A 60,948-nucleotide genomic window follows, 5' to 3' on the forward strand; every position below is an offset into this window, starting at 1 on the left:
GGTTCAGGATGGGGAACACATGTACACCTATGGTTAATTCATGTCAATGTATGGCAAAACCAATACAGTATTGTAAAGCAAATAAATAAATAAAACTGGAAAAGAAACAGGATTCTGATGTATTGTCAGAAGTTTTCTGTCATGAATATGCCTGCTTCACACTTCTTTTTCCTCATATTTTGGTGCATGAGTGTATACTTTTGGTTATGAGTATATACTTTCTCTGCTGCTGCAATGTTAGCCTGTTGACAGCCTCCTATTTTCCCCCCCCCTGATGATAGTGATATAAGTTGAAATCTGTGCGCTCTCGGACATTCAGTTAGATTCTGGATGGATTTGTGCATATTCTCACCAACCTTCTACAGAGTCTCACTCTCCATACCCCCAGGGCATGCACTGCGTGTGTGTGTGTGTGTGTGTGTGTGTGTGTGTGTGTGTGTGTGTGTGTGTGTGTGTGTGTGTAGGGGGTGGTTTTAGGTGAAGTGCACTGATTATTAGGGATAACTGTAGGCAACTTGGATTGATCCAGAGGTGAAGAGTTCTAGTTACTTATAACTTGGCTGCCTGATGGAGACTGTGATGCAGTTGTTAGAATCTGCAACATGAGATGCTTTCTAAGAGTCCTTCTTGTTGCTGTTCTTCCAGTCTCTCCCCACCCCCTTGTCATGAAGTTCATGTCAGGTTTCTGGATGGCCATGAAAGAACTGGGTTTTCTGCATGGCCTGGGAAGCTGGGTTCTAACTCACATGTTCTCATTTCTTTTGTGGGAGAAATCACAGGCCAAAAAGTCTCTCTTGGCACTGAGCTCTTCCTCCTCAGCAGAGGCATGTGGCCAGAGAAGTCAACTAGCCTGAAACCTAAAGAAAGACAAATTCCTCCAATGAGAGTTGGTAGTGGTGATTTAACTGCTAAGTTATGTCTGACTTTTGCAACCCTGTGGACGGTAGCCTGCCAGGGTCCTCTGTCCATGGGATTCTCCAGGTAAGAATACTGGAGGGGGTTGCCATTTCCTTCTCCACAAATGAGAGATATAGATGTGAAAAAAAGGTTTCTGGAAAAGAGCACCATGAAAGCAGGCAATGTTTAGGGGAAATATTAATGCATTTTTAGAGATCAAGTATAGGTTTGCTATATGAGAAGAAATGTATTGCAGGGAGTATCATTTCACTGCAACTATTATATAATCCTGCAAATTGGCAGAGGTTGACCAGACAAGGCTCTTCCTCAGATAAGGTTCTAGGGAAAAGAACTCCAGGAGCTGGCAGTTTGTATTTGGACTGAGAAAACTCAAATATGAAAAGAACCAAGGTGATACGTGTGGGACAATAACAGTATGTAGCATAGAAATATAGATAGTGTGGTTCATTTGCTAGAGATTTCTTGAAAGTTTACTATTCTTGAATTTATTGATGTGAGGTGAACACACCAATGCAGAGTAAGCACATCAAGGTTATAGGATCATATGGAATGTGCACAATGTAGAGACTCACAGCTAAGACTCAATGCAGAGACTCATGAATATCTGAACAGTGATCAGAACACCTCCAGCTATATAAACAATTTGATAAGAAAAGCATTATAATAAACCATATAGCTTAGGACTGCTTGGTATACAGCAATAGCTAACTGATAAAATAATCAAAGCAAACTGCAATGAGGACAGATGCAAAAATCTACTGGTTTTTATTTTGGGTATATATGTTGATTTGAAGACATTATTCATGATCATTATTTAAAATTTTTCAGGGGCTTCCCTGGTGGCTCAGGGAAAGAATCCTTCTGCCAAAGCAGGATACATGGGCTCTATCCCTAGACAGGGAAGATACCACATGTCATGGAGCAAATAAGCCCATGTGCCACAACTATTGGGACTTTCCTGGTGGATCAGTGGTAAAGAATCCATCTGCAATACAGGAGATGCAGGAGACACAGGTTCAGTCCTTGCATTGGGAAGATCTCCTAGAAGAGAAAAGGGCAAGCACTCCAGTATTTTGATGGTACAGTCCTATGGACAGAGAACCCTGGCAGGCTAGAGTGCATGGGGTCAAAGAGAGCTGGACACAAATTAGCACCTATGGCTGCAACTACTGAGTGTGTGCTCTAGAGCACAGGAGCCATAGTTACTGAGACCCGAGTGTCCCACAGCCTGTGCTCCACAGCAAGAGAAGCCACTTCTATGAGAAGCATGGGCACCACAACTAGAGAGTTGCCCTCACTTGCTGCAACTAGAGAAAAGCCTGTGCAGCAAAGAAGACACAGCATAGCCAAAAATAAGAAATAAATAAGAAATCAGGATTTTTTTTTTAAAAAAGCACTTCTTAAAAAAATTAAAAATAAATAAAATTTTCAGATAGCTACATTATCAATTGACCACTTTAAGGCTCTATTCCAGGGAACCTGGAGAGATTGCAAGGACATGCATATTGTGTAGAAATAAATGATGATCTTGAATCACATGACTGCATGGAAATTCAGGAATTCTTGTGACTCATCTTTTGATCAAGAAGACTGAAGACCCCTGAGCAGGAAGGAGGTATGCAATGGTCTACTTTGATATTGTTTATTCACCACTTCTGACTCTTTAGTGGTTATGACAAAATTAAAAAAAAAAAAGCAGGAGATCCTTTGTTCAGAGCAGTAGAGGGGTCATAATTGTGGGGAACACAGGAATTTTTGAAACCAAAAAGGAATAATCCGGGGGGGGGAAGCATAAAACATTCTTACCAGTCATTCATTCCAATGCACCACCCCCTTATACTTGGACACCAATCTTCCATACCTCAAGGAGTCAATTACAGATGGAATTTTTTACACAGTAATAAAATGTGAACTTTAAATTTTTGCAGCCCCATATTTAAGGGCACATCTGACAGTGAGACCATATAAGGTCAATCTATTTATTCACATTTTCCTTTCAGTATAGATTCTATTTGGAGATACATATTTGATTATTAATTTTTATAAGTGACTATGATAGATGTAGGACTTTCCTCTAGCTCAGACAATAAAGAGTCTCTGGGTCAGGAAGATCTTCTGGAGGAGGGAATGGCAACCCACTCCAGTATTACTGCTTGGAGAATCCCATGGACAGAGGACCCACACAAGCTGTAGTCCATGGGGTACAAAGAGTCGGACAGGACTGAGCAACTAACACTACTATTACTACTATGATAGATATGGCGGACACGAGTTGAATAATTAGGTAACACCAGTTATACAACTCAGTTATACAATAGGGTGAATAAAGTCGATCTTATCAAGAACAGTTAAGGTAATGATGTAGAAAAATATGAGAGACCCAAACATCAGTTTCATGTTTTGCTCTGCAATTGAACTATATAGGTTGTTTTAGCTGCCAAGTGTTGTTTTTCTGTGTGATTAATGCAACTAATTGTAATTCTTCATGGAAAAATTTTTAAAAACTTACTTGCGAAGATATGCATGGATGCTCAGTTGCTTCAGTTGTGTCCAACTCTTCGTGACCCTGTGGACAACAATCCACTAGGCTCCTCTGTCCATGAGATTCTCCAGGCAAGAATACTAGAGTGAGTTGCCATGCACACCTCCAAGGGATCTGCTTGAAAAGATACATGTCATTTAAAAAAACTATTAAGGAATAAGACATCCCCCATTAAATGAGTGGAAACTTCCAAATATTGCTCATTCAAGTTCAGGAAAAAAAATTAGGAAAATGACAAAAATAGAAAAAAAAAAAAACGAGGAAATGTCCATCTTTCATACAACAGACAGAAGAGAAAACTTATTCAATGAGTTACTTAAACTGTATGGACAATTCTATAAGCAATGGAAAGACCAGCAATAAATATAAGGAATAAATGTCCTTTAACAATCTGATCAAGAATCAAAATTTTCTGCCTGTAATGATTAGAGCTGTACAACAAACAATACTTCTTCAGCACCAGGACAATAGGTCCTTTTACAGCTCCCATCACAAAGAATCTTCTTAGGAGACATCTTTGTGTTTCTAGTCCACAAAGAACTGACTCATTGGGAAAGACCCTGATGCTGGGAAAGATTGAAGGCAGGAAGAGAAGGGGACAACAGAGGAGGAGATGGTTGGATAGCATCACCAACTTAATGGACATGAGTTCGAGCAACCTCTGAGAGTTGGTAATGAAGAGGGAAGCCTGGCTTGCTGCAGTCTATGGGGTTGCAAAGAGTTGAGTTTCAGTGAGTGACTGAACTGAATTAATCCTAAAGAATCTTCTTCAGTTCAGTTCAGTTCAGTCGCTCAATCATGTCTGACTGCTTGTGACCCCACGAACCACAGCATGCCAGCCCTCCCTGTCCATCACCAACTCCCGGAGTCCACCCGAACCCATGTCCCTTGAGTCGGTGATGCCATCCAACCATCTCATCCTCTGTTGTCCCCTTCTCCTCCTGCCCTCGATCTTTCCTAGGATCAGGGGCTTTTCCTCATCACAGTAGAAGAGGGTGTTCGAAGATCTTCCAGAATCCTGAGAACCTTATTCACACCCAATCCACATGCCAGGGCAGGAGAATCTCTGAATAGAAAGCATGATCTAATATCCTTCCCTTCTCTTGGCTTGGCTGAGGAGTTGTCTATAAATGGCATGACTGGACCATTCTCCCTAATGCTGTCCCATTTGTTTAGGTGGCTTTAGAAGAATTAACAATATATCCTGGCATTTCTCTTCACCATTGAGAAAATCAACAAGGACTCTCAACTGTGCCCCAATCTGTCTTTGGGTTTCAACTTCTACAGTGCCTTTTCCAGAAACCAAAGGACGTTGGAGAGTGCCCTGTTATGATGGCTCTCTGAAGGAAATCAGACTGTCCCTAACTACAACTGCCAGAGACAGAGAAAATCTGTGGACATAGTTACAGGAACTGTGTCAGCATTTTCAGCGAAGATTGGAACAGTCTTGGAGCTCTACAAAAGCCCATGGGTGAGTTTGTATTGAATTTGGAGGAGAAAGTTTGGGTATTCCTCAGTATCATTTTCTTTTTTCTGATCAGAAGGAAATGTAGAAACTGGGTTTACATAACCCGCAAGTGTTACAATGTACTCCAGGGAATTCCTTGGATCGTGAGGTGATGAACTGTGACAAGGAGGGGGATAAAAGGAAAGTCTAGTGCAGGGGATGTTGTGAGCCTCAACCCAGATTCCTGCTAAGGGTCATTTTTTCCATTCCCCACCTGCTGGGAATATTGACAGCTGATGTCTAACAGCAGTGGGCTTCTTAGGCAATATCCACAGCAAGTGGATACTGCCACATCCCAGATTACACCTATCTTGGGGACATTTAGAGGTCAATGACTGACAGATATGTGGATCAGTCAATTCAATCTCTCAGTCATGTCCAACTCTTTGTGACCCCATGGACTGCAGCATGCCAGGCCTCCCTGTCCATCTCCCAAAGCTTGCTCAAACTCATGTCCATCGAGTTGGTAATGCAATCCATCTCATCCTCTGTCATCCCTTTCTCCTGCCTTCAGTCTTTCCCATTGTCAGGGTCTTTTCCAAGGAGTCAGTTCTTCGCATCAGGTGGCCAAAGTATTATAGTTTCAGCTTCAGCATCAGTCTTTCCAATGAATATTCAGGACTGATTTCCTTTAGGACTGTCTGGTTTGATCTCCTTGCAGTCCAGGGGACTCACAAGAGTATTTTTCAACACCACAGTTCAAAAGCATCAATTCTTTGTTGCTTAGCTTTCTTTGTATGTGAATATAAAGGCCCAAATATTAGGTCTCAATTTTGGACAACACTGAAGTGTCAACCCCAGCCTAGAGATCCTCAAGAATTGGTTGAGACTCAGTTATAACTATAAACAATTTATCCTATCATTCTGCCCAGTCCAGCCTACTCACATCCACACAGATGCCTCTTTAGATCAGTCCTAATAAATTTTCTATACCCAGCTGTCCAACCCAGTGATTCCTCCCAGTGACCAATCTGAGATAATTGGTGTTCAGGAGGCATCAATGCCAAAAAGGACAACATTAGCTTAGGGGAATTCTATCCTGGAAGTTTTTTTTTTTTTTTTTTAATAACAGAGGGTAGGTGATTGAAGGGCTACCCTGATAACTCAGTTGGTAAAGAATCTGCCTGTAATGCAGAAGACCCCAGTTCAATTCATGGGTTGGGAAGATCCACTGCAAAATTATATGCTACCCACTCCAGTATTCTTGGGTTTCCCTTGTGGCTCAGCTGGTAAAGAATCCACCTGCAATGTGGGAGACCTGGGTTCAGTCCTTAAGTTGGGAAGATTCCCCTGGAGAATGGAACGGTTACCCATGCCAGTATTCTGGCTTGGAGAATTCCATGGACTGTATAGTCCATGGGGTCACAAGTATCAAAGCATCAAAAGATTAACACAATAAGAATTTACATCTATCCCAGTTTCTATGCAACATTGGTCTCTGGGGGAAAGGGGGCACTTCTCCACCAGTTTCATGGGGCAAGGCTGATGGAGATTCTACCATCTTGAAGATGCGTCATCTGAAGTTCATGCCTTCCTTAATTCTCAGTGCAGAGGAGGCATAGCACTGTGGTCCTCGCACATTTGTGTCATGCTTTGCTCTGGGAGTGATGTATTGGTCAGAACTTGTCTGGTGCCCCTCCTTAAGAGCAATGGAGCTTGGAAATATGGTCTTCCTGAGCCCATAATGAGAAAACAAATCATCTCTACAGCAGTCTGTCTAGTCATCTTATATTCTTGTTACTTGTCCTCTCCAGTTGAGAATTCTCTCACCTTTCCACTAATGAAGACAACCCCAAGTCACACTAAACTCAGAATCAAGACATTCCTTTTCTTATTCAAGTCATGCATGGTCCCTTTGATACCACTCTGAGTGATAAAGATCAATTCCCATCTTTTTTATCAGTTGACCACAAGGACAATCCCCTGGCTCAAGGAATGATCTGTTTATTGCTGCATTTTGGCTGAACCTGAGTGGCAGTATTTGTATCTGATGATATGAAAGGTGAGAAGTTCCTTTTGGATCTGAAAGCAGAGATGGTAAAGAAAGGTATCTGTATGGCCTTTACAGAAAAGATCCCTGCCACTACAAGAACATATGGGCCGAGTGATGTGAGCTTCGTGTCCAGAATCAGAGTCTCATCTCTGAATGTGCATATGATATGTGTGACATAGGGAACCTTATCATCCTAGGAATGGTGGGAGAACTTTATTTAACCTCAAGGAAGGTGTGGATCATGGCAGTAAAGTGGGATGTTGTTCTGTATGAGATGGACCACATGCATCACTCTTTTCAGGGCAGCCCCTCATTTTCACACCAGAAGAGGGAAATCCCTGGTTTTGAAAACTTTCTCAAGATAGTTAACCTCTCCAAATACCCAGGAGACTTATACTTTAGTAGATTCTTGTATGACATATTTGATGGTTCACTTGCTGGATCACATTGTGGAAAACTTAGAGACTGCCCACCAAATTCTTCCTTAGAGTTTATCCCATAAATGTTGACATGATGACCATGTCTGTCATCTGACCATAGCTATTTTGGCTATAATGCTGTGTACACAGTGGCCCAAGTACTCCATGAAATGCTTTTGGTGAAAACAGAAATGAGATCTCCAGCTGACAGAGACAAACCTATATTTCTTCCTTGGCAGATAAATGGCCTCCAGAAGCAAGACACACATTGACCACCTGATGGCACCTGTAGGCACTATCCTGAGGTACAACATCATGGCCATGTTTTGGCTCAAAACCAACAGGATTGGAAAAAATAGATAGAGGGTTCTTTCACACTGGTTATGAGCATGGCTTCAACTGTTACATCTGTTTGGAGAATTCCACCTTTAGGGACTTAAATATAACTTTTTAAATTAAAAAATTGTATGAGAATTATGCTTTCTAAAGTAGAATGAAAGGATTTAAAAGATCAAAAGACAATTTATGACAAAACAGAAAGAGATCAAAATTGGTCAAATCTATACTTTTCTTTGGAAAGTGTGCAGTGTCAGAAGACACTGACATAATAACCGTATCTGGGGGCTTCCCAGGTGGTTCAGTGGCAAAGAACCTGCCTTCAATGCAGGAGCCACAAGAGATGCAGTTTCGATTCCTGGGTCGGGAAGATCTCCTGGAGGAGGAAATGGCAACCCACTGCAGTATTCTTGCCTGGAGAATCCCATGGACAGAGGAGCCCGGTGGGCTACAGTTCATGGGGTCGCAAAGAGTGGGACATGACTGAGCGATTGAGCACCCGTGCAACCATATCTGACTGTTTCACAAGTTGTTTTGTATATGATGTGGCCAAACATACCATAAAACGGTTTTACTTAAAACAAAACCTGCAACTGTTGTTCTCATTTTTAAATATGAGAGTAATGATAATGCTTATAAACTCAGGATACCTTCCTAAGTTCTGAATAGATTTGTTGGGATCTTCACTCTGTGTGTCTAATCCACAACCCATTTGTAAAATATACTTATTAACAACAGTCCTCATGACCAAGGGGAAAATATACTAATCAAATGTGTGGATTAAATTACACAAATATCTAATCAAGCAAATTTAATATCTAGAAAAAGGAAAATATGTACAAGTAAAAATTCATGTCTGAATATTTCATTTGCCATTTAATTCCTGTTTTTACTTACAAGAATAATATTGGATATATAACTTTGAGCTTATTTAGTGCTGACTCAGAAAATTAGGTGTCTTGGCTAAAATGACTTCCCAAGATGTGATTCTGGATCATTTAGAATGCTTCTACTACAAGTAATTCCAGACTTAAACAATGGATGCCTGAACAATGAGGGATTTATTATTTCCCATGACAATATTCTATGAGACCCAAAGGTACAAAGATAAATTAACTAAATTTAAAAATTCATTAAAATCCAAAAAATTTGATTTTATTTTATGCCATAGATTTTCCCATGCATTGTAACAAGATAGTCACATTCTCATCCAAAACAAGCTCAACGGCAAAAACATCCATGTTGTGACTTTTTTAAATATAGGCATTAGCTTACAAGAAGCTCTGAGCAGGGTTATTGGTCAAAGTGTCTAAACCATGTTCTGAGTACCATCTTTGTTCTGAGCATCATCCTTGAATTTTCTGATTGTATTCAAACATTCAACCATCTTTCTCAAGAGTGTAAAACTTCATTTCCCTTGAGCCTATGAGGTGGTGAACACATAAACAAAACCAACCCTTTACCAAAAAGAAACCTGAGGGTGGGAGGTGGAGGAAAAGATTGCTTGGTGGGAGTGTGTCTTCCACCTCTAATCTGAATGCAAGCCTCACTTTCAAATTATGCTTCTCCTCCAGCTTCAGCCAATCCTGAGGAAAACCCAGTTTATCAACAGTGCAGGGGAACATGTATGCAGAGATGAAAAACAGAACCATGTGGCATGGTATAATGTCCACAACACGGTGAATTTTCTTGCTGGTCTTGGGCTGCTGGTTAAAGTAGGAGAGTTTGTCTCCCATGCTCCATATGATCAAGGCATGGTCGTCAGTGAAAAGATGATAGAATGGCCTATTGGCTTCAAAGAGGTATGGCTTTATTTCAGTCTTGGAGATAGACATTTCAGAGGTATCTGAAGAGAGATTGAGTAGGCACCTCTTCAATTCAGCCTTAAATTCACATTTCATATCTTGACTTTGTTCTCTGACATCTTACCCACATGTTTTCTGAGATATTGTGGATGGGAAGAACATGTTTGAATAAGCTCTTCCTTTTAAATTTGGGTTATATCTGTTCATGCAACAGTCAAGTGAATAAAATGAATGGAATTACGAAGCTAATGTGGTGTGTGTATGTGTGTGTGTACACATCAAATATATGCCTTCATTTATCCTGAAAGCCTTAAGTTTCAGTCCTATATAAGCAGAGACTTAATTATGTTTAGATGCACTATAAACACAGCTACATTACAGATTTCAAGCACTACTTTGTAGACACTGTTCTCATTTTCCTTTGTCATCTGGCATCAACCTTCATTCTACTTAGCTTCTCAAACCACTGACTGAGATTTTATTTAATATTTTCACAGTTGAACCATCCCAGGAAATTATGCAGGTGATATAGCTTAAAGGAATGCTTGTTTTATTAATTTTCTAAAATAAGATCCCACTCCTGGACTCAAGAACCCAGAATCAGGTTAACTACAATCAGTGGTTCATAAAACATTCTTGCACTTTCTCCATAAGGCAGCATCTATTTTTCAAATGGATGCTTTTAATACTTTGCCTAATTATAACATCATTAGAGTCTTTCACCTAAAAGCTATTGTCTTCTATTTAACCAAGTATGAGGGCATGGTAAGAAAATCATCAGGAATACAAGTTCTCAAAATGATTACTATTAACACATAGAAATCTGCATGGAAAAGATTTTGAAGAAATACGTAATAAAAGAGAGAAAAACCCAGGGGGTGTTGTCATTGCCTTATGAAATAAAACTGACTAGATAACTTGGTTGGACGAGGAAATGGCAAGAGAACTTAACCATAGTCGTGTTAATTATATGTTTATATAATATCAACAATGGAGGGTGGGGAAAACACAGTGATGACTTTCTATTGAATATCAAAGTTCTCTCTTACAAGGCAAGAACTACAGACATCCTCTGAAAGCTACTCATAGTGTGTAAAATTATAACCCAAGATTCTCTTTTCCCCTCAGATCCTTCAGTCTGTGTACAGCCAGAGTTGTTTTCTAGGATTCAGGAAAATTCCAGAGCAAGGAAAGCCCGTCTGCAGCTTTATTTGTTTTATGTCCAGGGAGAGAAATTCCAATCAGAAAGGTAGAATATATATATATATAACCGTTTTATGGTAACTTCCCCTCATAAATATTTCTCAATAAAAAGGAAGCCAAGGGGATGGCAAGAGGGTCAATGTGCACCATTGCCCTCAAATCATGCCTCCATTCATTCTTTTTTTTTTTTAATTTTATTTTTTTACTTTACAATACTGTATTGGTTTTGCATTCTTTCAACATATCCATATTTTAATCAGTATTTTCCCCCAATTATGTGTAGTTTCAGGTCTCCCTGTGCTCTTCCTATTAAGCTACATGGCTTAATCAGTCCATGGCACTGATTCCAATGGACAATCTTGTTCTGAATTCTCATCAGGGACCACATTAAGTATGCCATAAAATACAACATATATGTTGTTGTATACAGCAAACTTTCAAGGCACCCCCCAACCTGTGGGTGCCTTGAAAGTTTGAAAATTATATATTTAACACCCTGATAATAAGCACAGAGTAGGTAAATATATAAGTTCAGTTCAATTCAGTCATTCAGTCATGCCCAACTCTTTGCAACCCTATGGAGATATATATATATATATATATATATCATTCATTACATATATCTTTCTATATAGGTCTATATATATCATTATACAAATATTATGTTATGTACCAGATCCACAACGCTGCACAAGTTTTCATGTTTGCATAATTAAATAACTCCAGGATCCTACCCTTTGGAATATTATAATATAGGAGTTGTTGTTGTTCAGTCACTAAGTTGTGTCTGACTCAATATAAATAAAATCTGTCACTGTTTCCACTCCCCGCCCCCCCCCCCCCCCCCCCCCATCTATTTGCTATGAAGTTATGGGACTGGATTCCATGATCTTGGTTTTTTAATGCTCCAACCCAGGGACCAAACAAGGGTCTCCAGTATTGCAGACAGGTTCTTTACCATCTAAGCCACCAGAGGAAGCCCATAATATAGAAGAGAAACATGAAAAAAGGAAAAAGTTACAACATTTTCATCTAAATCAGAACCTAGAGCCCCTAAAAGTAGTTGTAACATGAGATAGAAAGTTGAAGACATATATCACAACAAAACTTGCTATTATAAAACATGGAGTGTAGAAGGGTTGCAGTGCCTCTATTTGCTAAAATATAAAGAATACTGTAATGATTTTAATTGTTCCATCAGTACTAGGAAATTCCAATTGTCTTAACAGTAGGATTCATTGGGTTTGGATCACTTGGCAAATAAATATTATTAGGTATGTAAGCCAATTATAAAAAGATTTTCCTTGCTCATGAACTTACCAAAGGGTTTGTAGCATCAAATAAGTGATTATAACAAGAGAGAAATAGAGGAACACAGGAACTAGAAACCCACAATAAAACACACATCTTGAGGTTGCCAAGGATGTCTCTAGAAGAGTAGAGAGAGAGGCCAAGGGCAGTTTTCTCTCCATGAAGAGGGAATGGGTACCTGGGGAAAAAAATGTGAGTAAGAATTACTCTGATTGTAATAGGATTTTGTACTATTACATGAGAGTTAGCTATAAAAAATAATAGGACATGTCCAAGAGGAGTAAGCAAACTGTTGTCTATTTTTATAAATGAAATGTAACTGAAACACAGCCATGATCATTAATTTATGTATTTATGACTGATTTTTGTTTCCTAACAGCAGATGTGAGTAGATGCCACAGAGATCACATGCCCTGTGATACTGAGGATGTTTACTACCTGCCACTTTATAAAAAGGGCTTCCCTGGTGACTCAGTGGTAAGAACCCACTGCTGGTGCAGGAGACAAACGTCTGGTCCGTGGTTGGGAAGATTCCTTGGAGAAGGAAATGGCAACCCACTCCAGTATTCTTGCTTGGGAAATGCCATGGACAGAGTAGCCTAGTGGGCTATAGTTCATGGGGTCACATAAGAGAAGGACATAACGAAATGACTAAACAACAACAACAACTTTATTTTAAAAAATTAAACAATGTTTTTACTGTAATTGGTTCAAAATGACAGAGTAGAACATATGCTCATCTCCTCCTGTGAGAACACCAAAATCACAACTAGCTGTTGAACAAATGTCAACAAGAGGATGCTGGAACTCAACAACAACAACAAGAGATACCCTACATCCAAAGACAAAGAAGAAGTTGAAATGAGAAGGTAGGAGGGATGCAATCACGACAAAATCAAATCCCATACCTGCTGGGTGGGCAACCCACCAAATGGATAACAATAATACCAAAGGAGTTTTTCTACTGTTGTGAAGGTTCTGAGACTGGATGTCAGGCTTCCCAGCCTAGAGAACCTCCGAAGGAACTGGCAGTTCCCAGGGAATCTGACTTTGAATGCCAACGCGATTTGATTACAGGACTTCCACAGGACTGAGGGAAATAGAGACTCCACTCTTGGCACAGACAAAATCATGTGCACGCCAAGACCCAGGAGAGAGGAGCCGTGACCCCGCGGGAGGCTGAACTGGACCTACGAGCTGGTGTTCCAGGGTCTCCCGTGGAGGTATTGGTGAGCAGTGGCTCACCAGAGGGAGGGGGACACTGGCAGCAGCACTCATGGAAGAGGCTTTTTGAAAAAGCCTTTTTGGATGTTGTCATCAACCCCACCATAGAACCTAGGGGAATGGCTGCCCTTAGGAAAAGCAACTAATAGGGAGGGAGTACAACCTCACCCATCAGCAGATAATTGGATTAAAGTTGTACTGAGCATGGCCCTAACCACTAGAGCAAGACCCAGTTTTCCCCAAGGCCAGTCCCTCCCATGAGGAAGCTTACAACAAGCCTCTTAACTTCATCCACCAGAGGGCAGACAGAAGAAGCAAAAAGAACCACAATCTCACAGTGACTAGAACAAAAATCACATCACAAAAAGTTAATCAGAATGACAAAGCAGGGGATTATGTCTCAGATGAAGGCAATAGACGTCCAGATAAAGATAAAACCCCAGAAAAATTACTAAATGAAGTGGTAGGTTTTCCAGAAAAAGAATTCAGAATAGTGATAATGAAGATGATCCAGGATCTCAGAAAAACAATGGAGAAGATGCAGGAGATGTTTACCTAAGACCTAGAAGAAATAAAGAAGAAACACAAAGAGATTAACAATACACTAGAAGAAATCAATAACAGAATGACTGAGACAGAAGAAGGGATAAGTGACCTGGAAGATAGAATGGTGGAAATAATTGCCACAGAACAGCATATAGAGAAAAGAATGGGGGAAAAAAAAAAAAAACAAGACAACCTAAGAGATCTCTGTGAAAGTGTTTGTTGCTCAGTCATATTTGACTCTGCAATCCTGTGGACTGTAGCCTTCCAGGCTCCTCTGTCCATGGGATTCTCCAGGCAAGAATACTGAACTGGGTAGCCATTCCCTTCTCTAGGGGATCTTCCAGACCCAGGGATTGAACCAAGTCTCCTGCATTGTAGGCAGATTCTTTATCTGAGCCACAGGGAAGCCCAAAAAGACCTCTGGGACACTAAACACACAAATATTCACATTATAGGAGTCCCAGAAGAAGAGAGAGAGAGAGGACAAAATATATATTTTATATATATATATATTAGGAGATAATAGCTGAAAATTTTCCTAACATGGGAAAGGAAATAGTCAACACAAGAAGATACAGTAATCAAACTGAGGAAAAATAAAGACAAAGGTAAAATATTAAAAGCAACAGGGGAAAATGACAAATAAAATACAAAGGAACTCAGCTGATTTCTCAACAGAAACTCTACAAGCCAGAAGCGAACGGCACAATAAAGGAATGAAAGTGAAGAACTTACAAGCAAGAATACTCTACCCTACAAGAATCTCATTCAGATTTGATGGAGAAATCAAAAGCTTTCCAGACAAACAAAAGATAAGAAAATTCAGCACCACCAAACCAGTTCTACAACAAATACTAAAGGAATTTATCTAGGCAGGAAACACTGGAGAAGGAAAAGACCTACACAAAGTGAACCAAAAATAATTAAGAAAATAGTAATAGGATCATACATAGGGATAATTACTTTAAATATATATGGATTAAATGCACCACACAAAAGATATAGACTGGATGGATGGATGACAATGTGTGCATGTATGGACTTCCACTTGCCACGTCACTCTACTTAACCCCTGAAATAGTATGCAATTATTTTACACTGTTAGATTAATCGTGTTTCATTATGGCTTACTATTGTAATTATGTTTTCTTTTTTGTCTGGCTCAGTTCAGTTCAGTTCAGTCGCTCAGTCGTGTCTGATTCTTTGCGACCCCATGAATCAAGCACACCAGGCCGCCCTGTCCATCAAAAACTCCCGGAGTTCACTCAGACTCACGTCCATCGAGTAAGTGATGCCATCCAGCCATCTCATCCTTGGTTGTCCCCTTCTCCTGCCCCAATCCCTCCCAGCATCAAAGTCTTTTCCAGTGAGTCAACCCTTCACATGTGGTGGCCAAAGTACTGGAGTTTCAGCTTCAGCATCATTCCTTCCAAAGAAATCCCAGGGTTGATCTCCTTCAGAATGGACTGGTTGGATCTCCTTGCAGTCCAAGGGACTCCCAAGAGTCTTCTCCAACACCACAGTTCAAAAGCATCAATTCTTCGGCGCTCAGCCTTCTTCACAGTCCAACTCTCACATCCATACATGATCACAGGAAAAACGTTAGCCTTGACTACACAGACCTTACTCGGCAAAGTAATGTCTCTGGCTTTTGAATATACTATCTAGGTCTGTCATTACTTTTCTTCCAAGGAGTAAGTGTCTTCTAATTTTATGGCTGCAATCACCATCTGCAGTGATTTTGGAGCCTAAAAAAATAAAGTCTGACACTGTTTCTACTGTTTCCCCATCTATTTCCCATGAAGGGATGGGACCGGATGCCATGATCTTCATTTTCTGAAGGTTGAGCTTTAGGCCAACTTTTTCACTCTCCACTTTTACTTTCATCAAGAGGCTTTTTAGTTCCTCTTCACTTTCTGCCATAAAGGTGGTGCTATCTGCATATCTGAGGTTATTGATATTTCTCGCAGCAATCTTGATTCCAGCTTCTGTTTCTTCCAGTTCAGCGTTTCTCATGATGTACACTGCATATAAGTTAAATAAGCAGGGTGACAATATACAGCCTTGACATACTCCTTTTCCTATTTGGAACCATTCTGTTGTTCCATGTCCAGTTCTAACTGCTGCTTCCTGACCTGCATACAGATTTCTCAAGAGGCAGGTCAGGTGGTCTGGTATTCCCATCTCTTTCAGAATTTTCCAGTTTATTGTCATCCACACAGTCAAAGGCTTTGTCATAGTCAATAAAGCAGAAATAGATGTTTTTCTGGAACTCTCTTGCTTTTCCCCTGATCCAGTGGATGTTGGCAATTTGATCTCTGGCCTTTTCAAAAACCAGCTTAAACATCAGGATGGTCACGGTTCACATATTGCTGAAGCCTAGCTTGGAGAATTTTGAGCATTACTTTACTAACGTGTGAGATGAGTGCAATTGTGTGGTAGTTTGAGCATTCTTTGGCATTGCCTTTCTTGGGGATTGGAATGAAAACTGACCTTTTCCAGTCCTGTGGCCACTGCTGAGTTTTCCAAATTTACTGGCATATTGAGTGCAGCACTTTCACAGCATCATCTTTCAGGATTTGAAATAGCTCTACTGGAATTCCATCACCTCCACTAGCTTTGTTTGTAGAGATGCTTTCCAAGGCCTTCACATTTCAGGAAGTCTGGCACTAGATTAGTGATCGCACCATCGTGATTATTTGGGTCATGAAGATCTTTTTTGTACAGTTCTTCTGTGTATTCTTGCCACCTCTTCTTAATATGTTCTGCTTCTGTTAGGTCCAGACAATTTCTGTCCTTTGTCCAGCCCATCTTTGCATGAAATGTTCCCTTGGTATCTCTAATTTTCTTGAAGTGATCTCTAGTCTTTCCCATTCTGTTCTTTTCCTCTATTTCTCTGCATTGATAGCTGAAGATAGCTTTCTTATCTCTTCTTGCTATTCTCTGGAACTCTGCATTCAGAAGCTTCTATCTTTCCTTTTCTCCTTTGCTTTTCACCTCTCTTCTTTTCACAGCTATTTGCAAGGCCTCCCCAGACAGCCATTTTGCTTTTTTGCATTTCTTTTCCATGGGGATGGTCTTGATCCCTGTCTCCTTTACAATGTCACGAATCTCATTCCATAGTTCATCAGGCACTCTATCTATCAGATCTAGGCCCTTAAACCTATTTCTCACTTTCACTGTATAATCATAAGGGATTTGATTGAGGTCATACCTGAATGGTCTAGCAGTTTTCCCTACTTTCTTCAATTTGATTCTGAATTTGGTAATAAGGAGTTCATGATCTGAGCCATAGTCAGCTCCTGGTCTTGTTTTTGTTGACTGTATAGAGCTTCTCCATCTTTGGCTGTAAAGAATATAATCAATCTGATTTTGGTGTTGACCATCTGGTGATGTCCATGTGTAGAGTCTTCTCTCGTGTTGTTGCAAGAGGGTGTTTGCTATGACCAGTGCATTTTCTTGGCAAAACTCTATTAGTCTTTGCCCTGCTTCATTCTGCATTATAAGGCCAAATTTGCCTGTTACTCCAGGTGTTTCTTGACTTCCTACTTTCGCATTCCAGTCCCCTATAATGAAAAGGACATCTTTTTTGGGTGTTAGTTCTAAAAGGTCTGGTAGGTCTTCATAAAACCGTTCAACTTCAGCTTCTTCAGCATTACTGGTTGGGAGGCATAGACTTGGATGACTGTGATATTGAATGGTTTGCCTTGGAGACGAACAGAGATCATTCTGTCATTTTTGAGATTGCATCCAAGTACTGCATTTTGGACTCTTTTGTTGACCATGATGGCTACTCCATTTCTTCTGAGGGATTCCTGCCCACAGTAGTAGATATAATGGTCATCTGAGTTAAATTCACCTATTCCAGTCCATTTTAGTTCGCTGATTCCTAGAATGTCGGTATTCATTCCTGCCATCTTTTGTTTGACCACTTCTAATTTGCTTTTATTCATGGACCTGACATTCCAGGTTCCTATGCAATATTGCTCTTTACAGCATCGGACCTTGCTTCTATCACCAGTCACATCCACAGCTGGGTATTGTTTTTGCTCTGGCTCCATCCCTTCATTCTTTCTGGAGTTATTTCTCCACTGATCTCCAGTAGCATATTGAGCACCTACTGACCTGGGGAGTTCCTCTTTCAGTAGCCTATCATTTTGCCTTTTCATGCTGTTCATGGGGTTCTCAAGGCAAGAATCTGAAGTGGTTTGCCATTCCCTTCTCCAGTGGACCACAATTCACTAAATACCATTGAATTCAATATTATTGTATCATGATTGTTCAACAGAAAATAATAGGATTCTGTATCACAAAGTGAAAGTTGCTCAGTCGTGTTGCCACCCCATGAACTATACAGTCCAAAAAATTTTCCAGGCCAGAATACTGGAGTGGGTAGCCTTTCACATCTCCAAGGGTTCTTCCCAACCCAGGGATCAAACCTAGGTCTCCTGCATTGCAGGCGGGTTCTTTACCATCTGGGCCATAGGGGAAGCTCAAGAAAACTGGAGTGGGTAGCCTATCCTTTCTCCAGTAGGTCTTTCTGACCCAGGAATCGAATCAGTGTCTCCTGCATTGCAGGCGGATTCTTTACCAACTGAGCTGTCAGGGAAGCCTCTATATCACAAAATTTACCATTTAAGAAAAAAACTTGTAATCACTTTCTTAAAATCCAGATGCACATCTGAATTATCTTGGAATTTTTTGAAAAATGCAAATATCCAGGTATAGCTTTTTCTTCCCCAAAGCTCTAGATGTTTTTCTAATGAGCACCCATGTTTTAAAATGACTGGACTATATGATGATTTTTCACCTTTATCTAGATTGTTTCACTTTTTCTTTTTCGCATACAGGGCTCCCATTTCATTTAGTTTATGTTTATGAATTTCTCCATATCTTTTTTATTGCTATTCTTTCTCAAGCTTTTATCAAGCATAGTTTTTTTTTAAAAAAAAAACCTTTTGTACATACACACACATATAGTATGTATAATATAATACATAAATTTTAGGAAACATTAATTTTTGCCTAGCTAAAATATTATAACATGTTGATTCCACTTGTTCGACTTGTATGGATAAAATGCTAGCATTCTAAGTTATAGTCACTGAAAACTTTGATATAGTTCATGTATTTTGGCATCTAAATACTGCTAAAAGACTAGAAAATGTATTATTTTAGTGATGTTAAAAAATGAGTGAGGCTTGAAACTTCTAATTAAAATCTGAGAATATAAAGAAATACTATTGTAAAAAATAGGAAAATTAACATGCAGTACAATATTATTAACCAAAGTACAGATTTTGTTCAAATTTCACAAAATTTTATGCTAGAGTCTATGTTCATTTTCATACCTTAGTCAAGATTCTTTGTTGTATTTAGTTTCTTTGAGCAGCTTCAGCCACATGCAACAAATTCTGGTAAATTCTCTTTTCCTTTTTATTCTGTTACAAACATATTCAAATTTCCCTTGGTATGGTTTCTTAGATATACCCATCACTTTAAAATAGACATTAATTTTCCAAATACATGGGCCTTTTAAAGAATCTTTGATATTAAATTCTCATTTTGATATTAATTTCTCATTTAAATGCTTTCTTCTCTGCAATCACTCTCTGTGTTTTTTCAGTCTTCCAACTTTATTCAGGCTTTCAATGACTAAGTCAAAGATTTTTCTTGGTAAATGTCACACTGGACTTGAAAATATATGGGTTATTTTCAAATATCTTTTTTTTCTTTTATTTTTTTAAATTAATTTATTTTTTATTGAAGGATAATTGCTTGAAGAATTTTGTGTTTTCTGTCAAACTTCAACATCAATCAGAAATTGGTATACATACATCTGCTTCCTTTTGAACCGCCCTCCCCATTCCACCCTTCTAGGTTGATACAGAGCCCTTGTTTGAGTTTTCTGAGCCATACAGCAAACTCCCATTGGCTGTCTATTTTTCATATGGTAACGTAAGTTTCCATGATACTCTTTCCATGCATCTCACCCTCTCCTCCCATCTCCCCGTGTCCATAAGTCTATTGTCTATGTCTGTTTCTCCATTATTACACTGTAAATAAATTTTCAGTAACATTTTTCTAAATTCTGTATATGTGTGTTAGAATATAATATTTATCTTTCTCTGTCTGACTTCATTCACTGTATATAGGTTCTAGGTTCATCCACCTCATTAGAACTGACTCAAATGCTATCCTTTTATGGCTGAGCAATATTCCATTATGTGTATGTACCACTACTTATTTATGCATTCATTAGTCAATGGACATCTAGGTTGCTTCCACATTCAAACTATTGTAAATGGTGCTGCAATGAACACTGGGATACATGTGTCTTTTTCAGTTTTGGATTCCTCAGGGTATATGTTTAGGAGTGGAATTGCTGGGTCATATGCTGGTTTTATTCCTAGTTTTTTAAGGGATCTCCATACCGACTTCCATAGTAGCTGTATCAATTTACATTCTCACAAAGAATGCAAGTTCAGTTCAGTTCAGTTCAGTCACCCAGTCATGTCTGACTCTTTGCAACCCCATGGACTGCAGCACACAAGGCTGCCCTGTCCATGACCAACTCCCGGAATTTACTCAAGCTGATGTCCATTGAGTCGGTGGTGCCATCCAACCGTCTCATCCTCTGTCGTCCCCTTCTCCTCCTGCCTTCAATCTTTCCCAGCATCAGGGTCTTTTCCAATGAGTCAGTTCTTCACATCAAGTGACCAAAGTCTTGGATTTTCAGCTTCAGCATCAGTCCTTCCAATGAATATCCAGGACTGATCTCCTTTAGAATGGACTGGTTGGCTCTCCTTGCAGTCCAAGGGACTCTCAAGAGTCTTCTCCAACACCACAGTTCCAAAGCATCAATTCTTCAGTGCTCAGCTTTCGTTATAGTCCAACTCTAACATCCATACATGACTACTAGAAAAACCATAGCCTTGACTAGATGGACCTTTGTTGCCATAATAGTGTCTCTGCTTTTTAATATGCTAAGTTGGTCATAACTTTCCTTCCAAGGAGTAAGTGTCTTTTAATTTCATGGCTGCAGTCACCATCCGCAGTGATTTTGGAGCCCAAAAAAATAAAGTCTGCCACTGTTGCCACTGTTTCCCCATCTATTTGCCATGAAGTGGTGGGACCAGATGCCATAAACTTAGATTTAAGCCAATTTTTTCACTCTCCTCTTCCACTTTCATCAAGAGGCTCTTTAGTTCTTCACTTTCTGCCATAAAGAGTGCAAGAGTGTTCCCTTTTCTCCACACCCTCTCCAGCATTTATTGTTTATAGACTTTTTGATGATGACTATTCTGACTGGTGTGAGGTGATATCTCATTGTAGTTTTGATTTGCATTTCTCTAATAATGACCAATGTTGAGCATCTTTTCATGTGTTTGTTACCCATCTATATGTCTTCTTTGGAGAAATGTCTGTTTAGGTCTTTATCCCACTTTTTGTTTGGTTTGTTTGTTTTTCTGGTATTGAGTTCTATGAGCTGCTTTTATATTTAGGAAATTAATCCTTTGTCAGTTGTTTAATTTGCTATTATTTTCTCCCATTCTGAGGGTGTCTTTTCACCTTGTTTATAGTTTCCTTTGCTGTGCAAAAGTTTTAAAGTTTAGCCAGGTCCCACTTGTTTACTTTTGTTTTTATTTCCGTTACTCTGGGTGGTGGGTCATAAAAGATCTTGCTTTGATTTATGTCTTCAAGTCTTCTGCCTATGTTTTCCTCTAAGAGTTTTATAGCTTCTGGTCTTACATTTAGGTCTTTAATCCATTATGAGTTTATCTTTGTGTATGGTGTTAAAAAGCATTCTGATTTCATTCTTTTACATGGAGCTGTCCAGTTTTTCCAGCACCATCTATTGAAGAGGCTATCTTTGCCCACATTGTATATTCTTGCCTCCTTTGTCAAAAATAAGGTACCTGTAGGTACATGGGTTTATTTCTGGGCTTTCTATCTTGTTCCATTGGTCTATATTTCTACTTTTGTGCCAGTACCCTATTGTCTTGATGACTGTAGCTTTGTAGTATAATCTGAAGTCAGGAAGCTTGATTCCTCCATCTCCATTCTTCTTTCTCAAGACCTCTTTGGCTATACAGGGGTCTTTTGAGTTTCCATATGAATTGTGAAGTTTTTTGTTCTAGTTTTGTGAAAAATGCCATTGGTAATTTAATAGAGATCTCCTTGAATCTGTAGATTGCATTTGGTAGTATAGTCACTTTCACAATATCGATTCTTCCTACCCAGGAACATGGAATATCTCTCCATTTGTTTATGTCGTCTTTGATTATTTTCATTAGTGTCTTATAATTTTCTGTGTACCATTCCTTTGTCTCCTTAAATTTATGCCTAGATATTTAATTCTTTTTGTTGCAATGGTGAATGTGATTGATTCCTTAATTTCTATTTCTGATTTTTCATTGTTAGTATATAGAAATGCAAGTGATTTCTGTGTATTGATTTTGTATCCTGAAACTTTGCTAAATTCACTGAGTAGCTCTAGTAATTTTCTGCTACTCTCTTTAGGGTTTTCTAGGTACAGTATCATGTCATCTGTCATCTGAGAGCTTTACTTCTTCTTTTCCAATCTGGATTCCTTTTATTTCTTTTACTTCTCTGATTGTTATAGCTAGGGCTTCCAGAACTATATTGAATAATAGTGGTGAAAGTGGACACCCTTGCCTTGATCCTGATCTTAGGGGGAATGCTTTCAGTTTTTCACAACGGAGAATAATGTTTGCTGTACAAGTATCATATATGGTCTTTATTATGTTGAGGTAGGTTCCTTCTATGCCCATTTTTTGAAGAGTTTTAATCATAAATGGGTGCTGAATTTTGTCAAAGGCTTTTTCTGCATCTATTGAGATGATCATATGTTTTTATCTTTCAATTTGTTAATATAATGTATCACATTGATTGATTTCTGTATATTAAAGAATCCTTGCATCCCAGGAATAAACCCAACTTGATCATGATGTATGAGCTTTTGATGTGTCGCTGAATTCTGTTAGCTAAAATTTTGCTGAGGATTTTTGCATCTATATTAATCAGTCATATTGGCTTGTAGTTTTCTTTTTGTGTGTTGTCTTTGAATGGTTTTGATATTAGGGTGATGGTGGCCTTATTGAATGAGTTTGAAAGTGTTCCTCTGCAATTTTTGAAAGAGTGTTAGAAAGATAGGCATTAGCTCTTCTCTAAATGTTTGATAGAATGCTCTTGTGAAGCCATCTAGTCCTGGGCTTTTGTGTTTTGGGAGATTTTTGATCACAGCTTCAATTTCAGTGCTTGTGATTGGGTTGTTCATAATTTCTATATCTTCCTAGTTCAGTCTTGGAAGATTGAACTTTTCTAAGAATCTGTACATTTCTTCCAGCTTATCGATTTTATTGCCATATAGTTGTTTATAATAGTCTCTTATAATCCTTTGTATTTCTGCATTGTCTGTTGTAACCTCTCCTTTTTCATTTTTAATTTTGTTGATTTGATTCTTCTCTCTCTTTTTCTTTTTTTCCTTGATGAGTCTGGCTAAGGGTTCATCAATTTTGTTTATCTTCCTAAAGAATCAGCTTTTAGTTTTATTAATCTTTACTATTGCTTCTGTCATTTTTTTCATTTTTTTCTGATACCTTTATGATTTCTTTCCTTCTACTAATTTTAGGGTTTTTTCCTTCTTCTTTCTCCAGTTGCTTTAACTGTAAAGTTAGGTTGCCTATTCAATATTTTTCTTGTTTCTTGAGGTAGGATTGTACTGCTATAAACGTCCTTCTTAGAACTGCTTTTGCTGCATCCCATAGGCTTTGAGTTGTCATGGTTTCATTGTCATTTGTTTCTAGAAATTTTTTTATTTCCTTTCTGATTTCTTCGGTAACCTGTTGGTTATTTACAAATGTATTGCTTAATCTCCATGTGTTTGTGTTTCTTACAGTTTTTTCTTGTAATTGATATCTAGTCTCATAGCATTATGGTTGGAGAAGATGCTTAATATGATTTCAATTTTCTTAAATTTACTGAGATTTGATTTGTGACCCAAGATGGGATCTATCTTAGAGAATGTTCCATGTGCACTTGAGAATAAGGAGTATTCTGCACCTAAACAGATATTTTTCCAAAGAAGACATGCAATTAACTGACTGATAAACATATGAAGAGATGCTCAACATCGCTCATGATTAGAGAAATACAAATCAAAACTAAAATGAGATACCACCTCACACCAGTCAGAAATGCTATCATCTAAAAGTCTGCAAACAATAAATGCTGGAGAAGGTGTGGAGAAAAGGGACTCTCTGGCATTTCTGGTGGGAATATAAATTGATACAGTCAGTATGGAAAACGATATGGAGATACCTTAAAAATCTTGGAATAAAACCATCATATGACCCAACAATCCCACTCCTAGGCATATACCCCGAGGAAACTGAAATTGAAAAAGACACATATACCTCAGTGTTCATTGCAGCACTATTTACAATAGGTAGAATATGGAAGCAACCTAGATTTCCATCAAAAGATGAATGGATGAAGAAGCCATGGTACATATACACAATGGAATACTACTCCATCACAAAAAGGAATGCATTTGAGTCAGTTCTAATGAGATGGACAAGCCTAGAGCCTATTTTACAAAGTGAAATAAGTCAAAGAAAAACAAAAATGTCATATACTGATGCATATATATGGACTCTAGAAATATGAAATTGATGAATTTGTTTTCAGGGACAGCAATGAAGAAACAGACACAGAGAACAGACCTAAAGACATGGGAGGAGGAAGAGGGTGAGATATATGGAGAGAGAAATATGGAAATTTATAAAACCGCATGTAAAATAGCCAATAGGCATTTGCTGTATGACTCAGGGAACTCAAACAGGGGCTCTGTGACAATCTAGAAGAGTGGGATGGGGAGGAAGATGGAAGGGAGGGTCAGGCGGGAGGGGACATGGCTGTACCTATGGCTGATTCTTGTTGATGTGTGACAGGAAAACCACAAACTTCTGTAAAGCAAGTATCCTTCAATTTAAAAAAATACAATAAAATAAAAAACCTTGGTTACTTTGGTTCTATTCAGTTTAGCAGCTTCCTTAGTGTTCATGTAGAAGGATCCAATGCATTCTGCTTGAGTCTCTACACTGTTCAGAAACAAGCTGTGTGTGAATCTTGAAATCAAAGCCTCTAGTTTAAGCCGTATTTTATGGCTTGGATAAGTAGTTAGTTGTAGCTGAACAGTAGCTGAAAAACACTTTGGGTGCTTTTGTTATATTCAGTTCAAAAACTTCCTTAGTCTAACCCTTAAGTTTTCTGACAGAAACAGGCTTCTTAGAACTCCTTGTTAGCAGGCCATCTTACTTAGTTATAGGTATAGTACTTGTTGTGGGTCCTTTAATGAACTGGAACCTGGTGGTCAGGAGTTGACGATAAGAAAGTAAAAGAGAGAAAGAAGCTAGTATTCCCTGGTTTATGCAGAGAACCAAGAAAACCCTAGAACATGGCTTGTACTCCTCATAAAGGCACAGGGTGTCCTCTCGAGGAGGTCTTGAAAGGCTGGGCAGGAGAGTGAGCTTGGCGGGTTTCCATGCTCCAGAGAATTAGCCAGAGGGAGAGAAAGAGAAAAAGACATGGGGACCCAAGTCTCTGGTGGAGCAAGGGTGTTTTAATGATCTTTTTGTGAGTATTTATTGGATGTTGTACAAGGAATTTCTTTCAACAATGATAAAGATCAGAAAACCAAACATACAGCAATTGTTATCAAGGAAACAAGAATTAGCAATGGTCATAAGGTCAGAAGACAATCCATATCTCAAGAAGGAGGGTCATGACTAAGCAGTTTTGTCGTAAAGAGAATGTTTACTGAAAGAAATCCACGCATGCATTTCATCTCATGACCTCAGTCCTGGGAGCAGTGTGCTGCTCCACTCATTGCCATTATCAGGAACTGATAGGGAACAGAGGATTTATGAGAGACAGAAAGCAGCACACAGGAATCCTCCTGTTAAACATTCCCTGACAAGTGCTAGCTAGTCACAGAACTCTATTCAAACAGTGTTCACAAAGAAGGATACAATGGGTCCTATTTGAGTCTCTATACTGTTCAGAAACACGCTGTGAGTGAATCTTGAAGTCCGAGTCTCTTGGCTAATGCAATATTACCTGCCTCGGAAAGGTATTTTAATGTAGACTGAGAGCTAATTTAAAAACACTTTGTTTGCTTTTGTTTTATTCAGCTCAACAACTTTATTAGTCTAAGCATTAGTTTTCTGAAAGAAATTAGCTGCTTGGAACTCCATGTTAGGAGGTCGTCTCAGAGAACATTTTCACTTAATCAGGTTAGTGATAGGTATACTACTAACTAGTCACAGAACTGTCTGCCTAAACCAGGATTCACAAAGAAGGATCTAGTGTGTCCTGTTTGAACCTCTGCAGATTTCTGAAACATGCTGTGAGTGAATCTTGAAATCCAAGCACCTTGACTAAAGCTTTTCTGCCTTGAAAAGCTAGTTAGTAGACTGAAAACTTGTTGAAAAACAATGAAGTTGCTTTTGTCGTATTCAGTTCAACAACTTCCTGAATCAAACCGTTGAATTTTTTATCTGCTCAAACCAGTGTTCATGAAGAAGGACACAAGCATCCTTTTTGAGATTCTACATTGTTCAGAAACATGCTGTGTGAGTCTTGAAATCTGAGTCTCTTGGCTAAAGCTGTATTATCTGACTTGGAAAGCAAGATAGTTGTATACTGAAAGCTAGTTGAAAAATACTTTGGTTATATATATATTGTACTCAGTTCAACAACTTATTTCGTCTAAGCCTTGACTTTTCTGAAAAAAAAAAAAAAAAAGGCTGCTTGGAATTCCATGTAAGGAAGTTATCTTAGAGTAGATTTAACCTGAGGTTAGTTAGAGGTAGAGTATTAACTAGTCACAGAACTCTGCTCAAAGCAGAGTTCACAAAGAAGGATCTAGTGTGTAATATTTGAGTCTCTACACAGTTCAGAAGCATGCTGTGAGTGAATTTTGAAATTCAATCCTCTTGGTTAAAGCTGTGTTTTCTGCCTTAGAAAACTATTTAGTTGTAGGCTGAATTATAGTGGAAAAACACTTTGGTTACTTTTGTTGTGTTCAGTTCAACAACTTCTTTAGTCTAACTGTTGAATTTTCTGAAAGAAACAGATTGCTTGGAAATCTTTGTTAGGATGTTATTGCAGCATAAGTTTTCACCTAACCAGGTCAGTTATAGGTATAGTACTAACTAGTCACAGAACTCTCTGGTCACACCAGTGTTCATGAAGAAGGTTCCAGTATATCCTGTTAGAGTCTCTACATTGTTCATAAATATGCTGTGTATGAATCATGAAATCTGAGGCTCTTTGCTAAACTTGTATTAGTAAAGTCACTCAGTCGTGTCCGACTCTTTGCGACCCCATTGTAGCCTACCAGGCTCGTCCCTCCATGGGATTCTCCAGGCAAGAGTACTGGAGTGGGTTGCCATTTCCTTCTCCATTATCTACCTTGAAAAGCCAGTTAGTAGTGGACAGATAGCTAGTTGAAAAACACTTTGGTTACTTTTTTGCATTCAGTTCAACATTCTTATTCTAATCCTTGAGTTTTCTGAAACAAACAGGCTGCTTGGAAATCCTTGTTCGAAGGTTATCGCAGAGGACATTTTCACCTAATGGTGAAATACATCTCTTGGATAAAGGTGTATTTTCTGCCTCAGAAAGCTAGTTAGTTGTAGACTGAAAGCTGGTTGAAAAACACATTGATTACTTTTGTTGTATTCAGTGCAGAAATTTCCTTAGTCTAACCTGTGAGTTTCCTGAAATAAACAAGCTGCCAGAACTCCTTGTTAGGAAGTCATCTCTGAATACATTTTCACCTAGTCATATTAGTTGTATGAATAATACTAACTAATAACAGAACTCTCTCCTCAAACCAGTGTTCATGAAGAAGATTCCAGTGGGTCCTGTTTGACTCTCTCCATTGTTCAGAAACATGCTGCATTTGAGTCTTGAAATCCAAGCCTCTGGCTCAAGCTCTAATATCTACCTCGGAAAGCTAGTTAGTTGTAGACTGATAGCTAGTTGAAAAACACTTTCGTTAATTTTGTTGTATTCAGTTCAACAATATCCTTAGTCTAACCTTTGAATTTTCTGGAGGAATCAGGCTGCTTGGAAGTCCTTGTTAGGAGGTCATCAGAGAGTACAGTTTCATCAAACTTAGTTATAGGTATACTACTAACTATACTTATACGCTTATAACTATACTTATATAACTTATACTATACTACTATAGCTAGTCACAGTACTCTCTGCTCAAAGCAGTGTTCACAAAGAAAGATTCAGCGTGTACTGTTTGAGTTTCTGCATTGTTCAGAAACATGCTGTGTGTGAATCTTGAAATGCGAGCCTCATGGCCGAAGCTGTATTATCTGCCTTGGAAAGCTAGTTAGTTGTAGACAGAAAGCTAGTTGCAAAGGACTTTAGTTACATTTGTTGTATTCAATTTAGCAACTTTCTTATACTAACCTGTGAGTTTTCTAAAAGAAACAAGCTGTTTCTAACTCGTTGGATTAGGAGGTAATCTCAGTATATTTTCACATAACCAGGTTAGTTTAGGGTATAGTACTAACTATTCACAGAACTCTTTGCTCAAGGCAGTGTTCACAGATAAGGATCTAGTTGCCCTGTGTGAGTCTCTACATTCTTCAGAAACATGCTGTATTTGAATCTTGAAATTCTAGCCTCTGGCTAAAGCTCTATTATCTGCCTCAGAAAGTTAGTTAGTTGTAGACTGATAGCTAGTTTAAAAATACTTTGGGGACTTTTGTTGCATTCAGTTCAAAAATGTCCTTAGTCTAACAGGTGAATTTTCTGAAAGAAACAGGCTGTTTGGAACTCCTTATTAGCAGGTCATCTCAACGTTCATTTTCACCCAAATAAGTCAGTTATAGGTATAGTATTAACTAGTCACAAAACCCTCTACTCAAACCAGTGTGGAAGAAGAAGAATCCAGCGCATCCTGTTTGAGTCCCTACACTGTTCAAAAACGTGCTGTTGTGAATCTTAAAATCCCAAACTCTTGGCTAAAACTGTATTTTCTGACTTGGTAAAATATTTAAACTGAAAGCTAGTGGAAAAACCACTTTGGTTCCTTTTGTTGTATTCAATTCAGCAACTTCCTTAGTCTTACACTTGAGTTTAAGAAAAAAAAAAAAAACAGGCTGCTTGGAACTACTTGTTAGGAGGTCATCTCAGAGTACATTTCCCCTACCATGTTAGTTATAGGTTATGTACTAACTAGTCACAGGACTCTCTGCTAAAACCAGTGCTCACAAAGGATCTAGTGTGTCTTATATAACTCTCTATACAGTTCAGAAACATGCTGTGAGTGAATCTTGAAATCCAAACCTCTTGGCTAAAACACTATGTTCTGACTCAGAAAGCTAGTTAGTACACTGAAACTAGTTGAAAAACACTTTGGTTACTTTTCTTACATCCAGTTCTACAGCTGCCTTACTCCAACCTGTGAGTTTTCTGAAAGAAACAAGCTCTTTTGAATTCCTTTTAACAGATTATCTCAGAGTACATTTTCACCTAACCAGGTTAGTTAGAACTATCAGTTCAGTTCAGTTCAGTTCAGTTCAGTTCAGTCGCTCAGTCGTGTCCGACTCTTTGAGACCCCATGAATCGCAGCATGCCAGGCCTCCCTGTCCATCACCAACTCCCAGAGTTCACTCAGACTCACGTCCATTGAGTCCATGATGCCATCCAGCCATCTCATCCTTGGTCGTCCCCTTCTCTTCCTGCCCCCAATCCCTCCCAGCATCAGAGTCTTTTCCAATGAGTCAACTCTTCACATGAGGTGGCCAAAGTACTGGAGTTTCAGCTTTAGCATCATTCCTTCCAAAGAAATCCCTGGGTTGATCTCCTTCAGATGGACTGGTTGGATCTCCTTGCAGTCCAAGGGACTCTCAAGAGTCTTCTCCAACACCACAGTTCAAAAGAATCAATTCTTCTGCGCTCAGCCTTCTTCACAGTCCAACTCTCACATCCATACACGACTACTGGAAAAACCATAGCTTTGACTAGATGGACCTTAGTCGGCAAAGTAATGTCTCCACTTTTGAATATACTATCAAGATTGGTCATAACTTTTCTTCCAAGGAGTAAGTGTCTTCTAATTTCATGGCTGCAATCACCATCTGCAGTGATTTTGGAGCCCCCCAAAATAAAGTCTGACACTGTTTCCACTGTTTCTCCATCTATTTCCCATGGAGTGATAGGACCAGATGCCATGATCTTCGTTTTCTGAATGTTGAGCTTTAAGCCAACTTTTTCACTCTCCTCTTTCACTTTCATCAAGAGGCTTTTTAGTTCCTCTTCACTTTCTTCCATAAGGGTGGTGTCATCTGTATATCTGAGGTTATTGATATTTCTCCCAGAAATCTTGATTCCAGTTTGTGTTTCTTCCAGTCCAGCGTTTCTCATGGTGTACAGTTAAATAAGCAGGGTGACAATATACAGTCTCGACGTACTCCTTTTCCTATTTGGAGCCAGTCTGTTGTTCCATGCCCAGTTCTAACTTGCTTCCTGACCTGCATACAGATTTCTCAAGAGGCAGGTCAGGTGGTCTGGTATTCCCATCTCTTTCATAATTTTCCACAGTTTATTGTGATCCACACAGTCAAAGGCTTTGGCATAGTCAATAAAGCAGAAATAGATGTTTTTCTGGAACTCTCTTGCTTTTTCCATGATCCAGCGGATGTTGGCAATTTGATCTCTGGTTCCTCTGCTTTTTCTAAAGCCATCTTGAACATCAGAAGTTCACGGTTCATGTATTGCTGAAGCCTGGCTTGGAGAACCCCTCATACAAGGTAAGGAGCAGCAGCTGTGCTTTGCTGGAGCAGCCGTGAAGAGATACCCCACCCCCAAGGTAAGAGAAACCCAAGTAAAATGGTAGGTTTGCAAGAGGGCATAAGAAGGCAGACACACTGAAACCATACTCACAGAAATCTAGTCAATCTAATCACACTAGGACCACAGCCTTTTCTAACTCAATGAAACTAAGCCATGCATGCTGGGCAACCCAAGACGAGTGGCTCATGGTGGAGAGGTCTGACAGATTGTGGTCCACTGGAGAAGGGAATGGCAAACTACTTCAGTATTCTTGCCTTGAGAACCCCCTGAACACTATGAAAAGGCAAAATGATAGGATACTGAAAGAGGAACTCCCCAGGTCAGTAGGTACGCAGTATGCTATTGGAGATCAGTGGAGAAATAACTCCAGAAAGAATGAAGGGATGGAGCCAAAGCAAAAACAATACCCAGCGGTGGATGTGACTGGTGATAGAAGCAAGGTCTGATGCTGTAAAGAGCAATATTGCATAGGAAACTGGAATGTCAGGTGCATGAATCAAGGCAAATTAGAAGTGGTCCAACAAGAGATGGCAAGAGTGAACGTTGACATTCTAGGAATCAGCGAACTAAAATGGACTGGAATGGGTGAATTTAACTCAGATGACCATTACATCTACTACTGTGGGCAGGAATCCCTCAGAAGAAATGGAGGAGCCATCATGGTCAACAAAAGAGTCCAAAATGCAGTACTTGGATGCAATCTCAAAAACGACAGAATGATCTCTGTTCGTTTCCAAGGCAAACCATTCAATATCACAGTTATCCAAGTCTATGCCCCAACCAGTAACACTGAAGAAGCTGAAGTTGAACGGTTCTATGAAGACCTACAAGACCTTTTAGAACTAACACCCAAAAAAGATGTCCTTTTCATTATAGGGGACTGGAATGCAAAAGTAGGAAGTCAAGAAACACCTGGAGTAACAGGTAAATTTGGCCTTGGAGTACGGAATGAAGCAGGGCAAAGACTAATAGAGTTTTGCCAAGAAAATGTACTGGTCATAGCAAACACCCTCTTCCAACAACACGAGAGAAGACTCTACACATGGACATCACCAGATGGTCAACACTGAAATCAGATTGATTATATCTCTGCAGCAAAAGATGGAGAAGCTCCATACAGTCAACAAAAACAAGACCAGGAGCTGACTGGCTCAGATCATGAACTCCTTATTACCAAATTCAGAATCAAATTGAAGAAAGTAGGGGAAACTGCTAGACCATTCAGATATGACCTCAATCAAATCCCTTATGATTATACAGTGAAAGTGAGAAATAGGTTTAAGGGCCTAGATCGGATAGATAGAGTGCCTGATGAACTATGGAATGAGATTCGTGACATTGTAAAGGAGACAGGGATCAAGACCATCCTCATGGAAAAGAAATGCAAAAAAGCAAAATGGCTGTCTGGGGAGGCCCTACAAATAGCTGTGAAAAGAAGAGAAGCGAAAAGCAAAGGAGAAAAGGAAAGATAGAAGCATCTGAATGCAGAGTTCCAAAGAATGGCAAGAAGAGATAAGAAAGCATTCTTCAGAGATCAATGCAAAGAAATAGAGGAAAACAACAGAATGGGAAAGACTAGAGATCTCTTTAAGAAAATTAGAGATACCAAGGGAACATTTCATGCAAAGATGGGCTGGAGAAAGGACAGAAATGGTCTGGACCTAATGGAAGCAGAATATATTAAGAAGAGGTGGCAAGAATACACAGAAGAACTGTACAAAAAGGATCTTCATGACCCGGATAATCACGATGGTGTGATCACTCATCTAGAGCCAGATATCTTGGAATGTGAACTCAAGAGGGCCTTAGAAAGCATCACTATGAACATAGCTAGTGGAGGTGATGGAATTCCAGTAGAGCTATTTCAAATCCTGAAAGATGATGCTGTGAAAGTGGTGCATTCAATATGCCAGCACATTTGGAAAACTCAGCAGTGGCCACAGGACTGGAAAAGGTCAGTTTTCATTCCAATCCCAAAGAAAGGCAATGCCAAAGAATGCTCAAGCTACTGCACAATTGCACTCATCTCACACGCTAGTAAAATAATGCTCAAAATTCTCCAAGCCAGGCTTCAGTTAGAACTATAGTACTAACTAGTCCCAGAACTCTGTTCAGTGTTCAGGAAAAACGTTCCAGTGCATCCTTTTTGAGTCTCTACATTGTTCAGAAATATGCTGTGTGTGAATCTTGAAACCCAAACCTCTTGGCTAAAGCTGTATAATCTGTGTTGGAAATAGGTGTTGACTAAATTCTAGCTATAAAACACTTTGGTTACTTTCATTGTATTCAGTTCAACAACACTGTTAGCCTAACCCTTGAATTTTCTGAAAGAAACAGGCTGCTTGGGGCTCCTTATTTGGAAGTCATCTCAGAGTACATTTTCGCTTAACCACATTAGTTGTAGGTATAGTACTTACTTGTCACACTACCTAAACCAGTGTTCACAAAGAAGGATGTAGTGTATCCTACTTGAGTCTCTACACCGATCAGAAACATGTTATGTGTAAATCTTGATATCTGAGCCTCTTGGATAAAGATGTATTTTCTGCCTTGAAAACCTGGTTCATTGCAGACTGAAAACTACTTGAAAAACACTGGATACTTTTGTTGCATTCAGTTCAAGTCTAACCGTTGAATTTTCTTAAATACAGAGGCTGCTAGGAACTCCTTGTTAACAGGTCTTCTAAAAGCACATTTCCACCTAACTGGGTTATAGGTACAGTACTAACTAGCCACAGAACTGTCTGCTCAAATCAGTGTTCACAAAGATGGAGCCAGTGCATCCTATTTGAGTCTCTACATTGTTCAGAAAAAATGGTGTGTGTGAGACTCTTGGCTAAAAGTGTATTATCTGCCTCAGAAAACTTGTTAGTTGTAGACAGAAAGCTGTTGAAAAACACTTTGGTTACTTTTCTTGTATTCAGCTCAACAACATCCTTAGTTTAACCATTGAATTTTCTGAAAGAAACAGCCTGCTTGGAACTCCTTTTTATGAGGTCTTCTCAGAGTACATTTTTACTTAACCAGGTTAGTTATAAGTATATTAATAACTAGTCACAAAACTCTCTGCTCAAACCATTGTTCACAAAGAAGGATCCCATGTATCCTGTTTAAGACTTTATACTTCTCAGACATTGCTATGTGTTCATCTTCAGATTTGAGCCTCTGGACTAAAGCTGTATCTTCTGCCTAGGAAAACTAGTTAGTTGTACACTGACAGTTAGTTAAACACATTGCTTGCTTTTGTTTTATTCAGTTCAACAACTTCCTTAGCCTAACACTTGAGTTTCCAAAAGAAACAGGTTTCTTGGAACTCTTTCTTAGGAAGTCATCGCAGAGTACATTTTCACCAAACCAGATTAGTTATAGGTATATTAATAAGTAGTCACAGAACTATCTGCTCAAATCAGTGTTCACAATGATGGATCCAGTGTGTCCTTCTTGAGACTCCACACTGTTCAGAAACATGCTATCTGTTAATTTTGAAATCTGAGCCTTTTAGCTAACAATGTATCTTCTTCCTCAGAAAACTAGCTTGTTGTCAACTGAAAACTAGTTGAAAAACACTGTGGTTACCTAGGTGTATTCAGTTCAAAAAGTTCCTTTGTCTAACCATTGAATATTTGTAAGACTCAGGCTGCTTGGAATTCCTTCTTAGAAGGTTATTTCAGAGTATATTTACATCAAACCAGTTAGTTATAGGTGTAGGACTAAAGAGTCAGAGTATACTCTGCTCAAATCAGTATTCACAAAGAAGGATCCATCATATCCTGTTTGAGGCTCTACCTTGTTCCAAAACAAGCTGACACTTGAAAGCTGACCCTTGAAAGCTGACCCTTATGGGTAAAGTTGTATTATCTACCTCAGAAAACCAGTTAGTTGTAGACAAAAAGCTAGTTGAAAACACTTTGGTTATTTTTGATATATTCAGTTCAACAACTTCCTTAGTCTAACCCTTAAGTTGTCAAAAAGAGATGAGCTGCTTGAAACTCCTTTTAGCAGGTCATCTCAGAATACATTTTTTCCAATCCAGGTTATTTATAGGTATAGTACTAACTAGTCACAGCACTCTCTGCTCAAACCAGTGTTCATAAGAAGGATCCAGTTGCCCTGTTTGGCTAACTACACTGTTCAGAAACACACTGTGTGTGAATCTTAAAATCTGAGCCTCTTGGCTAAATATGTATTATCTGACTCGGAAAACTAGTTAGTTGTAGACTGATAGCTAGTTTAAAAACACTTTGGTTACTTTCCTTGTATTCAGTTCAAATTTCCTTTGTCTAACCGTTGAATTTTCTGAAAGAATCAGGCTGCTTGGAATCCTTGTTAGGAGGCCATCTCAGAGTACATTTTCATCAAACAAGGTTAGTTTTAGGTATAGTATTAACTAGTCACAGAACTCTGCTCAAATCAGTTCTCATAAAGAAAGATCTAGCGTGTCCTCCTTGAGTCTCTACACTATTCAGAAACACGATGCATGTGAATCTTGAAATCTGAGCCTCTTGGCTAATGCTATATTTTCTGCCTCAGAAATCTAGTCAGTTGTAGACTGAATAGTAGTTGAGAAACACTTTGGTTGCTTTTGCTACAATCTCCTTAGTTTAACACTTAAGTTTTTGGAAAGAAACAGGCTGCTTGGAATTCCTTGTTAGCAGGTCATCTCAGAGTACATTTTCACCTAACCAAGCATTTATAGGTATAGTACTAGGTTGTCACATAACTTTCTGCTCAAACCAGTGACCACGAAAAAGAATCCAGGGCATCTTGTTCAGAAACATGCTGTGTGTGAATCTTCAAATCCAAGACCCTTGGCTAAAGATGTATTATCTGCCTCTGGAGGCTAGTTAGTTGCAGACTAAAAGCTAGTTGAAAAACACTTTGGTTACCTTTCTTGTATTCAGTTCAGCAAATTTTTTTGTCTAACCCCTGAGTTTTCTGAAAGAAACAGGCTGCTCAAAACTCCTTGTTAGGAGGTAATCTCAGAGTACATTTTCACCTAATCAGGTTAGTTATAGGTATTGTACTAACTAGTCAAAAAACCCTCTACTCAAACCAATGTTCATGAAGAAGGATCCAGTGTGTCCTGTTTGAGTCTGGGATAGATATACCTACGGATCTTAGAGGATCTCCTAGGCAGATAGAGGTTAACTAGCTCTCTGTGGGTACACACTGGTGGCAGAAGACCAAGGGAATATTGAGCAGTGGGAGACCTCTGAGAGATCCCCATTTTACCTATGAGGGCCCCACCCAAGAGCCCTCAGGCCAACCAATCAGCAAGATAGAAACTGAGCCCCACCCATCAGTCAACTGAAGACCTAAAGTCATATTGCACTCACGGTTACCTCAGAACAGACCCCTTGACACAGCCCTGCCTACCAGAGGGTAAAGACTCAGCTTTAAGAAGAAGGCAAGCATTAGTTTCCCACCAGGGGGCCAACCAGAAGGCAAGCACTGGTTCCTCCCACCAGGAAGCCAACCACAAAGCAAGCACCAGCCCCTCCCACCAGGAAGCCTACACAAGCTGGTGGGCCAACCTCACCCACCAGGATCCAGGTACCAGAAAGAGAGGAACCACAACCCTGTAGCTTGTGGAAAGGAAAACAGAAACATAGAAAGACAAAATAAGATGACAGATAAACATGCTGCAGATGAAGGAACAAGATAAAATTGCAGAACAAGTAAATAAAGAAGGGTTATGCCACCTACTTGAAGAAGAATTCAGGGTAATGATTGTGAAGATGATCCCAAGATGATCGTCTCAGTAAATGAATGGCAGTACAGATGGAGAAGATACAAAAAATGTTTAACAAATAACTAGAAGACTTACAGAACAGATGAGCAACACTATAACTGAAATGAAAAATGCACTAGAAGGAATCCATTGCAAAATAACTGAGGCAGAGGAACAAATAAGTGATCTGGAAGACAAATTAGAGGAAATCACTGCCACCAAGCAGTATAAAGAAAAAAGAATGAAAAGAAATGAGGACAGTCTCACAGACCTCTGGGACAATATCTGACATTCAACAGATGCAACATTTGTTTTATAGGGATCCCAGAAGGAGAAGAAAAAGGGCCTGAGGAAATATTTGAGGATGAAAACCTCCCTAATATAAGACAGGAAAAAAATCAAGTCCAAGAAGTGCACAGAGTCCCAAACAGAATAAATCCAAGGGGGAACACATTGAAACACATATAATAAACTGAAAAAAATTAAAATATAAAGAAAAAATATTTTTTAAAAACAGCAAAGGAAAGGCAACAAGTAATATACAAGGGAATCTCCATAAGGTTATCAGGTGATTTTTCAGCAGTAACTCAGCAGGTCAGAAGTGAGGGATATGATATGTTTAAAGTGATGAAATGGAAAAACCTACAACCAAGAGCATGCTACCCAGAAAGGCTGTCATTCATTTGCTAAAGAAAAAAAGTTTTACAGTCAAGCGAAAGGTAAGAGAATACAGCACCACCAAAGCAGCCTTACAATAAGTGTTGAAATAACTTGTTTAGCTGGTGAAAAGAAAGAAGGCACAAATAGAAACACTAAAATCACAAATAGGAAAGCTCACTGGTAAAGGCAGACATACAGTAAAAGGAGGAATTATCCTCACAATTATGATAGTGAAACAAGCAACTCTGAGGAGAGTACAAATGCAAGGAGTGAGAAATGCATTTAAAATTAACAGATCAACAACTTAAAACAACCTTGTATGCTATGTCATACCTCATGGGAATTCCAAACTATAAAATCACAACAGATAAACACACACAAAACAGAAAAAGCAACCCAAATGCAAATAGTCATCAAATCATAAGAGAACACAAGAAGAAAAGGCATGGGGGGGGGGGGGGGGGGGAAGGACCTACCAAAATAAACCCAAAACAGTTTTAAAAATGGCAATAGGAACATTGTTGTTGTTCAGTCGCTAAGTCATGTCCGACTCTCTGTGACCCCATGGACTGCAGCACATGAGGCTTCCCTGTCCTCCACTGTCTCCCAGGGTCTGCCCAAATCCATGTCCACTGAGTTGGTGATACCGTCCAACCATCTCATCCTCTGCTGCCCTCTTCTTTTGCTTTCAATCTTTCCCAGCATCAGGGATTTTTCTAATGAGTCAGCTCTTTGCATCAGATGGTCAAAGTACTGGAGTTTCAGCTTCAGCCACAGTCCTTCCTATAAATATCCAGTGTCAGTTTCCTTTAGGATTGACTGGTTTGATCTCCCTGCAGTCCAAGGGACTCTCAGGAGTCTTTTCCAGCACCATGATTCAAAGGCATCAGTTTTTCAGCTCTCAACTTTTTTATGGTCCAACTGTCACATCCATAAATGACTACTGGAAAAACCATAGCTTTAACTATATGCACTTTTGTCATCAAACTGATGTCTTTGCTTTTAAATATGCTGTCTAGGTTTGTCATAGCATTTCTTCCAAGGAGCAAGTGTCTTTTAATTTCTTGGTTGTGGTCACCATCTGCAGTGATTTTGGAGCCCAAGAAAATAAAGTGTGTCACTGCTTCCACTATTTCCTCGGCTATTTGCCATGAAGTGATGGAACCAGATGCCATGATCTTAGATTTTTGAGTGTTGAGTTTTAAGCCAGCTTTTTCACTCTCCTCTTTCACCTTTGTCAAGAGGCTCTTTAGCTCCTCTTCACTTTCTGCCATTAGAGTGGTATCTTGTGCATATCTGAGGTTGTTAGATGTTTCTCCCAGCAGTCTTGATTCCAGCCTGTGAATCATCCAGCTCAGCATTTCTCATGATGTACTCTGCATATCAGTAGTTAACCTTAAATGTAAATGGATTAAGTGCTACAACCAAAAGGCATGGATGGACCTAGAGAGTATTATACTAAGTGAAGTAAGTCAGGCAGAGAAAGACAAATATCATCTGATATCACTTATATGTGGAGTGCAATAAACACTGATAAAAATGTACTTCTTTACAAACCAGAAACCAACTCACAGATCTCAAAATCAAACTTAGAGTTACCAAAGGAGAAAAAGGGTGGCGGGGGGCGGGGGGGGGGGGGAGTGATCAATTAAGATATTGGGATTAAGGTATACATGCTATTGTATATAAAATTATAAAGTAGATAATAAGGACCTTCTGCATAGCATGGGAAATTATACTCAATATTTCTGTAATATCTCATATTGGAAGAGAATCTGAAGGAGAGGTGACATATGTATATACATAACTAATTCACTGTGCTGTACACCTAAAACTAATACATTGCTGTAAATCAACTATACTCCAATAAAAATTTTTTTTTTTTTAAATAGTGAGGAGTTGAGTACATTGCAGCTTATTTCCACATGGATTAGGGCCTCAGAGTCAGCGTTAGGCTTTATAGGATTAGGGCCTGGGGATTAGGGTTCTAGTGAGGACCCTGGTGTTAGGGCTGGAGTTAGGGTTTGGGGTAAGGCCTCATGGCTAGGACCTTAGATTTTACACATTGGGGTTAGCCCTTAGGGTTAGGTGCCTCACAGGACAGGATCTTAAAAGGAATGTACTAGACCCTGTTGGCTGATTCATTCTTAAATATGACAAAGGAGAAGAGGACAACAGAGGATGAGATGGTTGGATGGCATCACACTGAGTCAACAGACATGAGATTGAGCAAGCTCTGGGAGTTGGTGAAGGACAGGGAAGCCTGGAGTGCTGCTGTCCATAGGGTCCCAAAGAGTCGGACACAACTGAGCAACTGAACTACACTGAACTGATGTTGTTAAGAAAAGTAAGATGCACAGAACTGCATAATTTATATCCTATTTTTGTAAGGTACCAGCTTTTTCTATGTGCCTGCCATTTATGTTAATACACGTACATTCATAGGAGAATATCATTAACATAGGATAATGTCAGGGAGATGAGGGGAAAGATTTTTTTTTTAACTGCATTTTCAAAGGGGCATTCACCTCTTTTGACTCCACTGGTCTCATAGGGAAAGAATCATGGGTCCTCAAGCTTCCATCTTCTACCTGGCTCCTGTCCGCCTATCCAGTCACTTGTCTATGGACGCCTCGATTTACAAGATGACAAATACAAATGAAATTCCCCCACATCCTTAGGAAAGAGGCAGAGCCTGCCTAATGAGAGAGTTAAAGCTTAGCACCCTTTAAGGAAGAGGTGGACATTTTCCCTGATGCTTTCCTTAAGCCTTTTGCAACTGTGTCTTGCCTGAAAACTGGCCTTTCTTTAGGTCTGGGAGTAATAACTACACAGCACAATGTCTTTCTTATGGAAATGCTTTTCTTTGACTCTGTGCTAATAATTATAAGTGTAACAATCTTGCTCGGGAACCTGTTTCTCAACAACAGAATATCTCACCCAGAAACACATTGCCCAGAACTCATTCTTTCTGGCTAAACTTGTACTGAAGTTATCTCAGGATGTACACCTTGGGAAAGGGTCTACTGGAACTCTCACAACCTTGAAGTATTCCATCTGTTCTCGGCAGCCAGTTTGAAAAGTATATAATTCCCTGCTTAAAATAGTGAGGTGGGGTACTCTCCTACTCCCTTCCAGTGCCTTTTGCTGGAGGCTTTCTCTATACTTTTCACTCTAATTAAACTTTGTTACACAAAGCTCTGAGTGACTGAGACCACATCTTTTGGGTCCTGGAGTGAAATTTTCTCCTGTAGAGACCATGAATACTGGCACTGTTCACCATAAGCTATCACTCTCATGTGAAAGAGAAAAAACAGGCAAAATAGAATACATAATACAATGTTTCTGATAATAAACCTGAGGCCTCTGAGAATCTCACATACAGAAGTCCAGGTATCATCTTCGTAGGAGACCATGTCAAAGAGGCAGCAATGAAGACCCCTAACCCAGGCCAGCACTTGCCTCATCCAGGAGGGCCACTCCGTGATGCCAGGGTCTCTTAAGTTATGTTAGACGCTCCCCTTGCACTTAAGCCTATGGAATGTGGCATGTGTCCCCTGAATCACCTATCATATCTTGAGGCCCTGAGCTGAGGGAAAGTATCTGATCTCTGCTAGGGGAATGAGCAGTCTTGGCCACAGCCAACCCGCTCAGTCCCCTGGTGGTGCCATCTCCTGGTGCTCAGCATTGGCTATAAGAAACAAATGCTAGGTTTCAACCCTAAGCAACAAGGGCCATATTTTGCCTGCCCAGTGTCTGTCATTCCACAATCGGTGACTCTCACCCAGGACAGACTGCTATGGGAACGCCTCATCCTCCATACCCATGAAGGGGCCCATAGGGGATGGTCTAGGGTGGGATCACTCTTCCTCTCCACCTAACACTAGGTTCTCCCTTCACCTGATCTTTCCTTGTCCCAATCCAGAACAATCTAGCCTTCCTCTGGCATAGCCTCATAGAGGCCCTTCTGCTCCAGTGTTGGTGTCCCATCTTGCCTCAGCCTTCTGCTCTTCTTTATCTCTGACCCCTATTCTCTTAAACAGTTGAAGCTCTGCCCTGGCTTTCACTATTCCAGAATAGTAAACTAAATTGGATTTGATAAAGTTTGTGATTGAGAAGATCAGTGGCTGGAAGTGGGATGGAGAGGCAAGTGAAATCTGAGGAAAACAGAGGCAAGAGAGAAGTAATGTGTGTGCAGGACAATGAATTGGTATCTGTCCTCAACCTGTCCCATGTATCTGACTTGAACATTTATGTAGAGAGAGGGGTCAGAGGTTGACATTGATAGTGTCACTGAGAAAGGAGTTTTATGATGCTCTGGATACAAATACAGATGCTTTGGTAGCATGATACAGAGTGTGTCCCAGAAGGAGCAAGGGGCACTTCCCCCAAGCTTTGCATGGGAGGTGGAACTGCTTGTAGCTCCTTGAGAAGTGAAAGTTTGAGGAGCCTCCTGAGCCAGCATGTCAGCTGACACATGAACATTCTCATGACAGCCAAGTGAAGTAGGAGGATTCTCTAAAGTGGGACAGATGCGATCAACAGAAGAGGAAACTAATCATAATAAGTGATAACATGAACCAAACACATAAGTCAGACACTACAGTTAGCACTTCAGATTGATTACTTTATTTAAGTATCAAAATGACTCTACATGGAATGTGATATTGCACTACAAGAAAAGAGTACAGCTTAGGTATTTGTGTTTGAAGATTGGCGCCTATGCAGATGAATCATGATGTCACTATTCTCAAGTCATTTGATTGTTTAGGGTCTTAGTTCCATCATCTGTAAAAGATAAAAATGGTTGTGACTGTGTGAAAAAGAATCAGTGGAATCATAAACAAAAAGTACTCGATATAACGCTCACTTATGATTATCTCCATTTCATCTGTAGGTAAACAGAGGATCAATATCTTTTCCAAGACACATACTGGAGTGTACAAGAGCCTACATTTGAGGTCAGGATGATGGACCCTGAAACCAGAACACAAACTCTTATCCTTGAAACTGCACTTGCCCAATGGACTCAAAACTTAGTGTCTTCAGATGACCATGCCCTAATATAAAGGTGGTGAGGGGATTTATGTATCAATCCCAACACTTTATACCTATCCTTATTATCTTTTAAAAGTAAGTGCCAACAAAAATCATTGAAGATGAAAAAAGATTAAGAGAGCTTATTCCCATATAACCTCACTAAATGAACTACTGAAGAAAAATTTCAGCAAGAATAAAGGTAGATCTAGGGATTAGACCAGGAATGCAAGAAAAATAATTATATAATATAATATTATATGTATATATTATAATTATGTTATATAATTATGTTTTATAATTATTATAATTATATACAATATATTATATAATATATAATTACATTTTATAATTTTATATATTTTATATATTATATAATCAAAGATATTATTTCTATAATATATAATTATTATAATATATAGTATGTAATTTATATAATATATATTTATATGTATAATTTATATAATATATAATATAATATAATTATAATGTATATTTATAATAATTATATATTATATTTTATAATTATATAATTATACATTAAACAATTATAATATAAAAATAGCTATATAATTCCCTATTTTAAAAAGACAAGTGTATATAATTTATATTATATAATATATAATCGTATATTGTATAATTATTATATAATAACTATATAATTATAATCATATAAAAATAATTATATAATTACTTTCCTTATTTTAAAAAGACAAGTATCTAAATTATAAGAAATACTGATACATGGGAATAATTGATGGATGTTTGGACAGTGCTAGGACCATTGAGGGGCTTCCCAGGTGATGCTAGTGGTAAAGAACCCACCTGCCAATGCAGGAGACATGTGACATGGTTTGATCCCTGGGTCAGGAAGATCCCCTGGAGGAGGGCATCCCCACTCCAGTATTCTTGCCTGGAGAATCCCATGGACAGAGGATCCTGGCAGGCTATAGTCCATAGGGTCACAAAAAGTTAGACACAACTGAAGCAACTTAGCTTCCACACATGCAGGACCATTGAGAAGAGAATACAACAGTGCAATGAATGTAACTTTCATTAGAAAAGCTATAATGAGACTGACTTGGGGATGGGGCTTTCAGAAGGGAGAGCAAGGTGGTCACCAAATCCTCTCCTCAAAAAGCAATGTTAAAATCACCAGCTCCATAATAGACAGTGTTGTCTTACTTTTCCCCACTTATCCTTTCTAATGAAACTAAGTATATTGGAAATTATTACACAGACAATAAGAAAAGAACTCTGAAGCCTGGAAAAAAGAAATCAGACTGACTAGGGATCTCAGGACTTGAAGAATAATACAGGGTTTTCCTGTAGGGTTTTCTCTTTCTTTTCTTTCTTTGTATTATTTATTATTATTTGGTCTCACATATACCCAGGACTTGATACAGGGAGTTTTGAAACCTGGAACTACCAGACAGGTAAAAAACAAAACCCACCAACAGTAAAAAGGCTGATCTTTTTGGCCAAAGGATAAGAAACAAGAAGCCAAACATTTTGAGTAAGAGTCCAAACCTGCATCCCAGCTGAGTTACCAGCAAGCAGCGTCAACTGCCCACAAAAGCTCCAAATACCGACAGCAAAGCCATTGTCTCCCTGACTTCCACCAGCAGCATAAAGAAACACAGGAGCAATGGCTTTTGACTCACCTTCTTCCCTGTTCAACAGGTGATGCCCCACAGACACTAGACAAGCCAGGAAACACCTTTATGTTCCCACATACAGCACCAGCAGGAATTAACAGAGATCCCAGAAGAATGAAGCAGATCAGAATAGCAGGAATATTTCCAGGGTTCAGGAAGCTAAACTGTCAAGTTCACAAAATAGGTCAACTTACAAGCTAAACCTAAACAGCAAAATTGCCTTCTAAGTAAAAGACACTCGTGGCAGATTCATTTTGATGTATGGCAAAACCAATACAATATTGTAAAGTAATTAGCCTCTAATTAAAATTAATAAATTTATATTTAAAAAATAGGAGTATCTAAGCATAATAACCAAAATATCAAGGATACAACACAAAACCTTCCTCATGCCAAAAGCCAGTGAAACCATAAACAGTGAGAAAAAACAATCGACTGACACCAGTATCAAGTTGAAAGTTAGAATTGTCACACAAGGATTTTAAATTTGCCATCATGAATACATTTCAATAATCAATTACAAATTCTCTTGAAACAACTGAAAAAAATAATATTTAAGCAATAAGATAGAAGTTATATAAAGGACAAAATGGGAGCAATCAAATGGAAATAATACACCTGAAAACTACATCAGCTAAATTTTTTTCAACCTGATAGATGGACTCAATAGAAGTGAAGATGACAGAGGATAGAATCAATAAACTTGAAAATAAATCAGTAGAAGTTGTGCAATTTTAACAGAGAGAACATAGACAAAAAAGACAGAGCCTTAGCAACTTGAGGGACTATAACAAAGGGTCTAGAACTTATATCATCAGAGCCTCAGAAAGAGAAGACACAGTGTGGAACAAGTATCAGAGAAAATAATGGCTGAGAATGTCACAAATTTGTCAAAATACATAAATTAGATTCAAAAAACTGAGCCAATCCAAAAACATTAAAAATAACAACAAAAAATATCCATATCAATATACAGCATAATTTAACTTCTGAAAACTAACAAAGATAAAATTTTAAAACAGAAACAAGATATTGTACAAAAAGAAATGCAAATTTTAATGATGGCAGATCTATCTTCCAAAACAATGAAGTCCAAAGTGGCACAAAATTTTTCAAATGTTAAAAGAAACTCAATGGTGAAAAACTGAAAATTTCTCTTCTAAATTCAGAAATAAGACAAGGATGCCTACTCTTGCCATGTGTATTTAATATAATATTGTAACTTCAAGCCATAGAAATCAGACAAGAAGTCATGCAAATTGGAAGGTAAGAAGTAAAACTGTCACTGTTTATGGATGACATGATATTGTATACTGAAAGTACTAAAGTCATCACCAAAATACTATCAGAACTAAAAAATAATTCAGCAAAATTCCAGGTTACATGATTAATACATAGATATCAATTGTTTATCTATACACTGATAACAAAGTATCAGAAAGAGAAAACAAAACAAAAAAAACCAATTACAGTTGCATCAAAAGGAATAAAATACATAGGAATGAACTTGGCCAAGGAAATGAAAGACCTATACTTAGAAAACTATAAATCATTGATGAAGTCCAGTTCAGTTCAGTCACTCAGTCGTGTCCGATTCTTTGTGACCCCATGAATCGCAGCATGCCAGGCCTCCCTGTCCATCACCAACTCCTGGAGTTCACTCGGACTCACGTCTATCGAGTCCATGATGCCATCCAGGCATCTCATCCTCTGTCGTCCCCTTCTCCTCCTGCCCCCAATCCCTCCCAGCATCAGAGTCTTTTCCAATGAGTCAACTCTTCTCATGAGGTGGCCAAAGTACTGGAGTTTCAGCTTTAGCATCATTCCTTCCAAAGAAATCCCAGGGTTGATCTCCTTCAGAATGGACTGGTTGGATCTCCTTGCAGTCCAAGGGACTCTCAAGAGTCTTCTCCAACACCACAGTTCAAAAGAATCAATTCTTCGGCGCTCAGCCTTCTTCACAGTCCAACTCTCACATCCATACATGACTACTGGAAAAACCATAGCCTTGACTAGGCAGACCTTAGGCGGCATTGATGAAGTAAATTGAAGATGATACAAATAAGTAGACAGATATCCATATTCATCGGTTGGAGGAGTTACTATTGTTGAAATGGCCACACTACTCAAAGCAATCTACACATCAACTGCAATCCCTATTAGAAAAAAAAAAAAAAACCCTCATGACATTTTTCACAGAACTAAAACAAATAGTCCTAAAATTTGTATGAAAAACACAAAAGACCCCAAATAGCCAATGCTATGGAGCTGCAGGAATCACACGCTCTATCTTCAGACTATATTCCAAAGCCATAGTAATCAAAACTGTATGGTACTGGCACCAAAAGGACACATAGATCAGTTTAACAATAGAAAGCCCAAAAATAAAGTCATGAACTATGGTCAACTGATCTACAACAAAGGAGGCAAAAACATACAATGGGAAGAAGTCTCTTCAATAAGTGGTGCTAGGAAAACTGAACAGCTACATGTAGAAGAATAAAATTAGAACATTTTCTCACATCACATACAAAAGTAAACTCAAAATGGATTCAAGACCTAAACTTCAGATCAGAAATCATAAAACTCCTAGAAGAAAACATAGGCAGTACACTCTTTGACATAAATCTTAGCAGTATTTATTAGATCTGCCTCCTCAGGCAAGGGAAACAAAAGCAAAAATAAACAAATGGATTCTAATTCAAGTTAAAAGTTTTTGCACAGTGAAGTAACCCACCATAAAGCATAGACAAACTATTGAATGGGAGAAGATATTTCCAAATGATATGTCTGATAAGTGGTTAATACTTAAAATAACAAAAAAATTTTAAATAACAAACTTTAAAAATGAACAGAAGACCTGAATAGGCATTTTCCAAAGAAGGCATACAGATAGCAAATTGGCACATGAAAAGATGCTCAACATCACCAATCATTATGGAAATGCAAATCAAAACCACAATGACTCATCATCTCTTATCTGTCAGAAATGCTATCATCAAAAAATTTAACAAATAATATAGGTAAAGATGTGGAAAATAGGAAATGCTAGCCCACTTTGGAGAGAATTTAAATTGGTAAACCACCATGGAAAACTGTATGGAGGTTCCTCAAAAAATTAAAAATAGAATGACCATATGATCCAATATTTCCACTCCTGGGTATATATCCAAAACAAAAACACTACTTTGAAAAGATATGTGCACCCCAAAGTTCATAACATCATATTTACAATAGCTAAGATATGGAAGTAATCTAAGTGTCCATCAACAGATGAAAAGACCAACAAGATACACACATGAAAAGAATAAAATTTTTCCATTTGTACAACATTGATGTACCTGGAGAGTGTTATGATTAGTGAAGTAAGACAGAAAGACAAATACTGTATGTTTAACTTAAATGTAGAACTTGAAAAATTAAACAAATAAATATAAGAAAATGAAAACAGACATAGAGTGGACAAACTATTGGTATAAATACTTTGTCTCTCCAGTGGGGAGAGTGTTGGGAGGAGGGGCATAATAAGGAAAAGGAATTAAGAGATACAAACTATCAATACTAGGTTGCTGTTCAATTGCTAAGTCATGTCTGACAAGGATATAATGGAATAAAGGATGTACATAGAATATAACCAATAATTTAAATAGAGCATAATCTGAAAATACTGAATCACTATATTGTACACTTGAAACTTTGTTGCTCAGTCTTGTCTGACTCATTGCAACCCCACAGTCTATAATAGGCCAGGCTTCCCTGTCCTTCAACATCTCATAGAGTTTGCTCAACTCATATCCACTGAGTTGTTGATGTGATCTAACCATCTTATCCTCTGTTGCCCCCTTCTCCTCCTGCCTTCAATCTTTCCCAGCATCACGGTCTTTTCCAATGAGTCGGTTCTTCACATCAGGTGGCCAAAGTATTGGAGCTTCAGCTTTAGCATCAGTCCTTCCAATTGATATTCAGGGTTGATTTCCCTTAAGATTGAGTAGTTTGATATCCTTGCTGTCCAAGGGACTCTCAAGAGTGGTCTTCTCCAGCACCACAGTCCAAAAGCATCAATTCTTTGGCCCTCAGGCTTCCTTATGGTCCAGCTCTCACATCCATACATGACTAGTAGAAAAACCATAGCTTTGACTTTGTCAGCAAAGTGATGTCTCTCTTTTTTAATATGCTGTCTAGGTTTGTCATAGCTTTTCTTTCAAGGAGCAAGCATCTTTTAATTTCATGGCTGCAGTCACCATCCACAGTGATTCTGGAGCCCAAGAAAATTAAGTCTGTCACTGTTTCCTTTTTTTCTCTAGCTATTTGCCATGAAGTGATGGGACCAGATACCCTGATCTTAGCTTTTTGAATGTTGAGCTTTAAGCCAGCTTTTTCACTCTCCGTTTTCACCGTCATCAAGAGGCTCTTAAGCTCCTCTTCACTCTCTGCCATAATGGTGGTGTCATCTTCATATCTGTGGTTATTGATATTTCTCATGGCAATCTTGATTCCAGCTTGTGCTTCATCTAGCCTGGCATTTCACATGATGAACTCTGCATGTAAGTTAAATAAACAAGGTGACAATATACAGCTTTGATGTACCCCTTTCCCAATTTTGAACACTTGAAACTAGTATAGCATTATAAATCAACTATACTTCAATGAAAAAGACAAGAGATAACAAGTATTGGTCTAGGATATGGGGAAAAGGGAATCCTTGTATACTGATGGTGGAACTGTAAACTAGTTCATGCATTATGGAAAACAGTATGAAAGTTCTCCAAAAAAAATAAAAATAGACCTACATCTGGGTATATACTCAAAGGAAATGAAAACAAGATTCAAAGAGACATCTGTACTCTGATATTTATTATAGTATAATTCATAATAGCCAAGATATGGAAACAATCCACATGCCCATTGCAGGAGGAATGGATAAGGAAGATGTGGTGTATACACAAGGGGACATTTTTTAGTCATGAGTAAGAAGTACACCTTTGCAACAACATGGATGGACATTGAGGACATTATGCTAAGTAATAACTAGACAAGAAAAGACAAATACCATATGATATCACTTATATGTGTAATCTTAAAAGGCCAAAGTCATAAAACCAGAGACTAAAATAGTGGTTACCAAAAGCTAGGAGGTGGTGAGATAGGAGAGATGCTATTTAAGGGTACAAATTTGCAACAAGAAGCCAGTAATTTCTACAATTCTAATGCACGGTATGGTGAATACAGACAATAATATTGTATTACTGTAATCATACTTGACAAGAGACAGATCTTAATAATTCTAACCACTAGAAAGAAATGATAGTTATACAACATGAAGGAGGTGTTAATCATCACTACAATGGGAACCATATTACTATACATAAATGTATCAAATCAATATTAAGTTTATACCTTAAATTTGCATAAGTGAAAGTAAAAGTGTTAGCTGCCCAGTTGTGTCCTACTCTTTGCGACCCCATGAACTGTAGCCTGCCAGGCTCCTCTGTGCATGTTATATCAATTACATCATTTAAAAGTTTATTAGAGAGAACTTTCAAATCCATACCCTAGTCTTTCAATTTAAGAAATAGTAAAAGAAGAGAAAATCAAACCTAAAAGAAGAAGAATGAAAGAAACAGTAAAGATTAGAGCCTAAAATAGAAATAGAAAACAGCAAATTGGACAAAACGAAAAGCACAAAGATGGACTTTTTTAAAAAATCAACACAATTTATAAATTTTTAGCCACAGTGAAAGAGAGAAAGGGCAAGAATAAGAGAGAAAGAGATACAGAGAGAAGACAATGATTAACAAAATTAGGAATTCAAGAAAGGATATCATCTCCTACATTAGAGATATTAGAGTTATAAGAAAATAGCACAATTTCATGCCAATAAATTATACAACTTAGATGAAGTAGGCAAAGTCTCCAGAAAGTGACCAGTTACTGAAACTGACTCAAGAAGAATTAGAAAACCTTAGACCTATAACAAGAGATTGAATTAATGATTGAAAATTTTCCCAGAAATAAAAACCTGTGCCCAAATGGCTTCATTGGTTAATCCTCCCAAATATTTTAAGAAAAAATTGTACCACCCTTTCTATAAGTAGAGGAAGGAAGCCTTCCCAACTCACTCTGTATGGGCAGTATTTTTTGATACCAAAATCAGATAAAGACATCACAAGAAAAGAAAATTTCAGATCAGCATCACTCATGAATACAGACACAAAAATACTCAAAAAATGTAAACAAATTTTATACCACAATGACTTGAGTTCACTTTGAAAATTAAAACCAACCAGGTTGTTGCAGGAGCCCAAAATGGAATGTAGACAATGACAAGTGAATCTAAATGTGGTACACATAACCTCACTGCACAGTTGCTGAAAGAAGCTAAACCAGGTAGTTTTTAAAAGCAATGTTTGCCTGGATGCTGCAAGGCTATATACAGAAAGAACTGTACATGAACACTTCGGTGAGCTGCTCACAGGGCTTCCAGTTGTGAAACTATGTGCATTCTGGATTGAACGAATAAGTAATTAAAATTATAATTAGACCAGATTTCTCTGGAGAAACTGTTAAAGAAGTTACACATAAGCAAAGGGGAACATTTCTAAGATGAACCCTGACTGTGCACTACATTAGTCAGAGGTATCAGTATTACCTCTTTTGCACACACACACATGTACACACACACACAGCATACAGAAATAGATACAAGTGTATAAATGGGAACATACATTTCCAATTCTGTCTGTTGAGAGGACTTAGAAACAAAGATTCCCTAGTAGCCATAACAACACCTGAATGCCCAGATTTTTTTTAATTTCTTCTCCAATAAAATGAACCAAAGCTTCTTAGAAGAGTGGTTGACTCCAGAACTGGAGCAGGTAAAATATAAGATAATTCTGGAATACCTTATGGGGCTAAAAGGTAAAGGAATCCCAAGGAATCCTTGGGACAAGTGGGGAGGGAGATGCAGGCATTTTAAAGGACTCAGGAGCTAATCTGAAAGAACTCATAATGATCAAATCTGGAACAATGTGAGCAATAAAATTAACAGTGATCATATTAGACATAGCCCAAATAATAAAAGAAATATTGATGAGACCATACAGATATAAGTGACTGAATATATAAATGCAGAGAACTCTGCCTCGGAGAATAATTCTAATAGAATGTAGAACAAGAAAGATATAAAATCACCATGGAACACCACAATGATAATTGCTACAGGCAAGATCCACTGATGATGGCAAAATTAGTGGTGAAAGTTTAAGGATTAACAGGATTTCTGTGTCACATCAACGTAAGACCCTCTTAAATATGTACTAGAGAGAAATAGTAGCTATTCAGAGGAGGACCCTGGCCAGACACCACTTTAACTGTGATCAAGATTAACATTTCCCATGTGCTGAGGATGACACATCACAAGTGTGTGATTTTCTCTTAAAAATTCAAAACCTCAATGTACTCATGATAAAACAGCAGACAAATCCAAATTGAGGAAAATTCTACAAAATACTTAACTGGTACTCTACAAATGTATTAAGGTCACAGAAGACATTAAGATAGAGTAATGGTCACAGTTTGGAGGAAACTAAGGAGACATGGCAACTAAATGAAATGTGGGATTATACTGTCACAGAAAGAAAATTTTACTGGAAAAATGAGGAAATATGTTTAAAGTCTGAAGTTTAGCTAATAGCATTGCAACAATGTTAATTTCCTGGTTTCAATAACTGTTCTGTAAGATATTAACATTAGGAGAATTTCAGTGAAGACTAGTTGGGGATTCTCTCTACTATTCTTGTAAGTCTAAAATTATATCAAATTCAATTCCTTTTTAAAAACTAAAGTTGTCACAAGTAATTTCTTAACATACACTAGGCATGATCGAACCCATAGTGAAGTCAAGTGGGCAGATGACAAGCAGAGAGAAAAAAGGCAAGTGCCTTTTCAAAACAGAAATCAGGACTCAGCATCTAGAGACATAAAGTGGTTCCAGCTTTTCCGACTGGGCCACAGAAAACCTAGAGTTAAAAGTCTGGCCACTCATACTAGTCACTTCTTCCTTCACTGTGAATTCAAAAAGCACAGGCAGGAATACTTGATAAATTAGCAAAGATCATATATGTATTCAATACATACTATTATATGTAATGTAATTCACATTATGTATTCTATACATAATGTATTAAACACAAACATATATGTTATAAACACATATGTAATGTACATGGTCATATTAACACATATTACATATGAGTGTGTAACATTGCATATATTAAATATTGATTATTATGAATATAATCATATACTAATATTATACATACATATATACATATATGGAGAAGGAAATGGCAACCCACTCCAGTGTTCTTGCCTGGAAAATCCCATGGACAGATTGAGCCTGGCAGCCTACAGTCTGTGGTGTCACGAAAGAGTCGGACAGGACAGACGGACTAAACAATATACATATATATTATACATATTTAATATATGATGTATATGAACTATGTATTCTCATAAGTTATATATAATATATACATACGTATATACATATACACATAATACAGGCTTCCCTTGTGGCTCAGCTGCTAAAGAATCTGCCTGCAATGCAGGAGACCTGGGTTTGATCCCTGGGTTGGGAAGATCCCCTGGAGAAGGGAAAGGCTACCCACTCCAGTATTCTGGCCTAGAGAATTTCATGGACTCTATAGTCCATGGGGTCACAAAGAGTCGAACATGACTGACTTTCACTTCACATACACATAATATATATTATACGACTATATTAATATATAAATGACATGTATAAATACATGTGACTATATGTATGCAACATATATGACTTTGTTCATCAACTGAGTATCTATGTGGTACCAAATGTTCAGAGAGAGAATATAGAGATTTTAAGAAAGACGAACCAGGCCCCAGTTAAGAAAATGATGGCAGGAAAAGGCAACGATTGCAGCAGTGGGCATCCTGCTTGCTCCTGCCTGGAGGGAAACTGGTTCAAAGCTTCCCTCTGCTGCTGCAAGGATGCTGACACTGGGTCAGGCCAGACTAACAACCTCCAGCTGCCCAAGTTCCAGGTGCACTTCTGACAGAAAGATGAGAAGAATGTTATGTTGTCTCTCTGGAGAGAACTGACTTGGTAGGGGAATGGGCTCACAGGAGCAGCACTCTGGGTTCCCTCAAGAGCAAAGCTGGACTCTGATGGTCTTGCACTGCTTCTCCAAGGAACCACTGAGGGGCCAAGCAGCAAAGTACTGGGGAACAGGCCCTGGTGGGCCAGGAAAATGGAACCAATTTTTTAAGCCAAGTGGAGCAAGACAAACAGGGAAAACCAAGACAAGATATCTCATAGAGACGGCTACTCCAACCAACTAAAAGAAGGCCACTGGGCCTGGGAAGCTTTATATCTTCCAGAAGCCCCTCCACTGTGAATTAGAGCTGGGAGCTGGCAGAATAGAAGGCTGAGGGGTTCTGCAGACTAGATGGTTTCAGTCTTACCCCTCCAAGACGTTGTTAATCCACTGGATTGCAGCTCTCTTCTCTAGGTCAAGGTCTTCAGCAGTGACTGGATAACCTATCTGGAGGGGTGGGGGAAGGATCAGTGGGCCATTTCGCCTGGTGGGTAGCAGCAGAGGAATCTTGCGTTTGCGGGGCCTGGAACTGTCAGATGACTGTGACCAATTTAAGTTTTGTTTCTTCCTTAAGTGGCCATCTGCAATTTTTTCATCCTCGATCTTCCTCTGAGGTTCCATTGAGGCTGAAGGGTTAGGCCGATGGCCTTCCTCGCTGGTTTTCTCTGAGAGCTCATGAAGATGTGATGACTCTGGGCCCAGGAGTCCGGCTGCGCCTGGACCACTCCTCTGGAGCTGTGGGAAACCTCTTGTGGAGCTGTATGAACTGGTGATGGCATTTCGTTTGCTGCGTGAACTCAAAAAGTAGGTCTGGGATTTCCTAATCAGGATATCTTCCGAGCTCTTGGAACAGAGAACCAGAGGTCCAGGCCTGGGCACAAAGGAAGAGAGGACCCCGTTGATCATGAGGCGTCTAAACGCGGACTGTGCATTCCCACCTGGATTCGAGCCCCTTCTCTGTTTATCCTGACTCTCCTGGGCTGAGTGCTCTTTCTTTTGCTTTGCTAGCCCCTTTCTGCTCTCAGCCAAGGCTGTCAGGTCCTTCTCTTCCTTTCCTCTCAGTTGACCACTCTCTTCTAGGGCCCTCACCAGAATCTCCTTTACACAAAGGTTTGGGAGGTGAACAGAAAATGAAGACCATGTACAGATGACTGTCTGCTTCAGAGGCAAACGGAGCGTCACTTTGCCCTTTGCGGATGCCATCCTCAGGATTACTGAGGTGTAGAAAATGTTGGAACTGCAAGCAGACGGCAATGGCTTCTGATGGCCACTCCGGGGCACAGAGCGAAAAAAACCCCAGAATAAACACCGGGCTTGCTGGATTGAATATTGCCGCCGATGGACTAGGACAAACCCGCGACGGTACAGACGACGACGGGGTGAAGCCATGAGACCCTCAAAGGACAGCCTGCGAGCCAGGTCCAGAGTTGGGGCCCCCGAGTGAACCCGGCAAGCTGGGGGAACACGGCTGGCGGTGTGCGCGGGCCCGAGGCGCTCGGGGCTCTCTGGCTGGTCCCCGCCCGGCAGAGCAGGTGACGACGGGCGAGGGCGAGGCCGGCTAAGGTAACCGCCCATGAGGCGCAATTCTGCACTGTCGGGACCCTCAAATGGAGTCTAGTGGCTCAGAGAGATTTCCGTTAGCTGCCTAAGGGGTGCCAGGCAAAGCGCTTACTGTTGGGTGGTGCCTGTGACGCGTCGTTGGAACGCGTGAGCGAAGAAAGGGGACGCTTAGGCCTGCACGAGGGAGGGGTAAGCGCACCCGGGTGCTTCCTGCCGGATGCGGCGTAGGTGTCGGCGGGGCGCAGGTGTCTGCGGGGCGCAGATGTCGGTGGGACGCAGGTGTCTCGGGGCGCCGGTGTCGGCGGGGCGCAGGTGTTGGCGCCTGGAGTACCGGCTCCCTGGGCGCAGCCGCACTTCCCGCAACCAGGCTCCAGCTCCGTCGCGGGAAGGTGACTGGCAGTCTTCCCCAAACCTAATGGCTCCGGGCTCAGCAGCGCCCACTCTATGCTGCATCTCCGGGGTCAGCACCGGATGCCCTAGGGGAAAGCCGTTCTGACCCCGTGCCACCGAGATCCTGGGGGCATAGCCACCCAGGTGTCCAAGACTGCAGGAGGGAACCAGCTGGACGCGGGAAGCCAGAGTGGATGCTCCCCATCCTGTTTCCTTTCCCGTGAATCTGACTTTTCTGATACCCCACCCCATCCTCCTCCCCTGGAAAGTAAGGTTTCCAAAACAGTTTACAATGACCAGAAGTAGAGAATTGGTATCTTTTTAGACAGCTCTATACCCAGGAGCAGTGTTATCTGGGACTTAAACTTGAATTTTGAAGGTCGTACTTTGCCATGACCCTAATCTTTGCTTTCTGCCCCTCAGCAGATGCTGTAGGGCTTTGTGTCATTCCTTTTCAGTAAGTCTGTGTCTATGGATGGGAGAAGGGACCTGGCAATTCAAATTAGAACCCAGAATTTGGCTCTCTATAAGTATTCTGACTGCAATTAGTATAGTTGAAAGGTGAATACATTAGAATACTCAGGCTATTTAAAAATCTGATGTTTTCATAGCTACACTCACTTTGATTTGGTTGTTTTTTGTTTTATTTTGAAATCATTTTGCCTTATTTTGGATTATCATCATTTAGTGAATGATGCTTGACATTTTACTAGACCAGGTGGTTTTTCAAAGGAGTTATTCCAGTCAGTGCTGTGCTCAGCAAGCAGAGAAGGGAAGTATGATTTTGTGTAACCAGCATCCAAAGGGCTATACTTTAACTAAATATTCTAGTGGGTTATAAAATTCAGGAGTTTGACTTTCATCTTTATGCAGAAAAAAAATTAACAATATTGACAACCTCCCAATGTTTTTTATCTGTCTGCTGTGCTTCAAGGTCCTTTTAAAAATGAAACAAGAGAAAATTTCATGATGGGTGGATATACTACCACAATATGAATGGAATTATTCCAGGTATTTGAAGGTCATCCATTCCTCAGTTAAAGAAATAAATCTTAATAATAGACACATTAAAATTTGTTATCCAATAAAAATTTTCTAAAGGAGTTTTTCAACCATTAATTTTTTTAACTTTGTATTTTGTATTGGGGTGTAGCCTATTAATAAGGTTGTGATCATTTCAGATGAATAGCTAAGGGACTCAGCCATACATATATATTCTCCCCAAACTTCCCTCCCATTCAGACTGCCACATAACATTGAGCAGAGGGTTTCATATGCTATACACTAGCTCTTTGTTGGTTATCCATTTGAAATATAGCAGTGTGTAATGTTCATCCCAGTCTCTCTAATTATCCCTTCCTCCCAGCAACCATAAATTCGTTCTCTAAGTCTGTGAGTCTCTTTCTGCTTTGTAAGTTCATCTGTATCATGTCATTTTAGATTTTGCATATAAAGGGAGTCATACAATATTTCTCCTTCTTTGACTTACTTCACTCAGTATGATATGCTCTAGGTCCATTCACATTGCTGCAAATGGCTTTATTTCATTCTTTACAATGTCTGAGTAATATTCCATTATGTGTATGTACAATGGAATCTTTATCCATTCCTTTATCCATTCCTCTGTCAATGGACATTTAGGTTGATTCCATGTCTTGGCTATTGTAAACAGTGCTGCAATGAACATTGGGATGTACGCGTCCTTTTGGATCATGCTTTTTCTCTGGATATATGTCCAAGAGTGGGATTTCAGGGTCATATGGTAGCTCTACTTTTAGCTTTATGAGGAACCTCCATACTGTTCTCCATAGTGGCTGTATCAATTTACATTCCCACCAACAGCACAGGAGAGTTACCTTCTCTCCAGCATTTATTCTTTGTGAGTTTTTTGTTGATAACCATTCTGGCTTATATGAGGTGATATTTCATTGTAGTCTTGACTTTCATTTCTCTAATACTTAGAGATGTTGAACATCTTTTCATGTGTCTATTGGCCTTCTGTATGTCTTCTTTGGAGGAAATATCTATTTAGGTCTTATGCCCATTTTGTGAGTGGGTTTGTTTGTTTGTTTGTTTTCATTTTATTTGTTTATTTTTTAGCTTTTTTTTTAGTTTTTTTTTTTTCACCTTACAATATTGTATTGGTTTGTTTTGATGCCATTAAGCATCATGAGCTGTTTGTAAATTTTGGAGACTAACCCCTTATCAGTCACATCATTTGCAAATATTTTCTCCCAATCTCTAGGTGGTCTTTTCATTTCATTTATTGTTTCTTTTGCTATGCAACAGCTTTTAAGTTTAAGTAGGTCCCATTTGTTTATTTTTGTTTTATTCTCCAGTATTCTGGAAGACAGATCGAAAAAATGATGCTGTGATTTATGTCAGAGAGTGTTCTGCCCCTATTTTTCTTGAGGAAATTTATAGTATCTGGTCTCAATTTTAGGTCTTTAATCCATTTTGAGCTTATTTTTGTGTTTGGAGTTAAAGAATGATCTAATTTCATTTTTTACAGGTAGCTGTCCAGTTTTCCAAGCACCATTTGTTGAAGAGACAATCTTTCCAACATTGTGTAGTCTTGCCACCTCTGTCATTGGTGTCATAGATTAATTTGCCATAGGTGCATGGGCTTATTTCAAAGTTTTTTATCCTGCAACATTGATCTATATTTCTATTTTTGTGCCAATACCATGCTGTTTTGATTACTGTAGCTTTGTAATATAGTCTGAAGCCAGGATGGCTGATTCCTCGAGCTCTATTTATTGCTTTGGCTATTCAGGGTCTTTTGTGTCTCCATACAAATTTTGAGATTTTTGTTCTAGTTCTGTGAAAAATGCCATTATAATTTGACAGGGATTGCATTGAATCTCTAGACTGCCTTGGGTAGTATAGTCATTTTGACAATACTGATTCTTCCAATCTGTGAACATGGTATATCTTTCCATTTGTTTATGTCTTCTTTGGTTTCTTTCATCAGCATCTTATGGTTTTTGGAGTACAGGTCTTTTGTCTCCTGAGGTAGATTTATTCCTAGGTATTTTATTCTTTCTGATGGATCATAAATGGAATTTCTTCTTGAATTTCTCTTTCTGATCTTTCATTGTTAGTGTATTGAAATGCAGCAGATTTCTCTGTATTAATTTTGTAACCTGTGACTTTACCAAATTCTTTAATGAGTTCCAGTAGTTTTCTGGTAGCATCTTTCAGATCTTCTATGTACATGTACATGTTATGCAAACTGTGACAGTTTAACCTCTTTTCCAATTTGGAGTCCCTTTACTTCTTTTCCTTCTCTGGTTTCTGTAGTTAGGACGTCCAAAACTACATTGAATAAAAGTATCAAGAGTAGATATCTTTGTCCTGTTCCTGATATTAAAGGGAACACTTTCAGCTTTTCACTGTTGATTATGATGCTATCTATAGGTTTGTCATTGTTGTTCAGTCACACTAAGTTGTGTCTGACTATTTGTGACCCCATGGACTCCAGCACACCTGGCTTCCCTGTCCTTCACCATCTCATGGAGTTTGCTCAAACTCATGTCTATTGAGTTGGTGATACCATCTGACCATCTAATCCTCTGTTACCCCCTTCTTCTTCTGCCCTCATTCTTTCTCAGCATCAGGGTCTTTCCCAGTGAGTCAGCTCTTTGCATCAGGTGGCCTGATTAGAACTTCAACTTGGAGCTGAAGTTTCAGCATCTGTCCTTCGAGTGAATATTCAGTGTTGATTTCCTTTAGGGTTGAATAGTTTGATCTCCTTGCAGTCCAAGGGACTCTCAAGAGTTTTCTCCAGCATCACAATTCAAAAGCATCAATTCTTTGGTGCTCAGCCTTCTTTATGGTCCAGCGCTCATATCCATACATGACTACTGGAAAAACCATAGCTTTGACTATATAGACTTTTGTCAGCAAAGTGATGGCTCTTCTTTTAAATACACTGTCCAAGTCTGTCATAGCTCTTCTTTGAAGGATCAAGTGTCATTTAATTTCATGGCTGCTGTCGCCATCCACAGTGATTTTGGAGCCCAAGAAAATAAAGCCTGTCACTGTTTCCATTGTTTCCCCATCTATTTGCCTTGAAGTGATGGGACCGGGTGCCATTATCTTAGTTTTTTGAATGTTGAGTTTTAAACCACTTTTTCATTCACCTCTTTCATCCACATCAAGAGGCTCTTTAGTTCCTCTTTGCTTTACACCATTAGGTGGTATCATCTGCATATCTGAGGCTGTTGATATTTGTCCCAATAACCTTAATTCCAGCTTGTACTTCATCCAGCCCAGCATTTCGCATGACATACTCTGTATGTAAGTTAAAAAAGCAGGGTGACAATATACAGCCTTGACATACTCCTCTTCCAATTTTGAACCAGTCTGTTGTTCCATGTCTGGTTCTAACTGTTGCTTCTTGACCTGCATACAGATTTCTCAGGAGGCAGGTAAGGTGGTCTGGTAATTCCCATCTCTTTAAGAATTTTCCATTAAGACAAAGTGATCCCCTTCCTCCCCACAAACTGATTGAAAATTCATCTGAAATGGAACAACTTGTACAAAACAACTTTTGAATGCTAGTAGAAGACCCTGAACATCCAAAAAGGCAATCCAATCTGCTTACAATGAGGTAGGGCAAAAGATCAAGATTAAAAAGTAGACATGGTTTCAGAATGAGGACTGTGACCCAGGGAGGGAATCATGAAGGAGGAAAAGTTTCCACACACTTGGAAACCTCCTCACAGGCCTGGCCAGGTGGAGCTTTGGAACCTCAGAGGGGAGTGCAATGATAGATACTCAGAAGGCAAAACAGAGAACACACTATGGTGTTCTTTGCCTAGAAACACTTCCCAGCTGAGAAGTGACTAGCATACCTCCATCCACAGCAGATTGTGGGGACTGGGTTTTGAGGCTCAGGCATAGGTTCAGACCACAGGGAGAGGAACAGGGTTGGCTGCTATGAGGATAATATGTGGGAGGTGGGGAGGGGTGGGCAGTGAAACAGCTGAAAGAGTAAAGGGCAGCATCCCAGAGTAGCAAGAGGTCTTGTCACCTGGGATATACTAATTCTCCACATTCACAGTGCCTACTGGTAGTCTACAAAACCTGCAAAACTGGTTAGACTCCCAGCAGGCAGAATTAGCCTCAACTGCAGTTTACAACCCCAGAAGAGGAAACAAGCCACAACTATTGCCAAAGCCAGGGAAACTGCCTGAAGCAGTAAACAAAATGCCACAGTGCAGTCAGGACCCCAGAGATGACAACTACCTCCAGGCTGTGAGCAGACACAGGTTACTGCCCATATCTTGCTTGGAGTCTAAGCAGCTTCACTCTTCCTAGGGACCCACAACTGGAGCCAATTCCTCTGGGAGAGCACACAACCTGCTCAGGCTGTAACAACAGCTGGCAGGTCTTTACTTGGTGCAGGCATTCTCCAGAATGTCCCAACTGTGGCAGTAATACCCCTTTCTCTACCCCTGTCTTTACCCAGCCCAACTGAGAAAGTGAGCCTTAATAAGCCTCTGCCTTCGCCAGCTCATGACTTCGCAGAAGACAATCACCAGAGGGTGATATATAAGCAGCTACTACTAAGTCACTTCAGTCGTGTCCAACTCTGTGCGACCCCATAGACAACAGCCCACCAGGCTCCCCCGTCCTTGGGATTCTCCAGGCAAGAACACTGGAGTGGGTTGCCATGTCCTTCTTCAATGCATGAAAGTGAAAAGTGAAAGTGAAGTCACTCAGTCATGCCCAACTCTTAGCGACCCCATAGACTGCAGCCTACCAGGCTCCTCCATCCATGGGATTTTCCAAGCAAGAGTACTGGAGTGGGGTGCCATTGCCTTCTCCTATATAAGCAGAGCAGGGCCCAAAACCAAAGCAGAACACCCGGGGCTGTGTGACCAAAGAATAGAAAGGGAATGGGCTCCAGCAGTCACAGGTGCATTGAATTAAATAGCTGCATTTAGCCTGAGACTATAGACATAGGGGCCAGAGAAGGCAATGGCACCCCATTCCAGTACTCTTGCCCAGAAAATCCCATGGGCAGAGGAGCCTGGTAGGCTGCAGTCCATGAGG

The 60,948-nt window shown here is 39.3% G+C and overlaps 1 protein-coding gene across 1 annotated transcript; it reads right to left on the reverse strand.

The window, feature by feature from the left end:
• Positions 1 to 53,298: 53,298 nt before the first annotated feature.
• Positions 53,299 to 54,510, reverse strand: LOC128050335 (nuclear envelope pore membrane protein POM 121-like). Its single transcript, XM_052642559.1, has one exon. The coding sequence runs from the start codon at positions 54,508 to 54,510 to the stop codon at positions 53,299 to 53,301; it is 1,212 nt and encodes a 403-aa protein (XP_052498519.1).
• Between the last annotated feature and the right edge of the window lie 6,438 nt (positions 54,511 to 60,948).

This window comes from Budorcas taxicolor, chromosome 7 (assembly GCF_023091745.1).
Source record: "Budorcas taxicolor isolate Tak-1 chromosome 7, Takin1.1, whole genome shotgun sequence".
In the NCBI taxonomy this organism is placed as follows: domain Eukaryota; kingdom Metazoa; phylum Chordata; class Mammalia; order Artiodactyla; family Bovidae; genus Budorcas; species Budorcas taxicolor.

Excerpts from the sequence above, each read along its gene's own strand:
- LOC128050335 (XM_052642559.1), bottom strand. The coding sequence starts at position 54,510 with ATGGGCGGTTACCTTAGCCGGCCTCGCCCTCGCCCGTCGTCACCTGCT.